This window comes from Cannabis sativa, chromosome 9 (assembly GCF_029168945.1).
Source record: "Cannabis sativa cultivar Pink pepper isolate KNU-18-1 chromosome 9, ASM2916894v1, whole genome shotgun sequence".
In the NCBI taxonomy this organism is placed as follows: domain Eukaryota; kingdom Viridiplantae; phylum Streptophyta; class Magnoliopsida; order Rosales; family Cannabaceae; genus Cannabis; species Cannabis sativa.
Window position 1 is genome coordinate 56154951 of NC_083609.1, and position 71054 is coordinate 56226004.

General features: G+C 30.5%; 9 protein-coding genes and 1 long non-coding RNA gene across 11 annotated transcripts in view; 3 read left to right on the plus strand and 7 right to left on the minus strand.

Moving 5' to 3' along the window:
• Positions 1–7284: 7284 nt before the first annotated feature.
• Positions 7285–8643, minus strand: LOC115713377 (uncharacterized). Its single transcript, XM_061105037.1, has 3 exons — positions 8116–8643; positions 7796–8027; positions 7285–7718 (listed from the first exon to the last, which is right to left on the minus strand). Exons 1-3 carry the CDS (start codon positions 8641–8643, stop codon positions 7285–7287), a joined length of 1194 nt encoding a protein of 397 aa, XP_060961020.1.
• A 162-nt stretch (positions 8644–8805) lies between these two features.
• Positions 8806–9776, minus strand: LOC133031518 (L10-interacting MYB domain-containing protein-like). The gene is made up of 2 exons (XM_061105038.1): positions 9447–9776; positions 8806–9348 (listed from the first exon to the last, which is right to left on the minus strand). The coding sequence occupies exons 1-2, from the start codon at positions 9774–9776 to the stop codon at positions 8806–8808; spliced, it is 873 nt and encodes a 290-aa protein (XP_060961021.1).
• Positions 9777–18966: 9190 nt separating this feature from the next.
• Positions 18967–30225, minus strand: LOC115722917 (large ribosomal subunit protein uL6). 2 transcript variants are annotated; one of them, XM_061104263.1, is made up of 4 exons: positions 29756–30225; positions 29355–29477; positions 29041–29140; positions 18967–19351 (listed from the first exon to the last, which is right to left on the minus strand). In XM_061104263.1, the coding sequence occupies exons 1-3, from the start codon at positions 30128–30130 to the stop codon at positions 29054–29056; spliced, it is 585 nt and encodes a 194-aa protein (XP_060960246.1). In that variant the 5' UTR covers positions 30131–30225; the 3' UTR covers positions 18967–19351; positions 29041–29053. The 2 variants fall into 2 exon arrangements, with proteins under 2 accessions (XP_060960246.1, XP_030508152.1); XM_030652292.2 differs by lacking the exon at positions 18967–19351 and adding an exon at positions 24535–24862 and having other exon boundaries at positions 29756–30224.
• A 7737-nt stretch (positions 30226–37962) lies between these two features.
• Positions 37963–38723, plus strand: LOC133031039 (uncharacterized). The gene is made up of 2 exons (XM_061104264.1): positions 37963–38344; positions 38452–38723. The coding sequence occupies exons 1-2, from the start codon at positions 37963–37965 to the stop codon at positions 38484–38486; spliced, it is 417 nt and encodes a 138-aa protein (XP_060960247.1). The 3' UTR covers positions 38487–38723.
• Positions 38724–43546: 4823 nt separating this feature from the next.
• On the minus strand, positions 43547–46308 carry LOC133031041 (transmembrane 9 superfamily member 3-like). The gene is made up of 2 exons (XM_061104267.1): positions 45062–46308; positions 43547–44592 (listed from the first exon to the last, which is right to left on the minus strand). The coding sequence occupies exons 1-2, from the start codon at positions 45436–45438 to the stop codon at positions 44364–44366; spliced, it is 606 nt and encodes a 201-aa protein (XP_060960250.1). The 5' UTR covers positions 45439–46308; the 3' UTR covers positions 43547–44363.
• A 2146-nt stretch (positions 46309–48454) lies between these two features.
• Positions 48455–50856, plus strand: LOC115720365 (uncharacterized). The gene is made up of 3 exons (XM_061105039.1): positions 48455–49439; positions 49604–50394; positions 50614–50856. Exons 1-3 carry the CDS (start codon positions 48455–48457, stop codon positions 50854–50856), a joined length of 2019 nt encoding a protein of 672 aa, XP_060961022.1.
• A 756-nt stretch (positions 50857–51612) lies between these two features.
• On the minus strand, positions 51613–52559 carry LOC133031040 (uncharacterized). The gene is made up of 2 exons (XM_061104265.1): positions 52129–52559; positions 51613–52024 (listed from the first exon to the last, which is right to left on the minus strand). Exons 1-2 carry the CDS (start codon positions 52536–52538, stop codon positions 51817–51819), a joined length of 618 nt encoding a protein of 205 aa, XP_060960248.1. The 5' UTR covers positions 52539–52559; the 3' UTR covers positions 51613–51816.
• Positions 52560–63940: 11381 nt separating this feature from the next.
• On the minus strand, positions 63941–65633 carry LOC133031044 (uncharacterized). The gene is made up of 4 exons (XM_061104271.1): positions 65180–65633; positions 65050–65097; positions 64888–64953; positions 63941–64760 (listed from the first exon to the last, which is right to left on the minus strand). The coding sequence occupies exons 1-4, from the start codon at positions 65537–65539 to the stop codon at positions 64671–64673; spliced, it is 564 nt and encodes a 187-aa protein (XP_060960254.1). The 5' UTR covers positions 65540–65633; the 3' UTR covers positions 63941–64670.
• An 11-nt stretch (positions 65634–65644) lies between these two features.
• LOC133031043 (uncharacterized) lies at positions 65645–70730 on the minus strand. The gene is made up of 2 exons (XM_061104270.1): positions 68450–70730; positions 65645–66589 (listed from the first exon to the last, which is right to left on the minus strand). The coding sequence occupies exons 1-2, from the start codon at positions 68735–68737 to the stop codon at positions 65669–65671; spliced, it is 1209 nt and encodes a 402-aa protein (XP_060960253.1). The 5' UTR covers positions 68738–70730; the 3' UTR covers positions 65645–65668.
• Positions 70731–70920: 190 nt separating this feature from the next.
• The window catches only part of LOC133031045 (uncharacterized), an 877-nt gene continuing 743 nt past the window's right edge, over positions 70921–71054 (plus strand). The window contains exon 1 of the long non-coding RNA XR_009684563.1: positions 70921–71054. This exon is cut by the window's right edge and continues 1 nt beyond it. This is a non-coding gene — a long non-coding RNA (uncharacterized LOC133031045).

Below are 71054 nucleotides of genomic sequence, written 5' to 3' on the forward strand. Positions count from 1 at the left end.
TAACAAGAAATAATAATTACACTCAAAATTTAAAAAAAAAAAAAAAAAAAAAAAAAAAAACTAATAGATTCACTTATTATTCAGAAAACGTCATCGAAATAATCTCAAGATAATTGAACCTTTTAATTTATTTATCTTTTTTTGTGAAACTCAATCCTAATTAAATTTTGTTTCCATATATGAAAAAAAAATCTTTATATTTTTAAATATCATGAATGAATAAAAATCTGTTGTCTCCTTTTTTTTTTATCTTAACTCTGTCCCAACCAATTAATAATTGACACATTATTTTTTTTGAATGCATAATTGACACATCATTTAATTTAATGAGATCATGTTTAACTAAGTTTACTTCTCTGTTAATACTAAGTATTGTCTTTTCATCTTCTTCTTGTTTTTTTTAATTTTTTTTTTCTTGTTTTTATTTATTTTATAAAGAAAACAGAGTACACATAATATTTAAATCTTTCTACCTTCATACTTTATTTTTTTTAATGAAAATTTAGAAGAAATAATGATCAATGATTGGTACAAAAACAATGGAATAGGAAGAATAAATAAAATTGGAAGAGGGAAGTGGAGATGGAGATTGTGTAATGTTTTCTTTATAAAATAAATAAAAACAAACAAGAGTGATAAATGTGAACGAAAGTGCAACTTCTTATTACTATTTGTGGTCAAATATATAAAACAAAAATTTATTTGGAGATTTTGTGTTAATAATTTTTCTAAAAATGTGAATTCTTTCTTAATTTAGACAATGTTAGGGAATTTGGAATCAATATGGAAAATTGGAAACTACTTTTTGTACCTCAGAAGATTAAAAGGGTCAAACAAGAAAATAATGAGCATGTTATAAAAACTTAAATTAAAGAAAGTAGAAATTACACAATGGTAAAATGTTAATGGTTTATAAATTTATGACATATTTTTTTTAATTTATTTAGATTATGAACTTTTAACTATATTTATTTTTTTGTGGTTTTATTTCTGTCACATTTTTATAATATATTTTAACATTCTTATATTTTGGACTATAAACCCAAAATTATATTGCCTTCAACCATCTGTCTCATCGCCGGTTAGCACCTACCATCATCTGACTGTCGACCAAGCTCTGTCCCAATCTCGTTTCCTTTGACATACACTCAGAGCCAATCTTAAGGGTAGGCGAGCTAGGCGTGTGTCTCGATTCTCCGAACGCTTAGAGTCTCAAAATTGTGAAGAAAAAAAAATAATATATAAATAAAATATTTAATAAAAAGAAAATATAACAAAAATTATTTGGTGTAGTGATAAATTGTCTTACTCTAAATAAGAGACTAAAGGATCAATTACAACCTTTACTTTTCTGTTTTTTTTTTAAATATTTAATGTATAGTTATGAAGAATTACATTAAAACAGTATAATTATCATTACACTAACCCATTAGAACTATCATTTTGATAATAGTTAAATTATAATAAAGGCCGAAAAATTTGATTTTGCCTTAGATCCTTTAACGATATTTTGATCACTTTGCTAGGAAATCCATCAGAGCTCTGTCATTCACTGTGGGAGAAGATGATGAAGATCAACGTCAACTCTAGCTCGAAAAGTAGAGGTCGATAATCGGATTCCTCTTCACTGCTACTATCGAATCACTGAGTTCGCTTTTGGATTTCACTTCTTCCTATTCGTTTTCTTTTCAGTTCTTTTCATGTCTGTATTTGTAATTTGGTTTTCGTTGCTGGATTCTTATAGTACTGTTTTTTATTAGAACAATTATGTCTTTTTATAATCAAGATTGTCTTCAATTTTTTTTTTATGCTTTAGAAAAATAATAGTACTTGTGTGAAAAATTCCTATCATTATAGTGTGAAAATAGTTCAGTCTAGTTTGTTTTTCTTTTATCTTTGCAGATATAATTGATAGTCTGTATAAAAAGATATATCCTGAGAGCCACATTCTGGACAACGAAGAAGAAAAAAAGTGGAGCAGGTATGATGGCTCTGTTGCATCATTTAAACACTGAAAATGCAATATTTGTTGTGGTATAGGTGGGTAGATAACCGGTTATGTTTTAGAGTTTTAAGAACTGATTTTCTCTTTGTTTTTTAATTATAACCCGTTTTTGAATTATTATGTGTTATTTGTTTTTACTTATTTTGTTGTGAAACTAATTTTATTTTAATTTATGTTAGAAATATCTAACTTCGGTGACAAATGAAACGACAATAACTTTTCCAACGATGATGACAACTCCAGTAACTTTTTTGATAGTTTTTTTGGCGAGGATTCGGTGAATTTTCTGGAGCCTGCGTCTGTTCAACGAGTTTTCTAACAATATTTGTTATTAAAAATTTTATCAACTTTATTTATGATATTTTCTTTGGTTTCTCATATTTTAAACTTTATTTACTTTTTAACTCCGTACATTTTTGTATTATTTATTTTATGTCATATAAAAATATACTTAAATTTTTTATCTTATATTTATGAAAAATTCCCTTAATGGAATTAAGATTGCGTTTGGTTGGAGTAATTAATAGAATGGAAAGAAGAAAAATTTCATTCTATTTATTAAGTTGTATTTTAAAAATATGGAAATATCATTTCAATAAAAATGATTATTTATTTTGAAGTAAAAGAAAAAATTATTAAGAAAAAAAAGTACTTTAAGAGAGCAAAGGAATAATCAATAAGTAATAATATTTATTAGGGTTAATAATATGGTTTAACATCAGGTGAGTTGATCGAGTTTTGGGTTCGCAGGTTTTGAGTTCAAAAAATTATACCCAAACTCAACCCATGAAATAATTTCGGGTTCGCTGGTTTCGGGCTCACACGTCCATGGCTTCGGGTTGGCTGGATTAACGAATTGACCCGATCAACTCGTTAATTTTTTTTCTTGTTTTTTTTTTTAAGAAAAAAAACTCAAATTTTATGTAATTTTTTCTGTACATTAAATTAAGCATATAAATTTGCATAATATTTAGTTTTATAATTTTATGCACAATAATATTATTTTCTAAACAAAAAAGATACATAAAAATCAATATTATTCAATGATAAAGCTTGTGATAAATTGACATTAATATGTGGTTGTTTTGTTTGTCATTGTATATGTTTTCTTTATATGTATTGACCAAAAAATCAAGCAACTGTTTTGGTCTTAAATTGAATGATAGAATGTTAGAGATAATGGTTGAATTGAGTTGTTTTTCAATCTTAGTTATAAAAGTTATATAATGATAATTAGAGTTTGTTAAAATTATTATATATCTCTTTCTATTTTCTTTTTTAGAAATTGTGTTCAGTATTTAATACACTTTCATACAAGATTTTAATTCAACTATAAGTCATATATCATGAATAGTCATAAATCGCTTGTCCTCTTCATTTTCTCTATTTTAAACATAATGTGATCCTTATTACATGCGGTTTATTTCAATTTTATCAAGTGATTTCTTTTATAGAATGAATTATATAGATCTTATTTTAATTGTGTACATATAGTATTAATGTCTCACACATATATTAATGTGGGACTTTCTCACATTGATAGCATCTTTACCTAAATTGATTGAATTTTTACTCTATTAAACAAATTAATAAATTCTTATTTAATATAGTTTGTTTTCGAAGAAAATCAAGTAGCAACCTATTATTTTACTGTTGAGCATGAATTTCCAAATTATTGAAATTATTAGATTTTAAGGACTTCTGTTCATTTTTACTAATGGAATCCTAACATAGATGGAAGTTCAGGGGACATAGTTAGGTTCATGTCAAAGTTCAGAAGATGCAATTTAATATATATCAAAGTTTATGAGATATAATTCGATACATATCAAAGTTTAGAAAGTAAAAATCTTAATTAGTCGAAATAAAGTGTTGCGTATTTTGAATTCTAAGTGTGATCACCTAAATATTTTTATAAAAAGAGGTCTTTGGTGCTCATTTGAGTGATATCAAGTTTTCTATCAAGAAATCACTTTGTTAGAAAACCTAAAAGGCTTAATAATTCTCAAAGCTATTTCCATGAGAGTTCCCTTAGTGCGTAGAGATAGGGAAAATAAACTTTTGGACAAAGGTGTAATACATTATTTAAGTCATAGTAATACACTTAAAGTTGTGAGTGAGTGTATACATATATTTATATATATCTTCTTCTACCTTTCTTAACTATCTAAAGTGTATATATAATATATATTATATATTATAACATTTATTTAATTTCTTTATTAATTTTTGTTTATATTGTAATATTTTAATTTTCTTAAGATCTCCAATAAAAACTACATTATATATAGATTTTTAAAGTATTATTAGCGATAAGTGAAAGAAATATATTTAGAAAAAAAAACAAAGTGAAGAAATATTTAGTGTCAAACAACCTATTATAAATCCCAATATATATTTCTTTGAGAGAAAATGAAAATTATTTTCTTTATCTTACTTTACATCTTTTTGTGCTATTTTATTAATTAACATCAAACATTTATACTCGATTAAGGGTACATTTTTTTTCATCTCATTACAAAGAATACAGGATTAGTCTTTTTTTATGGCTATGTCTTAAACGATTTAAGGTTTTGATTGATGATTTATGTTCAATTTTTGTTTGTTTTTGTAAAATAATCTGTTAATAATCTCAGGTGGAATAAATAAATCTGAGAAGGAATCAGTCGTTATATATTAATAGAATCGCATTAAAGGGAGCGGGGAGAAAATCGGACACCTTTGTGTGAGCTTCATTTGTGGAGATTAATCGTGTTCTTAGTAGGAATTCTTTACCCCCTTTTTACTCATCCATTGGTACGGATAATTTGATTTAATGAAGTTGAACTTTATTAAAAAAAAAATGAATTCACATCAAGAACAATCAAAAGATTATATTATATCAATCAATTCTAATTAAAATGTCCATAATAATAATTATGATCATCGAAGCATCTAAATACTAAATTACAAAAGAAACAAAAAAATGTTAACAATATTTTGAATAATACAAATTTGGACAAGGTAGTAGTGTTGGTGTGTTGATAACAGTATTAATTTTCAGCAGCAACAACAACGTTGACAGTAGGCATCGAGTAGCGACATAAAGCGCATAAATGATTAATTTTTAGCCAAGAAACAATGCAATTCTTGTGAAAAAGATGAGAACATGGCATTTCTACGATTTTCCAATCTTCAAACAACAAATTTTCTTGGCAAATGGTGCAATTATTGTCGGTACCTACAGAGACTAATAAATTATCATCATCCTCATTCAATTTTTTAAGTTTTTTTTATGGATTTTTGTGTTGCAGGAACATTTGGAATAGCATCAAGTGCCTCCCTAAAAGTAATATCAATAATATTTGATTCTTGTTATTGTTGAAGACAACGACAACAATAAAAACATCAATACACATTTAGAAGCCGCAAAGGGAGGATTGTTGAGATTATTGATGAGCCTAGTTACTATTTCGGTTGCAAAAGAAGTTATTACTATTGAATTTGTCACACTGATTTTGAGTAGAATAGCTCTTGTAAAGTTGAAATGATCAGAAAAATAAAAAGTACAATTAAATACTGTTGTTTCACATACACTTAGAATAATGTGTCAGGAAGATAACAATGCATGGCAAAATTTTAGTTGAAAATTTAAGAACTCTTTGTTTAGTTGGGTATAAAAGTTTTGTGCTGAAAGATTATTTGGCAAAGCTAGACTAATAGTCATGTTATCCATCATTTCTATGTTTATGATCAAAAATTAATGTATACATGCTATTTATTTCAATTTTATCAAGTAGTTTCTTTTATAGTATGAATCATATCGATCTTATTTAAATTGTGTACATATAGTATTAATGTCTCACACATATATCAATGTGGGACTTTCTCACATTGATAACATTTTTACTAAAATTGATTGGGTTTTTATTTTATTAAACAAATTAATAAATTCTTATTTAATATAGTTTGTTCTCGAAGAAAATCAAGAAGCAGCCTATTATTTCACTGTTAAGCATGATCTCTTTTGAACTATTAAAATTGCTAGATTTAAAGACTTCTGTCTACTTTTATTAATAGAATCTTAACATGAATGAAAGTTCAGGGAACAGAATTAAGTTAATGTCAAAGTTCAAGAGATACGATTTGATACATATTCAAATTTAGGAGACACAACTTAATACATATTAAAGTTCAAAGAGTAAAAATTTTAATTAGCCTAAATTTATACAGGCCAAAGTGAGAAGAGGATAGTATAAATGGAGTGGAATAGAGAAGAGAGCATTAAAGCAAAAAAGAAGTTCATAGCAAATGACATAATGGGTGTAAAGAAATTTGCATTAAAGCTCTATATCGACCCCACTCTTGAAGTTGAAGGTATCTCAAAATTGATATCAACAACTGAGGTTAATTATTTATCTTTTTTTTTGTCAAACTCAATCCTAATTAAATTTTGTTTCCATGTATACATATCATTTAATTTAGGGTATTTTACAATTTTGTATACATTATTTTAATTAATTACAAAATATGTGCAAAAAAAAAACTCATTATTATTTTCTCATACATTTTTATATATAACTAAAAAAAAATTTTCAATTTTTTTATATTATATATATGGTAATAATTATTAATTATTATATATATGTAATATTAACTATATTTATTTTTATGTTTACAATTATAATAAACATACCAATAATATAAAATATTTTATATATGTGTTTATTTTATTTTTTATTAATTAAACATACTAATTTAATAAACAAAATAATAATATTCACATAGGTTTATTATATCACTCTATGTGTGTTATGTTTATTTTCTAGTAATTTTTTAAATAATAAATAATATATATATAAAAAAAAAATTATTTATCTTTATCTTTTTCTTTGTTTATTGTGTCATGTTTATTTTTTCTAATTAAATAATTTTTTGAGTTTATAAAGGGCTTGTTTGGCATAACTTATACTTTTACTTTTATACACTAGAAGAAGAGAAGTAAAAGTTTAAGCTTTTCATTTAGTGTTTGGATTTCAATTTCAAAAGAACTTCTTTTCTATTTGAAGAGCTTTTATAAGTGTTTGGTAGTAGAATATAAAAGCTCTTACAAATAATATATTTATATATATCAAATTTAATAATAATAATAATAATATAATTTCTTTTACTTGTTTTTTAAAAAATAATCTTAAAAAATAAAATAAAAATATATAAACAAAACCAATCTTTAATTTATTACATAATTATCATTTAAAACAATTATTACATAATTTCAAAAATAACACTAATACTCATGTTTATCTCAGCATGAGTTCCGCTGCAATTTTATCACGGACAACTCCCATTTCACTCTCATCTCTTGCTAAGTTGATATTTTGTACATCATCGTCTACAAAATCATTATTTGCTGCATCATAAGACGGAAAGTCCATCTCATTAATAGTCTCCCTCCTAATAAAATTATGTAAAGCCATTGAAGCAGTAACGATAGCTACTTGTTTATCATATCCATAACTTGGCATTCGATGCAAAATTTGCCAACGTGCTTTCCATACACCAAAACAACGCTCAATAACACTACGTAATGATGAATGAGCATGGTTAAATACTTCTTTATAGCCACTAGGTTGACTACCTTGTTGAAATTGAGGAAGATGATATCTTTGCCCTTTATATGGAGCTAAATAACCTTTCATATTTGAATACCCTGCATCAACTAAATAATACTTACCTGCAATAAAATAAATAAAAAATTATTAAATTAAGTTTCAGATCATATTCACATAATTGATAGTGATTACAACATACCATTGGGTGGTTTAGGAAAATTTAGATTTGTATTTCTTAATGCTTCAAGAAATATACGAGTATCATGTGCTGTTCCTTCCCATCCTGCCCACACAAATGTGAACAACATATCAAATCCACATACAGCCATAATATTTTGCGTAGGACAACCCTTTCTTCCAATGTATGGAATTTGTTTATCTACGGGAAGTGAAACTCGAACATGTGTTCCATCTATAGCTCCAATACAATCCTATTATAACAATTTCAAAAAAAATAATAAATTTAAAGATTCATAGGTAGTAACATATATATATAAATAAATTGTGTATTCATATTACCTTAAAGTAGGGCCAATATCTTGAATTATTTCGTATATAATACGAGACTTCATCAAAATTTTCAGGTGGTTTGATTTCATCCAAAGCAAGCATACTCATTTTTTCCAATACATTTGTAAATTGTCTACTAACAGTTTCACCTGAATGTTGAAAATGCTCTTGAATCATTCTATTACCTGCTCCATGTCCTAAAATCATCATAAACATACCAACCGACTCTTCTAGTCTCAACCCTTTACTGGACTTTAACCCATAACTTCTCAATCTATCACATAGTTTACAAAAAACATGTTTTTCCATTCGAAACATCTCATGACAATGTCGATCATTTCCATTAAGTATTTCCATCATAAATTTCCAACCAGTGTGAGGTGAATTTCTACATGGCTCCTTAACCAAAAAGTTATTATGGTAATATACTGATGTTCTTGTAACGATAATGACTAGCTCATCAATTTCCATTTCTTCAGTTATAGCTTGTTGTATACATTCTTCATTTATCTCCTCTGTATCTGAATCACTATCCATTCTGCTATAGAATAAATATGTAAATATATAATTCAAATATTTTTGAAATAAAACAAATAATATTATTCAAGAAATCAAATAAACCAAATTGTTTAAGAAATAAAATAAAATAAACTAAACAAACCACAATATTCAAACAAGTAAAAAGAAATAACATCTAATTTAGAAGTTCAAATCCTGTTCTTTCAGCCATTCAATTTGATATTTAGGCTCCTTCAAAGCAACAAAAATTTCCCTATTTGCTTTCTTCATGAATAAATTAGTACCAACTTTGAATAGAGGGCTCATTGGTTCACAACCTGGAAGTGTAGCTAATTTATCCATCACTTCTTGAACACTACATCCAGGAGGATCGGTACGTATGTATGAGCTCCTATTTTTTATTGCCTCACAAATTTCATCAAGTTGTTTGGACAACTTTGCTGTTGTAGAATTATTTCTTTTTCCCTTCTTAAATTGCTTCTTATTTGGGTCAAGTAAATTCTTCTCTTTTCTTATTTGTTGACACACTCTCTCATGGTTACTTTCCTCTGAATTCTCATCGATCTCTATATCATTATGATCCTCTGTGTATAAAGGAGGAAGTGAACCAGAAGTTGGTGCCCAAGCTCTAGCCCCTGTAGCGGTAACATCTCTAAACAACTCATCCAGCTTGAAAGAATGTTCTAAACCTCTCACTCGAAATTTAGCAGCATCAGGATACTTCTGTTGATTGATTTATTAATCAGAAAACAAAATAATATGATTGTTATATATATATAAAAAAAAAATTATAATTATAAGAGGTATGTATAAAAACCTACTTGTAACTTTTCCTCCCACCATTCATTAGGAGCATCAACTGTTTGCCTTTGCATGTCCCAACCAAGTCCAGTCTCTCCTCTAAGTAATGAATCCCACAACTGCCACTCCTTCTTAACATTATCCCAATGATTTTTCATTTGTTTTCGATCATAATTTCTACCCGTCTTTAAATTAAATTTTTCAATAAAATTTTTCCAACCTAATTTGCTTAAATGTGATCTATTTCTATTGCCAGCTCTCACTTGTTCTACAGCTAAATCAATCCATTTCTCATGTGTTATTGAATCCCAAACTGCTTTTGATTTTCCTTGTGTTACCTCAGTTTCCATTCTATTTAAAATAATATGAGAAGTATAAACAAACACACAAAATAATACTATATATTATTCTATTCAAAATGGCAGCAATGACACAATAATGATTAGGGGTGTTCAATAAAATTTACAAACCGCCCAACCCGAATAAACCGCCCAAACCAAACCGAATAAACCGATAAAAAATACAACCCGAAATAATACAATAAAAATCCAAACCGCCCAATGAATATATTGGGTGGTTTACAAATTATTCTAAACCACCCAATTAACCCGAATAAACCGAATTAAACCGATTTATATATTTTTTTTTATAAAAGTTATATATTATATCACATAAATTACATTTATTAGTTAAACTATTTTGTATTTAAAGTTTAAACATTTTAGTGTTTAACTTAAACTTAGACTTTATAGTTAATAGTTTTTATTGTATTTGGATATTGAAGTTAAAGTTTAAAATCTCTACCATATTTTATTACTTTTTTTATTCAATTATTTTATGTTTACTCAATTATATTTATCTTATATTAAGGTTTTTAAAATTAATTTAAACTATAGTATTTTTTAACTTGAAATATAAATAATATATTTTTATTTTTTAAAAAATCTAATTATTTGAATAGTAGAAACTAACAATAATAATTATAAAAAAAAAGTGAAGAACGGTTTGGACGGGTTAACCCGACCAAACCGACGAAATCATTGGGCGGGTTGAACTTTCTCTAATTTTTGATTGGGCGGGTTATGGTTAAATATTTGCAACCCGATATTTATATTGGGTTGATAAAAATATGCTATAACCCGACTAAACCGACCGACGTACACCCCTAATAATGATTATTAATGATCAATCATTTAGAAGAAAAAAAATTTACAATACAATGAATGTAAAATATTAAACAAACAGGGTAACAATTTAAAAAAATATATATAAATATAAAATACCTCAATAATAGAGAGATTTTCATCATCATTGTTGAATAACATGTATATAAAACTTTTATCTCAATCACATTATTTTATGTACATAGCTCAATTAAATTTTATGTATAATTATCATTATGAAAGAAATGTAAGAAATTTTATCATTATGAAAGAAATATTTGAAAATTGGATTCTATGTATATAAGCTTGTTAAATTATAGTGTATATGTATTAATTTGATTACATAGTTAATTAATATAAAAAATGTATTTTATTATTTTTATTTTTTAATTTTTTTTTTAAATTAACGTTTATAATGTTGGATTTGCAAGAGAGTGTTGGTTTGTTACATTAATTAACAAACCATGAGATTATATTGTTTTTTTTAAAAAAAAAAAAAATCTAACGTAACAAGAAAGAAAAAAAGAATAAAAAAATTAAAAAATCAATTATTTTCTTACTCACTCTTTAGAAAATTTTCCAAAAAATATCTTCTCTTTTTTTTTGAAAAAAAAAATCTAATAATTAATAAAAAATGTAAGAAAAATAACTAAAGAAAAGAAAAAAAAATTGATTGTTTGTTGTAATCAAGCCTAAAAGAATTTTTTGTTTTTTATTAATATAAACAAGTTGTAAAAAGCATATATAATTTTCTGCATATATAATTTTTAAGGTAATTTTTTTGTATATTTACAACTTTAAAATTTTCTGCATATATAATTTTCTTGGGATAATTTTCTACATATATAATACTAGCAACATTCTCTTTGCCAATTAAAAAGTAAGGGAAAGAATGATAGATGGAATTGGAATGCATTAACTCTTATTTTTGTTTTTTTTTAAAAAAAAAAACAGACTCAATATCATTCACGCATCATTCAGAATGCAGAAAAAAAATATCAAATTGCAAAAAGTAAATTAATATATTCATGTCATATGTCTAATCGATTAACGAGAATAGAAAAATGAAGGAATACTTACCTTTAATTGTGTTGACAAAGCAATAACTCTATTTTTTTTTCTTTCTTCAATAAAAATGGCTGCTGTGATTTTTTTGACTGAAGACTATTAGGTTTTCATTATGAGAAGAATATGCAATAATTTGCCGTAATATAACAATCAAGGTGATTTAATTATTTTTTTTTAGAAAAAAAGGGTAAATTAGGTATTATAAAAGATTCATTAAACTAAAAAAAATAGCTTCCCTTATTTTTTTAAAAGTCCTTCCTAAAAAAGCTGGTGAGTCATTGCTTCTCTAAAAAGCTCTTTTAAATCAAAAAAGCTCTTCTCATATTTTATCCAAACATATTTAAAAGTAGCTTTGAGACTTCAAAAACTCTTCTAAAGCCATGCCAAACATGCCCAAAGTTATGTTTGTTTATTTATTTTTTGATGTAAGAATTATATTTCAATAGAAAATTCCTTCACTAACTCATTAAAAAATAATCAATATATAGAAACAATAGAAAAAAAAAATATACCTATTTTAGTATAGTATAAATTGGCTATGTCTATTTTTATGTTTACAATTATAATAAACATACTAATAATATAAAATACTTCGTATATATATGTTTATTTTGTTTTCTATCTGTTAAACATACTAATTTAATAAACAAAATAATAATATTCACATATGTTTATTATATCACTCTATATGTCATGTTTATTTTAAGTAATTTTAAGTATTGATTGATATTTATATACATTAGTGTTTATAATTTTAATATTTTATTTTATTAAAAAAATTCTTATTAAATTATTCATACTAAAATAGATAATAAACATTTATCTTTTAATAAAAAAATATTTAATTTGTTTATTTTTATAAAACTGTTTAATTAATTTTACGAAATTATTTATTTTGAGTTTTAATAAACATATTATATCATTTAATGATTAAAATGTATGGTTTCATGTAATAAGTTTTCAAAATGTATAAGTTTTTAAAATAATTTTTTTTTACACATTTTTTGTAATTATGTTGTTTTTTTGTACATTTATGAAAAAGGCCCTTCAATTTAATGAGATCATGTCAACTAAGAGAAGATTAAGAGTAAGTTTACTTCTCTGTTAATACTAAGTACTGTCCCACAAGTTAGTGAGCTAAACTTGAAACTTATAAATCTTAATATGCTATGTAAATCACTTTAACATGACTAAATTAAACTTATACTATTTGATTGTGTATTATCTTTATGTAGATGAGATTTCCTGCTTGATTTGCATGTTTTGATCAAAAGTTGATTTTTCTCGAGAGATGACTTTGATTTTGGCTTTGACTTAAATTTTCGAGTTATCTTTTGACTTTGAGCTTTTGAAATCCACTTTTGGATAGGATCTTGAATTTTTAATCTCTTGATGAAACTTTTGCTCTTATAAAGTATGAAATAGTTGATATACTTATTGAATCTATTTCTTTGATTATGTTTGACTTTTCCGAGCAAATATTAATACTTTGTGAATTTCTAGCAAAATGATCAAAAATTGATTAGTAACAAATATTAATCAAAACTTATTTATCATCAAAATAAGTGAGTAATTGACTTTTTGTCAACACAATATAGAGAACTTTCTCTAATGCTTCATCCAAATAAGAACAACTAAATATGAGCTGATGATGCTTTCAAGTTTATTTTAGATGCATAAAATTTTCGTTATCAAATAAATTAAGAGTAGAGATGTAATATCCAATTTAAAATAGTATTTAATTTTTTTTTTTGTTTGGATATTAATTGTGCGAGGATAATTATCTCATTTATTTGTGTTGTTAGTGAGTTGATATTATTGCTTAGAGTAGTTGTACCAATTTTATAAAGAAAGTTAAAGTTGTATTAACTACGAAAGTAAAATATTATGATATTTTCATAAGTAAGTAATGTTTAATTCAAGCCCGATATGAAAGTCCATTACGTTTTTATAATATATTTATTAGATTTAATTAATTGTATATATAAGTGGTATTAAATAATATTATTATTTGATTAATGTTAGAAAAATCGTAAGTTTAGAGAAATTCGCAGGTTTAGAAACTGTTTTACTAAAATGACCATATCTGGAGTTTTATAACTCCGATTGAGGTGATTCCAGTGGCGTTGAAAAGATAATTTAAAGATCTATAAATTTTGTAGAAATAGCTATATCAGAATTCGTAATTTTTCTAAGTCAAAACTAAGCCCTAAAGTTACGAGATTGAGAGCTTACAATTTAAATTTAAAAGTTAGATATTTGTTTATTTAATAATTTATCATATTATTATTGTTATTATATTAATATTATTATTATTGATAAAACTAAACGAGTCAGATAGTATAGATTTCAACCCTAAAATTATATCGTTCTATTCTTCCCACCTGAGCAAGACTAACCCTAAAATTTTCAAGTCATCTTTCCATTACATCCTTAGCCAAATCTGTACCACTCTTCACTCTCATCTTTGATCACCATCATCTTATGTCTATCGATCCAGCAGCTTGATGTATTTGAGGTAAGAAACTCTACATTTACTTATTTATTGATCACAATAGGAGAATATTCGTAGGTCTCCTTTTTCTTATTTTTCAGAATGAAACATGTCTCAGTAAAATTGCCATATCTCTTTAAATACTCATCGGATTCTCGCAATCTTGGTGTCTATAGAAAGCTTATTGAATTTCCCATAATTCTTATGAAGAAAAGTTTTACTGAATCGAAATTTATCTATGTCAAAAATAACTATTTCTATGCTGTTTGTTGTAAATCGTTTTTCATATTTTCTATATAAGTTGTCTCAGTAAAATTCAAATATCTCCCTGAATAATGATCCGATTCTAGCGATCTTAGTACCGTTGAAAAGATAATTCAATTTTCTAAATGTTTTATGAAGAAACCATTCGCTAATTATTGATTATTCTAAGTCAAAATTATTGTTTTATTGCTGTAGTTCGAAATCCATTTGTTTCAGGATTTCTAGAAAACTGTTTCGGTATAATACCTATATCTCTTACGTTATAACTCCGATTTTAAAGATTTTAGTGTCATTAAAAAGGGAATTCGATTTTCTAAAACTTTTATGAAGATAGTATTCTCTGATTTGGAATATTTCAGTATCAAAACTTTGGATTTCCGATGTCTACTGTGATTCGTTACTCCATATTCCTTCTCAGAAATAGTTTCAGTAAAACTATCATAACTCCCTCAGTTTTAATTCATTTTTAGTGATCTTTATATCATTGGAAAGATAATTGAATTTCCTATAATTTTTATGAAGGAAACTTTTACTGAATTCGTGTAGTTATTGGTCAAAAATAGTATTCTTTCTGCTGTACTGTAAGAGTGTGAATTTTAATGTTAGGGCCTTGACCCATGTGTTATTATAGGTATTAGTGACGAGATAACAAGTTTAAGCAGCGGGATTTGAGGTAAGGAAATTAGATAGTTTTATATGTGTTTATCTGCATAAATTTGGATTCTTTGTGTACTGAAATATGAGTTATGATTTGTTATTATAAGTCTATATATGGTACTGAGAATGTGTGGTATGGACACAATGTTCGTAAATTGATATATAAATTATGGTTGTTATGACTTGTATAATGTTGTATGTTGTATGATGTGTATTGTATGTTGTATGGTGTATGGTGTATGGTGTATGGTGTATGGTGTATGTTATATGTTGTATGCTAACGTCTCAGGTAAAGTGAGGGACCATGGTGGGGTATGATACGGGATAAGGCCGTTGAATGTAGAGATACCCTACCCTACATTTTACTGAGTCGTGTATGAGATTGTTATGGTGGGTATGATACAGTGATGTTACTGTTGAATATAGAGATACCCTATCCTATAACAATAGTAGGGCTGCATAGGCCCAAGTTATTATATGGGCAGATTAGGCCCAGGATATTGTAGGGCCAAGCTAGGCCCGGATTATGTAAGTAATGGCATTATTATTTATAGTATTGATATGATTATGTTATGAATGTGATACTGAGTTATGATCTCTGTATATATGTATGGTGTGAACAATTTTTATGGATCTATATGATAAAGGTTTCTATGTATACAGTTATTTGGTTATGGTTATAAAATAAAGTGTATGATATTGCTAAAACTTAATAAATACAGTAATGGTATGTGTGATATTATATGGTATTTTATGATAAGCATTTCCTTACTGAGCTTTTAGCTCACCCTCTTACTTTCCCCCTACAGGTATTAGACAGGGAAGTATGTATAGTGAGTGTGGTCGGGCCTGTACGTATACTGTGAGTGGCTACGGACGGGCAAACGATCTAGAACGCCGGTGGTGCCTGTTTTATTTTTAGCAGTTGAAAAATCTAAACACAATGAAAATGTATTATTTTAAAATTATTTACTTATCGTATTTTGTTTTACAAATGAAGGATCCTTCTCTTTTGCATTTTGATTTCTAAAATCCATTGTGGTATTTAAAGGATTTTTTTTTTCTTTTCAAATTATGCATTTAAAATGGTATTTTTGTAAAGTAAGGCAAATATCGGGGTGTCACAGTTGGTATCAGAGCCGATCGTTCGTTAGCCCGAAGGATACTCACGGTATACATACAGAAGACTGAAAAAGATCCCTCTCACTATTATGTAAGTGTTAGTTTTAATTTTCCTGTTATTGCCATTAATAGTCTTATATGTGATACATATAATTAGAGCCTCATTTGAGGTGGTGCTTAGAGACACCAATAGTACCATCTATCTCTTATGATTGATTACACTTTTTAGGAAGAAGATGAATATGTTTATATTTCTTCATTGTCTTGAATTGAACTAGGAAGGACCGTGTTCCTTTCTTGAAAATTTAGAATAAATTATATTAGGAGTTCATAAGACTTTATTTGATAAATAGAATATTACTAGTTAAGCTTGACAACATTAAGTTTAGATATGTACATAGAATCTTCTCTTCCAATAATTGAACTCTTTTGTTTATATTAAATCAACCTTTCTTGTAAGAGCTCACACATGAAACTAGAAGAGCAGTTAGAATCAATGTGAAAGGAACGACCAGTAGAGGTGGGGGCTAAGGATGTGTGTTCCGCTGACCCACAAATGGTTGATGTTCCAGATCGAACCCAATAGTAGTTAAGGCTAACGATCTAATAGAGGCATTAGAAGGAATGTGAGCATGACTAAGACGATTTGTTGAAGAGTTTTCACAGGCTCGGCGCAATAGATCACCAACACTAGTAGTGGAACTTGAAGCACATAATGAAATGTACCAATAGCCAACTAAGTATCGATGCATAGAATTGCACCTGTCTACAAATGGTTAAGGATGAAGTCTCTACACCTAGTTATGAAAGGAAGTCCAACCTATAGGGAGTAGGGAATGATTTAAGATAGTGGATGCTATACTAGACTAGATATGGTATTTATGAAACTCACTTATTAAGAAAGATGAAAGAATAGACCTATAAGGAGCAAGTACTATCTTGATGGATATTCTATGGATACACAGCCCTAAGTTAGATGGTAAGAAGTATGAATATTGTATATGAAGACTTTAGAGAAAAGTCTATTATACAAATTAGTCCAAAGAGGACTATGCCATCACGTAGAAAGGAGTGTAGCACACTGAACAGATTCTAGAATAAGAAGTTAGAAAGAGACCTGATATAATTTTTTTTAAAGTAATGACTTATGAAGGTATCTTGAACACCAAGAGATAAGTAGAGCATCAACAAATATTAGATTACCGAAGAAAAATTGTAAGCTTCAAACTCAAGGTCAGCTACTTTGTGAGGAGACAATAAAGTAAAATGCGCATGGTTTCGATAAAGACAATTTCAAAGGAGGAAGAAAAAGAAGATTTAGACACGACTAACAATTTGGGTACAACATGAATGAGAGTCAACACAGAGGACAACTATACAGAACAATTCAAACTGGACAACTTAGAGATCATTGATACATCTTTGTAAAGGATGAAAAAATAAACAACTATAGAAAGTAGATCATAAATTCAAGACTTGAGGAAGAAGGGAAATTAATATTCAAGGGTGACATCCCTAGATTCTAAATACCCATCGATACAACAACGGTGTAGATCATAACTCAAGGAGAAGAGGTTAGGAAAGCCTCACTCAAAGGCAAGAGACAAGTGAGACACAACTAGGACTAATGTGATACATCTACAAGAATTTCATGGAACGACAAGGACCATACGAGTTTTTGTGAAGTGTTGGGATTATGAAATGATCAAGCAACATAAAAGGCACAGAGTATGCAAATGATACTACAATCCACTCATGATTTGCTTTCTGGACAATAGTATGAGTATGTTTAAGTGAATAGAAGCAAATAAAAAAAAAACTTACAAAAGTGTTAATGTTGGTCAAGAGAGGTGGCATTTCTATGCTATATAGTGTTAAAGGAAAGAATGACATCAGATCTGCCAAAAGTTAAAGTTGCCAAGAGCTAAGAATTCAGACAACTATTTGAAACTTTCTCGACCCAGAGGGCTAGTAATGGAGCAATATCCTAGAGGAACATACTAAGATGGAATAAGACAATACCCATTGTTTGGAAAATAACTAAAGTTTATCTAATTGGAAGTGAGGAACTTATAAGGAAAGAGAAATGGATGTATATGATTGCATTCATATATGGAATGAAGATGCTTAAGTGAAGTATGGACTTATTTTTTTAGGGTAGTTTAGGAAGTACGAGTCAAAGAGCCCTGGCTAAATAATTATAAAAAGTGAGTCTCTAGTAGCAAATCAGATACAAGTGGGGTGTAGGAGGTATAGTAACGATGAACAGAGTAAGGTCTGTTCGGCATGATTTGCCAATTATGTATATAGTATCCTTACCCCGACAACTTGGTTGATTGATATATTATGAGATTACATGATTAACCTATGGTTAAATAGTAAATGATAAATAAATAATTGGGCTACCTAACCTATGTTAGGGTTGAACTCGTTTTAAAGGGTTATTAATGCACTTACGATATTTTAGCATATATGATCTTACTTAACTAAAAGTAGATGGTCTGTACTCGAATGTAAGTTGGTTTTAGATTTTGGAGGTCTTAACAGTGCAATTAAGAAGTTGGGATTTATTTTGTGAGCTATAGAGGTCTACAATATGTAAGACATAAATATGGTTAGAAAAATATATGGTATCATAAATATGAAAGTGATGTTATACCCAGAAGGTTAGTATAATAGAAGAAACGATCATTGAACACAATTACACAAATCTATCAGCATTGCAGATTTAGACTTCATAACTATTGATTAATGGTGAAAAATGCACAATTATTTGTCTTAAAGTTTAAAATAAATTAAGTTTAAATTAATATTTTTATAGAATCAATGAAATATATTTGTTTATTGAAAATATTTAATTTGAATTTAATTTGTTGTTATTTTATAGGAACTAAAAATTATTGTGGCATTTTGCTGAAAAAGAAAGAAAGAAAGAAAAGAATTGGAAAGAAGCCCAAAAAAAAAAAGAGCAGCTCAGGCCCAAGCATTTCTCCCTCCAGCAGCCCAATCAGCGTTTCCTTTTCCTCTTCAACAGGCGACGACGTGGCAGCGACCCATTGGTTATGGCAGATCCTTTTTCTCCTTCTCTCCTTTCTCTTCAGCCCACGTGGGCTTCTGCTGCTGTCCAACTCCACCACGCCAAAGCCATGCTTCAAACCTGCATGAAAAATCAATCCAACCCACATAACCACAAAACATTTCACTGCTATATCAAATCATCAACAATCAACAAGTTAATAATATATAATAATAATGATAACGTGTTAAACAATATCATTATTATTATTATTATTATTATTATTATTATTATTATTATTATTATTATTTCTTTTGTAACCCAAAACTATTAGTATTTTGCATTTTAGTTCATTTTGAGACTCTATAAATAGGAGCTCATTTCTATTGTTGGTGTGTAATTTTTAGTGTAGAAAAACTATAGCAAAATTCTCTCATCTTTTCTTCTCATCTTTTCTCTTTAGAAATTTTATGAGAATGATTAGCATAATGGCCTAATCTTCCTTGGAAGGTTAGGGATGATTCCATATGCAAAGTGAGGTTATTTTGTATCTTTGATTCACATGTAATATTTATTTGAGTAATGCAAGTTTTTATTTCACTTTTATTTTCTTGTTCTTCATCCATCTATACTACTATATATGCTATTATATACTAAATATATATATAGACTTAGTCATGCTCTTTCTATATATTTTTATTTAGTGATTGTAGTAATAGTAGTATTTATCTTGTTCTATCTTTTATGTTCATTTTTATTTACTTTTTATTAAACATATAGGTTTAGTCATGCTCTTCCTATGTGCTTAAAAATTAAGAAAAGTAATATTAATGTTCATTTCCTTCACTATCACCACCATCTCTATTTCTATTTTCTTTGTCATTATTTTTACTAAAGATATATAGGATTAGTCATGCTCTTTCTATGTGTTTCCATTTAGTAAAAATAATATTTATGTTTTGTTTTATGTTTAATCTTTTATTGCATTATTGCTTGATGTATAATGTCATTTCTAGGTTCTACATAAGATTAAATCATTTCTTTTATTTTCAAGAACTTGTATACTCAAAATATAATGAACTTTAATGTTGTATGACTAGTGTCAACTTTGTGAATCAAAGGTACAAAATAGCTAAACAAGCATATGGATGATTCTTAAAGCCTTTCTCTCTTTTACTATTGATTATACATTTATTTGCTTTCTTTTAATATTTATTATCAAATTAAAAATCACAAAATCATTGGTTACTATTATCACTTATTATTAACCTTTTGTTTTTATTTTTCTACTAACGCTTTTGTCCATAATCACCTCCCTGTGGAATCGACCGCCCGATCTATACTACAACCACCGCTAGTGGAAGTCACATTTGGGCGTTAAACAACTATAGCAATGTAACACCACCTGATGAAATGTGGAGGAAAGTAGGACAAATGGCTGATACTATTGGAAGGATTCCTCTTTGGATAATAGGTACTGTAACTGGTGTTCTGGTGATCGGTTTACTCGGTATTTTCTTTTATGGTTCATATTCTGGATTAGGTTCATCCCTTAGTTAATATTTAGTTAATAAATGATAAAATGAAATATAGATGCTTATGGGCGATATCTAATGAAACTGTCGCTGAAATTGAGATCTCATTCAAAGAGAAGGATACCAAATATCTGGAGTTTCCTTTTGTATATTATATGGATGATCCGATCCGCGAGGACCATGATTGGGAATTGTTTGATCGTCTTTCTCCGAGGAAGAGGCGAAACATAATCAACTTGAGTTCGACATAGCTATTTGAAATCTTAATGAAAGACTGAATTTGTTATCTCATGTTTGCCTAGCAGAAAAAAAAAGTTAATGGGAAAAACTAGATAATCTCATAATCAAGTCAACTTGATTGAAAGGAGTAATGGAGGACCAAGCAGCATAGGAGAGATTAGCGAAGAAAATACAATAGAGTGATACAAGAAAGAGACTACAAAAGAAACCAACATCAGTTACCTAGGAAAATGGGAAGGCGTGACAAGTGCAATGAATACATGGATAAATGATATCAAGAAGTGAATGTGAGACAAAAAAAAAAAAAAAAGGTCAAAATGGATCATTAAAATATTTATATATAGAAGACCTTTTTCTTAGAGCTTACATGTTTATTTCCAAGTGTCATGGAACAAGTGTCTATCGATGAGTGAGTAACATCTATGAAATTGAAAGAATGACAGTGTATAATGTATTGTATAATGTGTTCTCAAGTGACATGTAAGGATGTTCATTTAGAGAATAAATAGTTTTACTCTTAATGGCATGTAAGGATGCTCATGGAAGAATAAATAGTTTCACTCTTAATGTCATGTAAGGATGGTCATAAGAGAAGAATTTTTTATTATAATATTACGAGCATGCTATTGCAAAACTTATGTATTTAAAGCATGTATATGTAATTTATTATGATAGAGTATGTTTTGATATTTAAGTAATGTATAGAGAAATAATAATGCTTAATTAATAAGTTATTTGTATTATATGTTTTATGGATTGATCGACAAGATATAGGTTAAATGCATATTTGTTGGCTCCATATAGTAGATAAGGAGGTTATCCGGTAAGTGGTGAAAGATATGAAGACTCAACACCCCAAGTGTTGGTAAGTTAAATTTCGAGGACGAAATTTCTTTTAAGGAGGGTAGAATGTAATATCCAATTTAAAATAGTATTTAATTTTTTTTTTTGTTTGGATATTAATTGTGCGAGGATAATTATCTCATTTATTTGTGTTGTTAGTGAGTTGATATTATTGCTTAGAGTAGTTGTACCAATTTTATAAAGAAAGTTAAAGTTATATTAACTACGAAAGTAAAATATTATGATATTTTCATAAGTAAGTAATGTTTAATTCAAGCCCGATATGAAAGTCCATTACGTTTTTATAATATATTTATTAGATTTAATTAATTGTATATATAAGTGGTATTAAATAATATTATTATTTGATTAATGTTAGAAAAATCGTAAGTTTAGAGAAATTCGCAGGTTTAGAAACTGTTTTACTAAAATGACCATATCTGGAGTTTTATAACTCCGATTGAGGTGATTCCAGTGGCGTTGAAAAGATAATTTAAAGATCTATAAATTTTGTAGAAATAGCTATATCAGAATTCGTAATTTTTCTAAGTCAAAACTAAGCCCTAAAGTTACGAGATTGAGAGCTTACAATTTAAATTTAAAAGTTAGATATTTATTTATTTAATAATTTATCATATTATTATTGTTATTATATTAATATTATTATTATTGATAAAACTAAACGAGTCAGATAGTATAGATTTCAACCCTAAAATTATATCGTTCTATTCTTCCCACCTGAGCAAGACTAACCCTAAAATTTTCAAGTCATCTTTCCATTACATCCTTAGCCAAATCTGTACCACTCTTCACTCTCATCTTTGATCACCATCATCTTATGTCTATCGATCCGGCGACTTGATGTATTTGAGGTAAGAAACTCTACATTTACTTATTTATTGATCACAATAGGAGAATATTCGTAGGTCTCCTTTTTCTTATTTTTCAGAATGAAACATGTCTCAGTAAAATTGCCATATCTCTTTAAATACTCATCGGATTCTCGCAATCTTGGTGTCTATAGAAAGCTTATTGAATTTCCCATAATTCTTATGAAGAAAAGTTTTACTGAATCGAAATTTATCTATGTCAAAAATAACTATTTCTATGCTGTTTGTTGTAAATCGTTTTTCATATTTTCTATATAAGTTGTCTCAGTAAAATTCAAATATCTCCCTGAATAATGATCCGATTCTAGCGATCTTAGTACCGTTGAAAAGATAATTTAATTTTCTAAATGTTTTATGAAGAAACCATTCACTAATTATTGATTATTCTAAGTCAAAATTATTGTTTTATTCTTTGTAGTTCGAAATCCATTTGTTTCAGTGGATTTCTAGAAAACTCGTTTCGGTATAATACCTATATCTCTTACGTTATAACTCCGATTTTAAAGATTTTAGTGTCATTAAAAAGGGAATTCGATTTTCTAAAACTTTTATGAAGATAGTATTCTCTGATTTGGAATATTTCGATATCAAAACTTTGGATTTCCGATGTCTACCGTGATTCGTTACTCCATATTCCTTCTCGTAAATAGTTTCGTAAAACTATCATAACTCCCTCGCCTTTAATCCATTTTTAGTGATCTTTATATCATTGGAAGGATAATTGAATTTCCTATAATTTTTATGAAGGAAACTTTTACTGAATTCGTGTAGTTATTGGTCAAAAATAGTATTCTTTCTGTCGTACCGTAAGAGTGTGAATTTTAATGTTAGGGCCTTGACCCATGTGTTATTATAGGTATTAATGACGAGATAACAAGTTTAAGCAGCGGGATTTGAGGTAAGGAAATTAGATAGTTTTATATGTGTTTATCTGCATAAATTTGGATTCTTTGTGTACTGAAATATGAGTTATGATTTGTTATTATAAGTCTATATATGGTACTGAGAATGTGTGGTATGGACACAATGTTCGTAAATTGATATATAAATTATGGTTGTTATGACTTGTATAATGTTGTATGTTGTATGATGTGTATTGTATGTTGTATGGTGTATGGTGTATGGTGTATGGTGTATGTTGTATGTTATATGTTGTATGCTAACGTCTCAGGTAAAGTGAGGGACCATGGTGGGGTATGATACGGGATAAGGCCGTTGAATGTAGAGATACCCTACCCTACATTTTACTGAGTCGTGTATGAGATTGTTATGGTGGGTATGATACAGTGATGTTACTGTTGAATATAGAGATACCCTATCCTATAACAATAGTAGGGCTGCATAGGCCCAAGTTATTATATGGGCAGATTAGGCCCAGGATATTGTAGGGCCAAGCTAGGCCCGGATTATGTAAGTAATGGCATTATTATTTATAGTATTGATATGATTATGTTATGAATGTGATACTGAGTTATGATCTCTGTATATATGTATGGTGTGAACAATTTTTATGGATCTATATGATAAAGGTTTCTATGTATACAGTTATTTGGTTATGGTTATAAAATAAAGTGTATGATATTGCTAAAACTTAATAAATACAGTAATGGTATGTGTGATATTATATGGTATTTTATGATAAGCATTTCCTTACTGAGCTTTTAGCTCACCCTCTTACTTTCCCCCTACAGGTATTAGACAGGGAAGTATGTATAGTGAGCAGGGTCAGTTCTGGTACGTATACTGTGAGTGGCTACGGACGGGCAAACGATCTAGAACGCCGGTGGTGCCTGTTTTATTTTAAGCAGTTGAAAAATCTAAACACAATGAAAATGTATTATTTTAAAATTATTTACTTATCGTATTTTGTTTTACAAATGAAGGATCCTTCTCTTTTGCATTTTGATTTCTAAAATCCATTGTGGTATTTAAAGGATTTTTTTTTTTCTTTTCAAATTATGCATTTAAAATGGTATTTTTGTAAAGTAAGGCAAATATCGGGGTGTCACAAGAGAGATGCTTATGACAAAGAGAGAAATAATGCAAAAATGAGTAGTCATCATCAAAATGTTCCTAGCTAGTAATAAAATAGTCTTCATCATCATAATCGGCAGCGGCAGGAATAACTACAAAGCCAAAGCCACCTGAAAACACAAATGAAGGTCATGAAGATCATCAACATAGTTGCTTCTCTGATCATCATCATCGTCATCATTAAGTTTTGGATAGTTTCATCGGTGCAAGATGGAAAATGAGTTTTTTAGATTGTCTAGCTAAACAAATTGTTCATCTATCAGTTAATTCATGTAAATTCACATTGGTCATCCAGGGAACATGGATTAAGGACTCTTGAAATTTTGGATAACAAACTTGTTATAAAATCTAACAATGGTCCAAGTTCACTAATAAATAATTAAATAGGACCAAGCACTTATAGAAGACAATAGGTGGAGATTTGTAATATTGTTTAGTCTACCAAATGTAGAGTTATTTAAAATGTCATGATTAGGGGTTAGGGACTGGTGTCCTGTCAGTTAATTTAGTTGCTGAGCTGAGCTAGATCGAAGGCTTTATATAGGTTTCCACCCTAATTCATTTGGCACAATCTTGTAAGACACTTTCATATCAATAAACCTAAAGGTGTAATTATTCTAAGGCTCAATAGTCATTGTTTTGTTTGTTGTGGTTGAGTGAAAGAGAGATCAGCTGAGTTGAGAGAGACTTCACATAACAACATTAGAGATCATTTGAGTTGTGAGAGAATTTGCATAAAAACATAGGTGAATGAAATTAAATGGTGTTTAATTGGTTTTGGTAGGTTAACTTATTTTGATTGATACACTCAATTATTTTAGTTTTGTGATTGTCACCTACAATTTGATTGGAATGAAATGGAATGATTGTGTTATAACTTCTTGTCTTGTGTGAAAGAAAATCATATGTTTTTTTGAGAAACACTAAAAGGTACTCATGGTGCCTAGCATCCTTGTGATGTGTAATATCATTATTAGTGCAATTCAATACAAAATCTCACATATTTTACTTTAATAAAAATTATAAAGAATTGCTAACCAATTTTAAGACCATAGCAATGCTCATGATATTTTGTATAATGTAAAGGGTTCCATAATAATTTTGACATAAAATAGGGGTGAATGTGAAAGTAAATAACTTGATAAGAATGGAAAGAATAACTTATGACTTATTAGGGTTTCATTCATTTGATCAGATTGAGAGAGGAGAGGAGCCGCTGTTTCCTTCTCAGTTTCTCTATTCTGTCATCGGAGAGAGACTGAGGAAAGTAAAATGAAGACTATTCTGTCATCAGAGACAATGGGCATACCCGAGGGAGTCGAGATCAGGGTTCACGCCAAGGTCATCAAGGTTGAAGGCATTTCTTGGTGACTTTCTGATAGGCCTTAGTTATTAAATAAGGGGTATAAGGGTAATTGTAATCGGGTAATAGTACTATATATGAGTGAATACTGAAGGAAAAAAGGGTGTGAAGAATTTGGTTTTAGTTAGTAACTTTGGGAGAGAACCAGGCTCTCGAAATCCTGGGTTTTAATGAAAGGCATTCTGCCATTTTATCCAAAAACTATCGTTCTTTCTCTATTTTCTGCAATTTATTAATCTTGATAGGAAAATTCCTATCAAATGGTATCAGAGCACAAGTCCATGGGACCTGAGAAGGACACTAATATGGAGCTACTGGGTGTAAGAATGGAAGTCTTACGCTCAGAAATTCAGAAGGAGATTTCAGACGTTAGATCTCAGTTGGAAAAAGAGGTTTCGAAAACACGAGCTGAAATTCAGCGCGTGCCAGAGATAATGATGGCTCAGTTAACCCGTTTCTTTGCAGCAGGAAAAGAGATGGTGGAGATAGTCCCCGCCAGCAACAAAATTTGTCCTCGATTCGTGCACGGGGATAGCTCTTTGTCCTCAACTCCGACGGAACCAGAGGTTCGATTTCCTCCATCGATGATGGCTACTGCCATCAAGGAGTTTCAGCCTCAATCAGTAAACAGGGACGGATCATCTTCCTCAATTACAATCGAACCGGAGATTCGATTTCTTCGATCGCCAATACCTCAAAGCCAGTGTCCTCCCCAACCTTCCCCACACCCGAATCCATACCCCCACGCCCAATTCCCACCACTAGGAGGTAAGGAGACGTCACTTCTCAGAGGCGAACAACCCCGAACACGTCCATTCCAACACCAACTAGCAGAACCAAAGATAAGTTGTGAGCACACAGATAACAAATCCCGACAAGCTTGCAGACGTGAGGAGGAGATGGTGCAGCTTGAGGGTGAACCACCACCGAAATTGATGGTGGTAGATTGGCAAGAGATGGAGCGACTTCGAGCTGAGCATAAATCGTTTGGGAATGTGTCGTGCTATACTCGGGTGAGCCATATGGACTATAGCCCCATTTTTGTTTCTGATTCGAGTTCCAATCGATGCGCACCTGAGCCTCATCGACGCACACCGGAGTCGGAGAGGGAAGAGACATGTGAATCGGTACAGGAGAAGAACTTGAACTGCGAAGGAGAAGATGGAGATGAAGATGATGTCGGACAACATGGCAACAAACAACATGTTAATCATCTCGAGTCTCCAACAAAAATGGGGGAAGTTAAAGTGTCGAATCACAATTCTCAATTAATGATCATCTCTAGAAAAACAGTAAAGAATATATCCAGAATTCAGCGATCCATTCTAAAGAACGAAGCTTGCAAAGTCGGAGATGCACGAGCGGCCACGACATCGCCAAAGAAGAAGCATTCTTGGAAACAATGCCGGAGAAGAAAGAGACGCAGGAAGGGCTCCTTTCACGTGCTTTGGCTAGGGCTTTTCTCACTGTGTGGGATCCGGGCCTGGGCCAATCTAATTTTGAGATTTTACTTACTTCAATTTGGGCCCAAAGCATACTTTGTACAACTCCCCTAAGTAAAGAAAATAGCCCATTATTCAAGTGTTATGGGCCAATTATTTGGGGTCCACATCAAATGGAGGAATCCCAAATTTCTGAACGTTTGGAATTTGATGAACGACCTCTCTATCTCACGAGCTTCATACACCATGGACGGTCGGCAACGGAACCGCGGCTACCAAATTTTCCCAAGAAATGGTGCAAAGGATGGCAAGGGATGGTCTGTTGTGCCATGGGGAGGGTAAGAGTGGACCGACAAAATGGACTTTGTCTTCTCCACCCTATGGGATTTTCTCATAGAGAGACACGTGACGTTGAAAGAGTTGTACTATGGGAAATGGTAGAGTCCAAGCAGAACAAAACAAGTATACTGAAGCTTGATGAACAGTCAGAAAGTTTAATGGGAGATAAAAGACGAGCGTGGGAGGAGCAGTTCGAACTCATCAGCTCCATTTCTAACATTGGATTGATCATACTCTGTGTAGTTCCTGCTCGCCTGTTTTATTGTTCAAGTTTGGTAATACAACTGGGAGTATCTGCTTGGTTGCGCGAACCCCGAGATACCAATTTGAAGCCTATCTTCCTTGCTGCCATATTTCAACAGTCACATGTTCATCCTACCAAAGGAAGGAATATGACTTTGCTCAATTGGTTCTTCGAGCGAGGTCGACTTATTGAAAGGACGGTCCTAAGCTTGAACAATTGGCATTTATTGGCTTGGTTCTTTGACAGAGGAAGAGTAAAGTCTGAGACTACACTCAGAGTTGATCTTCTTCACCTTGAGGACAAGGTGAATTTTAGGCGGCCGGTATTGATAGGCCTTAGTTATTAAATAAGGGGTATAAGGGTAATTGTAATCGGGTAATAGTACTATATATGAGTGAATACTGAAGGAAAAAAGGGTGTGAAGAATTTGGTTTTAGTTAGTAACTTTGGGAGAGAACCAGGCTCTCGAAATCCTGGGTTTTAATGAAAGGCATTCTGCCATTTTATCCAAAAACTATCGTTCTTTCTCTATTTTCTGCAATTTATTAATCTTGATAGGAAAATTCCTATCACTTTCTCAAACATAAATTTAAATTCTAAGAAGAATTTAAAATGAAGACACAAAAGCAAGGATTGTAAGAACATTTTAGTAACCGTTCTCATACAATACTAAATTCAATAAATAGAGGCATATGAAGAAGAAGAGAAAAACCAAGTAAAAGTTGTCAAATAAATGCAAAGAGAAAGGAGCATATTTTTTTTCACCAACAAGATCTTTGTATTTAATTTTCTTAATTCAAAACTGCTATGTTGTTCAATTCCATTCTCCAAAACAGGCTTTTTAGACATAATAAACTCAACAATAAGAAGAAAAAACTACAAAAAATGTGTCTATCACACCTTTTCTTACTCTTCATTCCTCCACTTGGATACATCCCTTCTCGCTAACATAGATACCATCGAGAAACTTACGAATATCTTTGTTCTTGACATGGCATTTCTGTACCCAAAAAGAAAAAAGAAAAACCATCTTGAAATCTTAGAAAATGACTGCTAGCAATTTAAGGTTAGCAAAATTTCACTTCTTCATTTCATGTGTGTCCAATACATAGGCAAGCCAATTATTAAAAGGCATAATAAACATAACAAAACTGTTGTTAAGACAGTTATCAATGAAAAAAAGTATAAACATATGTAGAGGAAAAAGCATGGACCTGGTTTATGAGGGCAGCAGACCGAGACACAAGCTCAATATCGTTGCCATCCAAAACAAGTTCATCTTTAACTTTTTCAGACCTGACAATAGAAACTCCATCAAGCATGTCCACCTTTCTTACCTGATTGCATCCAAAACAAAAAAGCACATAATAATCATTATATACATATACATATATATAGTCCATAAATTTAGATAATCTGTAATGTGCAATGTTCCACCATGTCTAAGTTAAAACAATACAAAAGCAGAGCATATCAAATCAACTTCTCTATCCATTATTATTCACCAATGGTAGTAGCATTCAAATTCTATACACAGACAATAAAATGAGAGTACCTTTGAACTTGTACTAATAATAGATTATTGTAATTTGTAGATGAAAATGAAATGGAGTACCTTCTTCTCGCCCAAAAAGTTTCGAATCTCAATAGAGGTGCCGGTATTGGAGATAGAGGCATTGATGGGAAAATGGGCGTAGACGAATCGCATCTTGTAACGGTATCCCTTAGTGACGCCGGTGATGAGGTTATCGACGTGGCTGAGAGCCGTACGGATAGCGGCACTGGTCTTCCTGGTACCGAACCAAGATTCAATCTTGAGCTTACGAGTTCCGGTGGTGTGATCAGTGATGAGCTCGAAATCGAGGTTTAGATGCTTGAAATTGCGGACAAGCTTTCCCCGTGGGCCTTCAACCTCGATGACCTTGGCGTGAACCCTGATCTCCACTCCCTCCGGGATGTCCATCGTCTCCGATGAGAGAATAGTCTTCATTTTAGTTTTCCGATGACAGAATAGAGAAACTGAGAAAGAAACAGCGGCTACTCTGCTCTCCTCTCAGTCTCATCAAATGAAGGAAACCCTAATAAGTCATATCTTATTCTTTCCATTCTCATCAAATTATTTAATTTCACATTCACCCCTATTTTATGTCAAAATTACTGTGGAACCCTTTATACAAAATAACATCTATGGTTCTTTTTATAATTTGTTTGCCATTTATAATCTTTATTAAAGTAAAATATGTGAGATTTAATATTAAATTACATTATTAATGATATTATATGTACTAAGCACATAAGTATTCTTTAACATTTCTCAAATAGCATATTATTTTCTTTCACACAAGATAAGACTAGATCATACCATCAATTTAGAAGGTCAATAACACAATCATTTCATACCATTTCAATCAAATGTAGGTGACAATTACCAAACTAAAATAAGTTAGTGTATCAATCAAAATGGAGTTAGAGTAACTATTTTCTCTACAAACAATAATGTAATAGCATTTTTATCAAAACCTTTAAAAGGTTTGAATCATCTATTAATTAAAATAGTTTTCCTAATTGACGTAAAAGATTAATTAAAATAGTTTTCTTAATTAACATAAAAGACTAACGCAAACAATAAAAGAAACACTCAGTTGGATAAAAGCAAATAATTGGCAGAATGTTCAAGTCGAATCAGATTGTCTTAATGTCGTTCATGCAATTACCAGCAAAGTCCACATGTTCTCTCCATATGGAAGCCTTATTAATGACTCCAAAAATCTGCTTTCTTTTCTTTTAAATGTTTCTGTGACTTTTGTAAAACGATTTGCGAATAACGTGGCTCATTTCCTTGCAAAGGACACTTATTCTAAAGTTGATTGTACTCTTAGCGTGTCTTCTATTCCTGCTAACTTATCATCCTTATTGTTGAAGGACCTTGATTAATAAAGACTTTATTTTTCAAAAAAAAAAAAGGCTTTTCCTTTGGTTAGATTAGTCTTAGGAGTATTTATTTTTTCTCTCTTTAGTGATCCTATTTTAAATGCTTATAAGAGACTTTTATTTGCAGGCTCTTTATTAGCTTTTCAAGTAAAAGCGATTACATTGTTGGTAGACTTAAGATGGGCTCTGGATGTTGTACTCCATATCAATGTTTTTTTCTCTGATTCTTTGTCACTAGTTTCTGTTCTTAATTTTGAATCTGTATACTATAATGAATTAGGTGTTTCATTTTCAGACATTAAAGCTTTATTATTTAGTTTTCTTGGGGTATCTTTTTCTCATGTTAGCCGCAATTTGAACGTTGCAGCTCATAGATTGGCTAAGCATGCCCTTAGGATTAATGATGAACTTTTTCGGATGAAAGAGACCCCTTCAACCTTCTTTGTTGATGTAATTCTTTTCTGATCACTATTTGATCATGACAAAAAAAAAAAAAAGTTAGTATATCAATCAAAATAAGCTAACCTACCAAAACCAATTAAACACCATTAAATTTCAGTTACTTATCTTGTTATGCAAACTCTCTCTCTCTCTCTCTCTCTCTCTCTCTCTCTCTCTCTCTCTCTCTCTCTCTCTCTCTCTCTCTCTCTCTCTCTTATGTTGTTATGCAAAATCTCTCTCAACTCAACTGATCTCTCTTCCACTCAACTACAGGACACACAACAATGGCTACTGAGCCTTAGAATAATTACACCTATAGTCTAACACTTCTTGAACAAGATCATGCTAAAATAATTGAATCTTGTATTGATATGAAAGTGTCTTACAATATTGTGTCAAATGAATTAGGGTATAGAGTATAGACTTGTACAAAGCCTTCGATTCATCTCACTAACAGACATAACGGTCTCTAGTCATAACACTTAATTAGTACATTGGTAGACTAAATAATATTACAAATCTCCACCTATACTTCCAAATGTACCTAAGCACACAACAACGAAAAAAAAATTACAGATAGCAAATCACAAACCATAACTATTTTGTGTCTAAATTTAGCAGCAAGGAAGTGAGCATGTCTAAGGGATTGTCTTTAGTCTTGTTTAATTATTTTTTAATGAACTTATAGACCATTATTAGATGTTATAACAAGTTTGTTATCTAAATTTTTAGGAGTTTTCTTAATCCATGTTTGTCGGATGACCAATATGTCTGCACATAGATTAATTGATGGATGAATATCTTGTTTGGTTGGACAATTTTCTATTACGTCTTTGGAATGTTTAGTTTCATTGTTTAATAGGTTGTTGGATATTGTTTTTTTTAAGTTCAATCTAAAACACTAATTTTCCATCTTGCACCAATGACACATTGCCCAAAACATAATGGAATTTGATGATGATGACTATGATGATGATGATGATGATGATGATGATGATGATGATGATGATGATGATGATGATGATGATGATGATGATGATGATTAGAGAAACAACTATAATGATCTTCGTGACTTGCTCCACTGTTGTTTTCAGGTGTCTTTGGCTTTGTAGTTGTTCCGGGCGATGCGGCCGTTACCGGTTTTAATGATGAAGACTCATGATTTTTGTTGTCAAATAAAAAATAGAGAGATCAGACGCTTATGACAATGAGAGAATTTTTTTAAGAAAAAAAAAATCAAAGATTTAATTTTGTTTATTATTTGAGGAAAATAATTTTTGAACCAGTTGTTAATCAACAAAGATCCATGGTTGGTGATGTGTCTTTGTGTTAGATTTGAGCTTCATTAAAGTTTAAGAAGTGCTACTTCTAATGTTATATGTATAAGAAGTGATACTAGCAAAAGATTGTCTTATTTCCAATATATTTGTATTTCTAATTCTTGTCCCTTCTGCAATTCCATAGAGAAATTCACTTCTGTATTTACTTTACAGTTCTATAGTTTTTCATTCAATAAATATCTTTTATTTAGAAAAAAAAATAATTTAAAATGTACCAAAAAAAAAAATTAGCTAGACCAATAAAATTTCACTATGTGTGTATACAATAAGCCAAAAGACTATATAATAAAAACGATTGTAGAGGCGAAAACACTATATAATAAAACGATTGTAGAGGCCAAAAAATTACATAATAAAATTAAAAGGATTGTAGAGATTGAAGAATTTAGACATAACTTTTCCAATTTAGAAATTTGACCGTGCCAAACTTTAAAGTTTAGCGAGTTTAGCCGCAAGCAAATTACCCTAATAAAATATGAGAGTTTGAGTATTTTTATCACAAATTTTAAATTTTGAGCATTTAATAGAAACAAAAAAAAAATTTGCTGCAAATTTTTCTTTTTTGAATAATAACTTTTTTTTAAATAAAAATCTAATAATAACTTTTTTTTAAAAATAAAAATCTAATAATAACTTAATACGTATGAATCTATTTGTTTTTTTTTTTATTTTTAGAGTAATTATTACTTCTTGTTAAAAAACGAAAAGAAAAAAAAAAGATTAATAATTTTTCAAATATTAATAAATAAATTATATTAAATGTTTTTATATTCATTTAATAAATTATTCTTTTAACGAAAGTAAATTTTAAATCTATCACGTGCAACTAAACAAACAATATTTAAAAATTTAAATTCTAAAATTATACAAAATTTTCTGTTCGAGAAATAAAATTAGCTATACGATTTTTTTTTTTTTTTTAACAATATATATCTTTTTTAGGGGAAATATATATATCATATCCTTATAGGATTAGGTATTCTGTTTTTATATAAATAATACATTAGTTCTTTTAATCAATACACGCAAAACCTAAGAGTACTTCCAAGATAGCAAATAGGTTCTCTTCTTCCAAAATTTAGTCACTTAATTATTAAACTTACAACACCATGAACACCCCTACCATTTACAACATGACTGTAGATCTAGATTTAGATTCACCAAATGATTTTTTACTATCAAACTCTTTGGCCCAACTAAACAATAACTTCTTAGTTTTTACACTAAATTTTTGTCATCAATTGTTACCTTTTGGAGACATTACTCAAAGAGTACGTAAAAGAATATCAACTTCTCGTACTTCATATTTTTATGATCCTTTCAACTTCATTAGACGTATTCTACTTGAACTTGGCGTGACAGATTCAACAATTTTATTTTCTTTTACCAACGAAATAGAAACTAGTCTCATCAATATTCTCAACGATCCTCCATTTGCAGCTTCTAAAATCGTTTTTATTAATATTTTTATTATTGCCACAAGTATTCCAGAACAAGAAGAAGAATCGAATATCATTGATATTACTTTTAGGGAAGCACTTAATGCTATTCCAAATGTTCCTGCAACACATGAATCCATTAAAAAACTCAAAGAATTGAATGAGGACGATGATGATTTATTAGTCTCTTTGAGTAACGACAATAATTGTACCATTTGCCAAGAAAATTTATTGTTTGAAGATTGGAAAATCGTAGAGATGCCATGTTCTCATCTTTTTCACAAGAATTGTATTGTTTCTTGGCTAAAAATTAATCATCTGTGCCCTTTATGTCGCTACTCGATGCCTACTTCCAACAACGTTGCTGCCGCTGAAAATTAATATTGTTGTCAACACACCAACAGGACCACTACCTTGTCTTGATTTTATGAACACTCATATCCTATCTATATATATATATAAAGGAGAGATATGAGGTAGTGACATGTCACTCTAAGATCTCTTCAATTAGCATTATTTGTTCTCTCTTTAATTTTTAGTTTTTAAATTTTTTATTAGTTTTGTAACTCCAAAATTTATATTTAAAAATGAGTATTTGATTCGTATTATTGAGTATTTATTTTTTTATTTTAATTTTTTATTAGTATTATTTAAAGTTACGTTTTTTGCTTTTGTTTTTTTTTCTTAGAATTAAGATTAAAATGATATTTGCTTTTTTTTTTTTAGAATTAATATATTTAAAAATAATATTCTTTTAAAAAAATGATAACTATGATCACGTTTTTGTTTATTGAATAATGTGATTGATTTCTAATTTTTGTTTTTTTTTTTTCAATTTCTAATTACTTTTGCATATAAATGTAGCCATTTGATTAGAGATTTTACTTTTACATATAAATATACATATTTAATTATTGAGACTAATCACATAAAATGTCACAATCTATATTATTATCAATCTAAAGCGTTCACAATTTACATTTAAAATAATCAATCTATATATATTATTTTTGTGCCAGAGAATTTCAATATTAATTAGTATATATTTTATAATTTTTTGCAAATAATAATCAATATCATTAAAAAAATCAATGTTAATTAGTATATTATCATTCTCTTCATATATAGCATAGAATAATTTTTTCTTATATACTCACAATAAATATAAGAATTGCAATAAATGATGAATCTCATAATTAAAGGTCATATTTGCAACATGTCTCTTCGTATATGAGTCTCTCTTCTATCATTTCTTAGCATATTCTATCACAAGGAAAATTATCGATAAATAATTAAACTAATTGTATATTTCGGGTTAATATAACTTTAGGATTTTTAATTTTTGTATATCAATGATGTTGGGTTTCATATTATTATCAATGATCTTTATAAGTTTCATAAAATTTTATGATTTTAAATCTTACAAATTTAAATTTTGACTAACAAAATTACTAAAATTAATTAATTATCATTAAACAAAATATCATCACACGCGAAGTGCAGTTTATTTCTTAGTTAAGTATATATTACTTATTTGATGCTGCTATGTGTAGCTTTGTGGCTGTGGTGGATTCTGCACTTTTCAGATTAAATTGGAATATTTAAAATTTACACTTATGCGGATTAGATGTTAATTGACATAAAAATAAGGGTTTTGTTTAATATTATACTTAAAATTCGACCCGGTTTGGCTGGAGAAGACGACGCAAACGACATGTCGTTTTCACAAACGACGTTCGTTTGTCAAAAACGACGTGTCGTTTGAAAAAAACGACGTGTCGTTTGAAAGCCTTCATTTCAGCTGTCGTTGTTGAAAAAACGACATGTCGTTTTTCACATTGTGGAAAACGACATGTCGTTTTCCGTCTTCTGAGGCAGCCTCTACATTAATTAAACGACGTGTCATTTTTACCTTAGGGAAAACGACATGTCGTTTTGTATGTTATCTCAGCACACTTCAAAATGTAAAAAACGACGTGTCGTTTTTGCCTTTTGCAAAAACGACATGTCGTTTGGCGGTATGGATTTTTCAAAAAAAAAAAAAAAAAAAAAAAAGGAAAAATTCCAAATTTTTGATAAATTTTTTATTTATTTGGAATATTAATTATTTTCCTATTTTGTGTGTTAATTTAGTCAATAAATTGCATTTAGTTAATTTTCCATTTTTGTTTAATACATATATATAGTATAAATTGAAAATGGAAATTTGTTTAAATTTGGTAATTTATTACATGATTTATTTAGGCATGTAAAAATTGTGCTAATTTGTGCATTTAATTATATATTACCAAATTTATGCAATTTATTGTCTAAATTAATTTTGAAAAATCTGCCATTAATTTCATATTAAGGAATTAGCATTTAATTAATAATCATACATTAATTGTATTATTTTGTATTTATTTGACAAATTTATGTTTAATGCAATTAATTTGGATTTGTATGATTTAAATGCTATACATAAATTCCTTTTATAGTGCTAGATATATTTAGAAATATTCAAACATTAAGATAGGTTGAATATTTTATTTAGCAATTAAGTTTCATAAAACTTCATAAAATTATTCATAAAATATTCATAAAACTTTATAAAATGAATAAAATATGAATAAAACGTAAGTAGTTTTGTGGTTTGACATAAGAAAACATGAACCTGGGACAAATGCTCATATCTAGAACGGTTTTTAATGATCTTCGGACGACCACACTAGGAGCACTAATCTCAGTGATTGTCTATTATGTTAATAACGAAATTACTTTTAGGTAGAGCCCAATACCTAATGTCTAAAGTGAAAATATAATTTTTTATAATTAGGGAGTAGCCACAGCATCTTTAATTATATAAAATTATATATTAATTAAAATTCACCTTAATGGACAAAACTTGTAATTAATTATTTGGATATAATAATTTTACCCCACAGGGATTTTATTATATTTTTATAATTAATTAGGATAATATATTAAGTTAAATTCTCTTAATTTACCCCACAGGGAGTTATGAGGATTTGATTTAATAGTGTTATTATAAATTTTAATTAAAGATAGATTTCATTCCTCCATTATTTCTAAATTAAATACTTCATTAGATCTATCATAAAGTTCATCTAATTTTATTAGATTTAAAATTTAGCCCACAGGCAATTTTAGATTTAATACAATTTTCATCTTCATCATGTTTCTACATTGGTAAAACATGAATTCATTAAAGCCTCAATTTTTTTAACATCTAAATTTTTTGTAATCCTACTCTTGCAGCTATTTCATCCACCTCTAAATATGCTGAAATCACTAGTGAAATCCCTGAGCTTAGGAGTGACAACTTCAAAATCTGGAAGGAACGAGTTCTTCTCCACCTAGCTTGCACTGACATGGATTATGCAATAAGGAAAGATGAACCAGCTGCTATCACTGATACTAGCACTACTGCAGAGATTGCACTGCGTGAAAAGTGGGAGCAATCTAATCGTCTCTGCATCATGTTCATTATGTCCAGAATTCCTATGGGAATGCGTGGATCGGTGGAGCCACCTGAGAAGGTGAAAGACTTTATCAAAGTTATGGATGAGCAGTTTGACACTTCAGATAAATCCTTGTTCATCAACCTCATCCAAGAGTTCTCGTCCACAAAACTCACCGGTGTTAAAGGAGTTTGAGAACACATTTCTAAAATGAGGGACATCACTGCTCATTTGAAGAAACTCGACGTTATCATTCCTGATACCTTCCTGGTTCATTACATCCTTCACAATCTTCCTCCACAATATGGGCCTTTCAAAATTTCCTACAACACACATAAAGAAAAATGGACTATCAATGAATTGATGACCATGTGTGTTCAAGAGGAAGCCAGGCTCCTACAGGAGCAAGGAGAAAGTGTTCACCTGACCACTCAACCTAAGAAACGTAAGCCATTCAAGAAGAACAAAGGGAAAAAGCCCATGGCTCCCAAGGCTGCCATAAAGAAAGATTCCATCAAATGTTTCTTTTGTAAACAAAAGGGACATGCTAAAAGGGAGTGCAGCCAGTTCAAGAAATGGATGGATGACAAAGGTAATCCAATTTCCTTAGTATGTTATGAATCTAATATGGCTAATGTTAATCTTAACACATGGTGGATTGATTCCGGTTCAACAATTCACATAACAAATTCCTTGCAGGATATTCAAAATCTAAGGAAGCCAGTGGCAAGTGAGCAAAGCATCTTATCTGGAAACAAGATGGGCTCACATGTGGAAGCTATTGGAACATGCAATTTAGTTTTAAGTAATGGTTTTGTTTTAAAGTTAGAAAAGACCTTTTATGTACCAAGTTTCTCTAGAAACTTGATTTCAGTTTCAAGACTTATACCCTTTGGTTTTTCCTTTACATTTTCAGACAAATATTTCAATTTATATTATAAATCTGAATGTGTTGGAAATGGTATTTTGTCTGATGGTCTTTACTGCCTTAATTTACAAGATAATACCACTAATAATGTTATGCATGTTCACGCTGGCACTAAAAGATGTGTTATGAAAGAGGATTCCTGTACATTGTGGCACCGGAGATTGGGACATATCTCCATTGATAGAATTAAAAGGTTGGTAAAAGATGGGGTACTCAATACCTTAGATTTTACTGACTTTGATACTTGTGTGGATTGCATTAAGGGAAAGCAAACCTCCAAGTCTGTCAAAACTGGTGTCCATAGGAGTTCTGAAATATTAGAAATCATACATACTGATATATGTAGTCCAGATATGGAGTCACATGGTCAGAAATACTTCATCTCATTCATAGATGATTACTCACGCTACATGTATATCTACTTACTTCATAATAAAAGTGAAGCATTAGATGTCTTTAAGATATTTAAAGCTGAAGTAGAGAAACAATGCAACAAGCAAATTAAGATAGTGAGATCAGATAGAGGAGGTGAGTATTATGGTAGATACATAGAAGATGGACAAGCACCTGGTGCATTTGCGAAGTTTCTTAAAGAAAATGGGATTTTTGCCCATTACACCTTGCCCGGTACACCCGAGCAAAATGGTGTTGCAGAAAGAAGAAACCGAACATTAATGGATATGGTGCGGAGTATGCTTAGTAGCAACTCTAATCTTCCTAAATCCTTGTGGACTGAAGCATTAAAGACATCCGTGTACATATTAAACCGAGTTCCAACAAAGGCAGTCTCAAAAACTCCTTTTGAATTATGGAAAGGTTGGAAACCAAGTTTGAATCATGTACGCATTTGGGGATGTCCATCTGAAGTCAGAATATATAATCCACAAGAGAAGAAATTGGACCCAAGGACCATAAGCGGATTCTTTATCGGGTACACTGAAAAGTCTAAAGGTTACAAGTTTTATTGTCCATCTCATAGCACAAGAATTGTGGAATCAAGGAATGCAAAATTTCTTGAGAATGCCTTGATCAGTGGGAGTGATCAATCAAAGGACTTAGGTCCTGAGAAAGATCCTTCAGAACCTTCCACTTCAAAAGCAAGATTGATAATGGTTAACACTCCTGTAGTTCAAACGAATGTTGAACAACCATTACCAATCGCTGAAGATCCACAAGTTGGTAATGATAATCCAGTAGATCAAAATGTTCAAGAGTTGCCTGCAACTGTTGAACAACCCGCCGAACTCGCCTTCGCTCCCCAAGAGCCTGTTGGTGAAGTCTTAAGAAGATCTACTAGACCTATCAAACCAAAGATTTATAAAGACTATGTTGTGTATTTATTAGAATCTGATATTGGAATTGGAAATGATCCAGAAACGTTTTTACAAGCTATGAACAGTAGAGAATCAAAATTGTGGTACAATGCTATGGATGATGAAATGAATTCTATGAGGTGCAACGAGTGCGGGAACTTGTAAAGTTGCCTAATGGGGCGAGAGCCATTGGCTGTAAATGGGTCTATAAAACTAAGAAAGACTAATTAGGCAACACTGAGAGGTACAAAGCGAGACTTGTTGCTAAAGGATTCACTCAAGAGGAAGGAATTGACTATACAAAGACTTTTTCTCCTGTATCAAAGAAAGATTCCCTCAGAGTCATCTTGGCATTAGTTGCTCATTGTGATTTAGAGCTGGAGCAGATGGATGTAAAAACTGCTTTTTTGAATGGTGATCTAGAGGAGGAGGTATACATGAAACAACCAGAAGGATTCTCCTCTAGTGAAGGTCAGGATTTGGTATGCAAGCTCAAGAAGTCCATCTATGGATTAAAACAAGCATCCCGCCAATGGTATTTAAAATTTCATGATGTCATCTCTTCCTTTGGATTTGAAGAGAATGTCATGGATCAATGCATATACCTGAAGGAAAGTGGGAGTAAAATTTGTTTTCTTGTTTTATATGTGGACGATATTCTTCTTGCATCCAATGATAAAGGGTTGCTACGTGAAGTGAAACAATTTCTATCAAAGAACTTTGAGATGAAAGACATGGGTGAAGCATCCTATGTCATAGGCATTAAGATTCATAGAGATAGATACCGAGGTATCTTAGGTTTATCTCAAGAAGCCTACATCAACAGAGTTTTAGAAAGATTTCATATGAAAGATTGTTCACCGAGCGTTGCTCCAATTATGATGGGTGATAAATTAAATTTGAGCCAGTGCCCAAAGAATGATTTTGAAAGAGAACAAATGAAGAACATTCCTTATGCTTCTGCTGTCGGAAGCCTAATGTTTGCTCAGGTGTGCACAAGACCCGACATTTCTTATTCTGTCGGAATGTTAGGAAGATTTCAGAGTAACCCGGGGATAGACCACTGGAAAGCTGCAAAGAAAGTTATGAGGTATCTTCAGGGTACTAAGGATTACAAACTGATGTTCAAACGAACTGACAATCTAGAAGTAGTTGGCTACTCAGACTCAGATTTCGCTGGTTGCAGTGATTCACGTAGATCTACATCTGGTTACGTGTTTATGTTTGCTGGTGGAGCTGTGTCCTGGAGGAGTAACAAACAAACTTTGACTGCTACTTCTACTATGGAGGCTGAGTTCGTTTCTTGTTTTGAGGCTACATCACATGGTGTATAGCTAAAGAGTTTCATTTCAGGCCTTAGAGTGGTTGATTCCATTGCAAGGCCGCTAAAGATGTTCTGTGACAATTCAGCTGTTGTTTTCATGGCTAAGAACAACAAAAGTGGAAGTCGAAGCAAGCACATCGACATTAAGTACTTAGCTATTAGAGAACGTGTTAAGGAAAATAAAGTGGTCATTCAACACATTAGCACTGAATTGATGATTGCCGATCCTATGACAAAAGGCTTGCCACCTCATAAATTCAAGGATCATGTAGAGAACATGGGACTTGGTTCCCTTATGTAATTTGTACAAATAAAGTTATTATTAATGAAACTCTTATTTTGATTTTTCTCATATTTATGCGCATCTTAATTTTACATTTGAGAAAAAAAAAATTCAGAGGACCTGAATAAACATAAGGTTTAGGGTTTATTCACTTAAGTACATTGCCACATAAAGTACATTGTTATATAATAAATGTATTGTAATACATGGAAGATAATACTCGATTCATAATGAGGACATGTCGCTATGATTCGTATGTTTATTATATAATGAGGAACGTTGGGTTTGAATATTTTAGTTTAAATGCTGACCAAGTGGGAGAATATTAGAATATTTTATATATGGAAGTTATTTTCTAATTAAGGAAATGATTTTCTAATTAAGGAAATAAATAAATAATTGATTTTCTGATAAATGAATATTTTATATTCATTGAATCTGGACAAAATCAATTATGTAATATTCTATATATGGTCAGATTTCTATATTCATTACCTGATTTGATTTCCTGAATTAATTGTCAAAATATTCTGACAATTAATGTGGCGCGAATGCGATGGAGTATCTCACCTATAAATATAGGGTCTCGGTCCCCGAGCTCCTCACTCATTCTGAATTCATTCAGCAAATTCCATCTAAAGAGAGTTGAGAGAGCGAGGAAGCCCGAACTCCAATACCAAAGCTATCGCAGGGATTGAAGCTCAAAGATCAATGGCTGGAGGTACATCGATCCTTTCATTGCATATATTATTGATATGATTACAGTTTATTTTCCGCATTTCATATCATTTGTATATGCTATATTACATACACTATATATATAGTCTAACATATATTACTTATTTGATGCTGCTATGTGTAGCTTTGTGGCTGTGGTGGATTCTGCACTTTTCAGATTAAATTGGAATATTTAAAATTTACACTTATGCAGATTAGATGTTAATTGACATAAAAATAAGGGTTTTGTTTAATATTATACTTAAAATAGATTTTATTTATAAAAATACCTTTAAGAAAATTATTTATACAAATACCGTTGTGCCACGTCAACATACATACCGAAATTCAAAACAATTACCGAAAATGGAAAAAATTGGAAAAATCTCGTTTCCAGAAATTTTTCGTTTTTTGGGAGTTTTGAAAAAGCAACTATTTAGTTGCTTTTGATATGAATAAGATATTAATTGGTTACTTTTTTATTAAAAAATTTATTTCAAAATTTTACACATATATAAATAATAAAATAATCATTTTAATATGTGAGAAACGTATATTTTTTTGTCCCTAAAAAAAGACAACTAATATTAAAAGAAACGTTTCTGTTTTTTTTTATATTTTTAGGATATATTATGTTATTTTATTGTCTAAGATACCTTGAGGTTACTTTTTTTTAATATAACTTATATGATGTTTCAGATACTATTCAATTTATTTACAAATTATTTTATAAACCTATTAAAATAATTTTATAAAAATATTTTTTTTATTTAATCTTGTAATGTCTAATATAAAAATAAAAAATATATTTTTTTTAATAATTTATTAAGTTGTTTGATACATTAAATTTTATTTAAATTTAAATATTATTTATTTATTTATAAATAAAATATATAAAAAAATACTTTTTAGTAATATGAAGTTATTTAATATATATTTACTTTTTAAATTAAAAAAATAAAATTAGAAGAATTTTTTTAATAAATATTAAATATTTTATTATATGTGTGGAAAAAAAAATTATTAAATGATATGACAAAATAAAAAGTATAATTATATATATATATGCTATTATAATGATATGTCATATCATATATTTAGAGAGAATGGTCAAACTCATTATTACTAATGCATGGAGAGAATGGAGAGAGAAAAATAAAATGTCAAAAGAAAAAAGAAAAAAAACTCTAGAGAAGTGTGTGCGTCAGTGTCAGGTGTAAGAAAAAATAAATATTTTTTTACGGTACGCGTGTAACGGTATATATGCCAATTAATTGACCAACAATATTATGACAATTAATTTTAAATTTTAGTCTGTTGATGCAATTAACTTATCTAATCCAATACACATATTTATATATAATTAATATTTTAATGTAAAAAATAATAATTAAAAAATTTAATACATATCATATAAATTTATATCATAATAATAATATGTAAATTCCTTACTTTATTTTCTCTATTATTGTAAGTGACTGTTAATAAATAATAATATGGAAAATTTTCAAAGAAAAAAATACATATGATATAAATGTATTTAAAAAAAATAATAAATCAAATATTATATTGCATTCTTATTTACAGCAAAATATAATCTAGAATAAAATTAAAATTTTGTTTTTCTTCATCTTTTTTGAATTTGTTATTTTATTTATTTATTTGAATTGGTTGTTCAAGATACAAAATAATAATAATTTGTTTTATTTTATTATTAGTTATGTGAAAAAAAAAATATTTTTTAATAAATGTTAAATAATTTAATATTAAAAGTAACAATAAAAAATATACGATCCAATCTGCAAATTTTTCGAATTTGATTGTATCTAAAATATGAAATTTGAATAAAATAGTACGAATTAAATTGGATGAATACCCCGAATACCTAATACACTATCGATTTATCTCACCAAAATACATAATAATAATAATAATAATAATAATAATAATAATAATAATAATAATAATAATAGTAATAATAATAATAATAATAATAATTGAAACAAAGATGTAATACAATTATCTCATCTCGTGTCATCAGCTATATCAAGTTTTTGAGTAATGAAGAGAATGGTAAATTTGGCGAAGAAAGAGATAAGAGGCTAAGAAACCAACACTACCAAACATCAAGAAAAGGGCATAGCAAATGCAAGCCATGTATCCTAAGAAGAATGAGAGTTGTAAGGAACCTGACATATCTGATCTCTTATACAATAAGTAATGTATGCAAAACCCATAAACATACAATCCAATTGATCCACCATACACAAATGACCTGAATCAAAAATACACAAACTTTATTATTATTATTATTATTAACTTACTAAACAAAATTGATTCTTTTCAATTCCATTCCATTTCAATACCTCTAACCAAACACAGCCTTAGCCACTACCTCTCTAAACTCAAATGCTTTCATTGTTCAGAATATATTCCCACAAATTGTAAATAAATCATACTTATAGTCTAGTAATTTCCCCCATCCAACCAAATAAGAATTCCTCTAAACAAGAAATTATTTCACTGAAACATATAATCATTTTTATCAATGAATATAAAATAATCCTCTCAGTTCCTGCAAGAGATGCATTTAGTGTAAATTAAAAAAAAAAAAAAACAAGGATCAATCAGTTTCAATTATTTTGTCACTTATAGGGTCCATATTATATTTGAACATGCCAAACAACTCTACTATAGCTAAAATTAATAACCTCAATAGATATTTCAAAAAAAAAAGTACATACCTCCACCACCATTTGTGATCTTTAGAAACAATCTTGCAACAAATCAAGCCCACATTGATTAAAGCAGTGATGATTAGAAGAAGAATGAAGGTTACAAACAGAAACTTGTACTGAGTGTAATTCTCATAACCCCACAAGCTATAAACCACAGACGAAAGCTCAACGCAAATCGCACTAAAAGGAAATATCCCAGCCCATGCCATCTGAGGAAGATAACACATGAACCGCGCAACTTTTAGATTTTTTCGGTTGGTTTTTACCCTAGTTAATGAAGGTTTTAGCTCATCCTTGTTATTTTGGGATTGAGCTTGAACCTCAGTTTGGGAACTTTTTCCAATAAATTCACCCAAAAGATACAATGGGGTAGCAAATAACATCCAAACAAGAACAAACTTTATGATTGTGTTTATAGGAAGAGCTATAGATGCCTTTAAGTAGATGCTATTGAGTTAAGAAGGCAAAATGTAAAGAGAAGAGGTCCAGTAAAAAGGCATCTCCTGTTAGGAGTAACCCTTTACTTTATACAAAATAACATCTATGGTTCTATAATTTGTTTATGATTCTTTATAATTTTTATTAAAGTAAAATATGTAGAATTTAATAGTAAATTACATCAGCAGTAATAATATTACAAGTAACATTTCTCAAATAACATATTATTTTCTTGAAGATAAGATCATACCATCAATTTAGAAGGTCATAACACAATCATTTCATTCCATTCCAATCAAATGTATGTGACAATCACCAAACTATATAAGTTAGTGTATCAATCAAAATGGAGTTGGAGTAACCATTTTTTTTTCTGCAAACAACCATGTAATAGCATTTTTATCAAAACCTTAAAAAGGTTTGAATCATCTATTAATTAAAATAGTTTTCCTAATTAACATAAAAGACTAATTAAAATAGTTTTCCTAATTAACGTAAAAGACTAATACAAACAATAAAAGAAGCACTCAGTTGGATAAAAGCAAACAACTGGCAGAATGTTCAAGTTGAATTGGATTGTCTTAATTTCGTTCATGCAATTAACAGCAAAGTCCACATGTTCTCTCCATATGGAAGCCTTATTAACGACTCCAAAAATCTGCTTTATTTTCTTTTTAATGTTTCTGTAACTTTTGTAAAACGATTTGCGAATAACATGGCTCATTTCCTTGCAAGGGACTCTTATTCTAAAGTTGATTGTACTCTTAGCGTGTCTTCTATTCCTGCTAACTTATCGTCTTTATTGTTGAAGGACCTTGAATAATAAAGACTTTATTTTTCAAAAAAAAAAAAGGGGGGGGGGGGGGGGGGGCTCTTCCTTTGGTTAGATTAGTCTTAGGAGTATTTTTTTTTTCTCTCTTTAGTAATCTTACTTTAAATGCTTATAAGAGGCTTTAATTTGAAGGCTCTTTATTAGCTTTTCAAGCAAAAGCGATTACATTGTTGGTAGACTTAAGATGGGCTCTGAATGTTGTACTCCATATCAATGTTTTTTTCTCTGATTCTTTGTCACTAGTTTTTGTTCTTAATTTTGAATCTGTATACTATAATGAATTAGGTGTTTTATTTTCAGACATTAAAGCTTTATTATTTAGTTTTCTGGGGTATCTTTTTCTCATGTTAGCCGCAATTTGAACGTTGCAGCTCATGGATTGGCTAAGCATGTCCTTAGGATAAATGATGAACTTTTTCGGATGAAACAGACCCCTTCAACCTTCTTTGTTGATGTAATTCTTTTCTGATCAATATTTGATCATGACAAAAAGAAAAATAAGTTAGTGTATCGATCAAAATAAGCTAACCTACCAAAACCAATTAAACACCATTAAATTTCAGTTACTTATCTTGTTATGCAAACTCTCTCTCTCTCTCTCTCTCTCTCTCTCTCTCTCTCTCTCTCTCTCTCATGTTGTTATGCAAAATCTCTCTCAACTCAACTGATCTCTCTTCCACTCAACTACAGGACACACAGCAATGGCTATTGAGCCTTAGAATAATTACACCTATAGTCTAACACTTCTTGAACAAGATCATGCTAAAATAATTGAATCTGTTTATTGATATGAAAGTGTCTTACAATATATTGTGTCAAATGAATTAGGGTATAGACTTGTGCAAAGCCTTCGACTCAGCTCACTAACAGACATAACGGTCTCTAACCTCTAGTCATAACACTTAATTAGTACATTGGTATACTAAATAATATTACAAATCTCCACCTATACTTCCAAATGTACCTAAGCACACAACAACAACAAAAAAAAATTACAGATAGCAAATCACAAACCATAACTATTTTGTGTCTAAATTTAGCAGCAAGGAAGTGAGCATGTCTAAAGGATTGTCTTATGTTTAATTATTTTTTAATGAACTTATAGACCATTATTAGATGTTATAACAAGTTTGTTATCTAAATTTTTAGGAGTTTCCTTAATCCATGTTTGTCGGATGACCAATATGCATGCACATAGATTAATGGGAAAATTTTAGTATTATACCTATAATATAATCAATTAACAGAAATAACCTTAATTAAAAAAATGTACCCTAATAACGTGACACGTAGGCTTCTCCTACCTGAATTGAAAAAAAAAATAACGGAAACAAAAAAAACACGATCGACCATACGCGCCAAAAAATTAACAAAAAATGGAATATGAATCTTACAACCAGTGCGTGAAATACAAACGCACATACAAGAACATATAAATTCACGATTTGTTAGTTTTCAAATCAATTTGAATCATTTTTACAAAAAAAAAAAAAACCATTAACGACCAAAAAAACCTTGGAATACAACCTGAAATTCAATAATCAACAAATCGAAATCAAAAAACGATTTCGAATCTGTCTACGACTTCGATTCTGTGTTACTGTAAGTAAAAAACATAGACAATTCTTATTAGATCCTGAAAACAGAAAACACCATTGACGAAGAAAAAAGCTTCGGCAACAATCTTCAGTATTTCAATCGAAAAGCAACAATCGAAGCTGTTTCTCAACAACATAAAACGATCCTCAACACAACACAGATTGCAGAGATGTTGCTGGCCAAAAAATAAAACAATGGAGAAAAATCGTTACCTGCAGAAAAACTTGTTGACTGTGCTCTGTTCTTCGCGCAACCAAAAATAATCATCGAACAGAAAAAGGTAATCTATATCTTTGTTGTAATATTACATTGTTAAGAAATATCATTACAAATAACATGATCATAAATTTTCCTATTCACAGTGCAATTTCTTCATGTTTATGCTAAATGCAATTCATCGATTTTTTTTTTCCAAACAAAAACATAATTACTGTGCAAAAAAATATCTACATTAATTTTCACAAATACTTAAAATTTCATTAAAAAAATAATAAATAAACTAATATGTATATGATAACACACAGGAACCAATGGACCCCATGACAATCATCCTTTTCTACAATGGAACATGGGTAGACAAAACAACATACAATGATTATGAAGTGGCAGGTATACTAATCCCAATAAAATGTTCCTATAATGTTCTTGCACAGGAGATCTATGAAACCTTATCAATAGACAGAAACAAGTATGGAATTACAGTGAAATTTCAAATTAAAGAAGGGATACCACCTATAACCATCAAAGATGACAATGGCTGCAAGTTCTACCATCAAATAAGGAAGAAAAATGATGATGAAACAAGATACCCTTTGATGGTAAACACATTTGAATCATCAGCATCACCTGAATGTCTTGCCAGCAACAATTATTTAGAAATTGGAGAAACAAGTATGCAGTGTACTGAACAGTTACCAACAAGAACAGAATATGCACAATTGGTAGCAGATTATGCTTATGATCATGCACAACAAGCACTGCAAACAAGTTCAGAGATAAACCAAGTAATTACAAATCCTCAAATTGACAGAATACATGTTGGCCAAGTCTTTTCAAACAAGAAAACACTGAAGAATGCAATCAGCCTATACTCAATTAGACAAAACCAGCCATTCAAGGTGAAGAGATCATCAACTCTTGACTATAAAATCGTTTGTGTTGATGAAAATTGCAAGTGGAGTTTCCTAGCTTCAAAACATGGAAAAACAGAAATGTTCAAAGTTAGGAAGATAAAATATGACCATACATGTTCGTTAGATATCACCTCCGGAAACCATCCTCAAGCCACAAGCAACCTAGTTGGGCATGTGATAAAAAACAAATTTGTCAACCCAAAAAGAAACTACACTCCAAATGAAATTGTAGACGACATTGCAGATGACTATAGTGTCTCAATATCCTACCAAAAAGCATGGAGAGCAAGAGAAAAAGCTATGGTGGATGCTAGACGCTGCCCACAAGAATCGTATGGCGAAATACCATCCATATTATACATGATGCAAATATCCAATCCAGGTATTCTTTTTATACTCTTGCATATCGTAAATCAAAAAACTTAATAGTATACTAATATAGAAAAAAAAATTAATAATTTAACATAAAACATCAAAATATATTCAAAATAAAAGATACAAAAATATTCAATAATAAAATAAACTAAAAAGTTACTTATGTAACAGGAACAATCACAGATCTTGTTACTGATGAAGATGGTAAATTCAAGTATCTATACTTCGCTATAGGAGCTTCAATCAAAGGTTGGCAACATTGCACCCCAATAATAGTCACAGATGGTACATTCTTGACAAACCAATATGGAGGTACTCTATTGACTGCAAATGCACAAAATGCAAATCGGCATATATTTCCACTTGCATTCGCAATAGTGGATTACGAAAATGACAACTCCTGGAATTGGTTCATGCAAAAAATAAAAGAAACATATGGAGAAAGAGAAGGACAATGCATAATCTCGGATAGGCATGAGAGTATATACAAAGCAACAAAGTCAAACTTCCCACTCCTAATGCATGGGGTATGTTGCTATCACTTGCTCAAAAATCTAAAAATGAAATTCAAAAAAGGAGGAGATGAGCTCAAACATGCATTTGATGGAGCTTCGAAAGCTTACACTATAGAAGAATTTGAGAAATGCATGCAAGATTTGGACAACATTGACTTAAGAATAAGAGATTTCTTGGCCAATGAAGTTGGATATGATAAATGGACAAGGCTATACAGCATGAATAAAAGATACAAAACAATAACATCAAACATAGCAGAGTCAGTGAATGCAGCTCTCAAATCAGTAAGAGAATTACCAGTTGCAACCTTACTAGAATGTCTACACTCTTTGGTACAAAGATGGTATTGGGAAAACAAAAATAGAGCCTTGAAAACGGACACTACTTTGGCAAATATTCCAGAAAAGGCTCTCAAGAAACAAAGAGAAATGGGCTTAAAATACAAGGTACACTTAACATTAATTTAAATTAAATTTTATAATTTGTTTGAAAAATATAAAAAAAAACATTAACGATAAACCAAATAATTTCGAAAAAAATATAATAACAAAAACCCGTATAAATTCTTCATGCGAGTTGAGACAGTAAACCTTCTTGTATACAAAGTGCACGATTATACAAGCTCCTACATAGTAAATCTGGAAAACAAAACATGCACGTGTCAGAAGTTTGACTATGACGAAATGCCTTGCTCGCATGCAATGGCTGTACTAGCCAAAAGAAACTTCTCTTGCTACAAATACTGCTCCTACTACTACACTAAAGAAGCTTTCATGTCAACATATGAGGATAGCATACTTCCATTAGGTGAAGCAACATCATGGAATATACCAGAGGATGTGAAGAATATCACAGTACATCCACCAAAATATAAAAGACCAGCTGGGAGGCCAAAGAAAGATAGATAAAAAGGAGCAATGGACACAAAAACAAAAGTCAAGTGTGGAAAATGCAACCAAAAAGGACATAATCGACGGTCTTGCAAAAATGAAGCAATTCTAAATCCACTGAAGAGAAGAAAGTTACTTTAGAAACAAACTATACAACAAAAAAATGTCTTTCAGATTTCTTATTTTTACAAATATAAGACAAAATAAAGGAACACTAAGAACTTCTGATTTTTCATTTTAAATACCTTCATATAAATAAATAAAGATGAACACAAATGTGCTTACTGTTTTACGAAAATTAACAAAATAAACATAACAAAAATATTTTGTAAATAAAATGATTTCAAAAATATAAAAGAAAAAACCAATAATTTGAATCTTGATTTATAATTTACAAAACTATTTTAAAAATATCTTCTTAATTAACATTTTCATAAACAATTTAGTTGTTAATTTGATAGTAAACAAAATTGTAATTAATATTCTTTAACTTAATTTCTTAAACATAATAAATTGAAAAAATAAACAAAAATACCTCTATGATTTGAAAGTGTGTACCTCTTTTCCAAAAAATATAAATAAAAAACAGAAGATATATGCAACGGTTTACAAAACCTGAAAAAAGAAAAATACCAACTTAATCAGACCAAACTCAAAAAAAAGAATACAACAAACAAAAAAAATACATACTACCATTAACAAAAAACCAAACTGATAAAATTCCATAATAATCTTACATTATATTACACATCTAGTAAAAAAAAACCTTCAAACTTAACTCCAAAAGCAACCTGCATTAATATCATATTAAAGGTACTGAAAATAGTTCCAATATCCATACATACGTTTGACAAAATGACCAAGCAAAAAGAAGGTTAATATGTTTAACGTTCATAACTACCCAAACTAGTCAATAATAACCCGTACAAAAGTATCAAAACAACAAGAAACAAAAGTGTTTCCAACTACATTAAACAACTACTTCTTTTTCTTTCCATCCTTTTCCATCCTCCCAGGATACTCTGAAGGTGATTCATAACCACTCACTTCCTTCTTCTTAGCATGAACAAAGAGCTCAACACACAGCTTCTTTCGAACAAAAGGAATGTCCAACTCCTTCGGAATCTTGTCAATCAATCCATGAATAAAATACTCAGCGTACTTTATAACAAAAACACCACAGTCACTGTGACAAATCAAAAACAAACAGTTAGATACAAAAAAGAAACATAAACGAATATAATCAAATAAGAACATAAAAACAAAAAAATAACAAAAAAAAAAGATTACCACTGCTCTTGTTGAGGCAAATCTTGAACCATAACAATTTCCAAAGGGTCTGTCTCACTCCTTCCTTGAAAATAATATGTGCTCTTATCAATATCTTTCCTTTGATCATAAAAGTTTACATGTGACAACAAAATAGGCAACATGACAGCAAAAGCACGAACCAATTTTTCTGAGTTCTTGTACCTCCCAAATCTCATAGAATTGCACACTTTAAGACATCTCAAACGTATGTCAAAAATGCACATAATCCAGTGAGCCAAATCAATCAGATTAATAGGCATTAAGACATTATCTAATTCAATCCATTTTCTACTGCAATACATACCAAAACCAGCTACGTATGCAGAAGCTTTGCTGTCCTTCTTAACAGATTCAATGTCACAATCATTCTTAACAAACTCATTATACATCTCAAAAATTTGGACAGCAAAAAAAAAACAATCAGTGGTATTAACAAAAGAGTTTACACTCTCATTGTACTTTATCTCCTTTCTCAAGTAGTAAAAACAAACATCCAAATGCTGCATCAGAAAAAAAAAAAAGTCAAAATAAATTCATAAAAAATCAAATATAATGTAAAAACCCATTTAAAATCAAACATAAAAATAAAAAAAATAAATGGACTAACCGAGCATGACAAATTTCTTCCAGGAGTCAGCAAATCATAAAACCACATCTTATCATCAATCTTCATAATTGCAAAATCCAACGGGACTTTCAATTTCCTATCACGTTCTTTAAACTTTTTAATCTTGTTCCTATCATTGAAACCGACCTTAAACCACTGCTCAAAAAGTTTAGACTGAAGATCATCAATACGGTCAAGTGCAACTGAAGAAAAAGCAAGCAACTTAGATTGTTCTCCCTTTGGTTTACTACTACTCCCAATAGAACCAAAATCAGATGTAAATGGACTCCTCAATGCAGATCCAATATTGGGAACCCTCTTTGCAAACTCATAAGAATTAGCTTCTAAATTCTTTTCCTAGAAACAAAATCAAACAGATTAATACATAAACAATAATAAACAAACCAATATACAAACAAAAAAAAGAAACACTTTGACCAACTGTTAATTCCATTAACATTATACGTACCTTTTTCAGGCTTCCTTCAATGGTTTCAATTTTTTCATTAATGATCTCCATGGCTGACAAAGTAATACTATCTTCTGTACCTTGACTATCAAACAAGTTAGGAGACCCAATGACACCAGCCACAACAACATCAATTGCAGATGAATCAACCATATTTTTTCTTGCTTCACCACCAACATCATCCTTGGTAACTGATCCACCTTTTTTAGATTTGTCATCACCCTCATTAATTCCCTTTATAACTTCCTTGACAATAGAAGAAACAGCATCACCACCCATACCCTAAAAAATGAAATTAACATATAATGAGAAAAAAAAAATAAAAAATAAAAAGATGAAAAAAAATAAATTAAGGAAATAAAAAATAAAATATACAAAGTGGTTACTGTTAGCCCAAGATATGTTTCCAAGAGGGGGGGTGAATTGGAAATTTAAACTAATTTCGGAAAATTAAAACTTTTAACACAAAATTATGCAATTAGTCAATTAATCAAGTAAAAGCAAGTAGTATGACAAGCAATATATTAAGACAAATAATTAAACTTGTAAAGTAAAGAGTTTAAGGATTAGAAAATGCAAACTCTCGATTTTTACAAGGTTCGGTAGAACTATGCCACCTACGTCCTTGGTCTTCAAAGCTATGGACCTAGCTTTGAGTTCCAATATCGAGCCAAGTTAACGGGCTTGACTAACCCTTACAACCGGGAAATTTTCACCAAGGTATTTCCAAACCTCTTACAATAGTTTCGCACCCCCGAGGACTATTAACCTCTTTCTCGGATTGTTAAAGTGCCAATCTCACTATTTCCGGGTTGTTTACAAAACCGGTGCCAACCTCACCTCAATCACAATATGGAAATGTGTTTGATATACAAGCTAAAATCACTCTAGAAATATGATGATACAATAGAAACCTAGAGTGAAAAGCAAGCACACTTAAGATGAATAAAATCAAATTTTGGCTCAAAGTGTGTGAAAAGTGTTGGTTTGGATTTCAAACTTAGAAGCTCCTTAATCTCACTTAGATAGGTTAGATATATGTAATAAATGCTCAACCAACTTATTTTTTGAAAGAAAAATCGAGTTTATATAGTGTTTGATAAAAAACTAGCCGTTTATAGCCGTTAGCACGTTTCCCGAGGTGAGGTCAGCCATGAACTGGAAGTCCGGATGGGAACCGGAATTCCGGATTGATTACAACCGGAATTCCGGTTGCCAACCGGAATTCCGGATGGCTGACCAGTGGCAAAAATGCCACTTTTCGGGACTTAAACGCGCATAACTTCTTACTCGATTATCCGATTTCAGAAATTCCAACTTTGTTCTCTTAGTTAAACAAAATGTGATTTAGAAATTCAATCAAAAAATTTTTGAACTATCGTGTGAGAAAACTTGTTGCACAAGTTAGTGAATGGGCCAAAATTCAAATTTATAAAAACTTAGTGTGCTATGCAAATCACTTTAACAAGACTAAAGTAGATTTATACCATTTAATTTTGAGTAGTCTTGATGTAGAAGAGCCTCCTAGCTTGATTTGCATGTTTTTGATCCCAAGTTGATTTTTCCCGAGAGTTGACCTTGACTTTGACTTTGACTTTGACTTTCGGGTTGACTTTTTGACTTTGGGATTTTGAAGACCTCTTTTCAATAGGGTCTTGAGTTGTTGATCCCTTGATGAATCTTTTGCTCTTGATATGCTTGTTGAGTCCATTTAGTGTTGCTTTTAAAAGTTTGGTAAAAATACCAAAAATATTTATTTTCTCTTTTAAATTTGCTACAAAATCAATAAATCATTAGTAACAAATAATAATCAAATATTTGCTAATCATCAAAACAAGGAGATCGAAAAGTTTGAGTTAACAATCTCCCCCTTTTTGATGATATCAAATATTTGATTATTTTGAAAGGGAAAGAAAAAATTTAAGCAAAGTAAGTTGGATTAGCTCCCCCTTAATGTGTGCAAGAAAAAAAATTTACCTTTTAATTTTACCTTGCATGAATTTGTAAACTCCCCCTCAATTTTTACTTATGATAAAAGGATTAGATACCAAAAAAAATTTGAGGTGATGCCCAAAAATTAATCAATAATTGTTCTCCCCCTTTTGATTCATCAAAAAGGGTGGCAAGGAATTCACAAAATATAAAAGAAAAGAGAAAAAAAATAATAAAAATAAAAACAAAGCAACATGCCAATGCATTAAAAAAAACATAACATCCAAAATAACATTCAACACACCAAACAAACAACAAATAAAAAAAAAAAAAACAACAACTAACACAAAGTCAAAAGGCATGAAGCCTTTGCACACAACCAAAAAAATAAAATAAAAGGAAACTAAATAAGCCAAAAAAAAAAAAAAATAATGCAAGAACTAGTTTGGTGGGGGGCCAAAGCGATCCATGTATGCCCTCCATTGTGCCATCTCCTCTTGCACATTAGCAAACCCATGCACCATGTCACTCCTCATGGTGTTGATGTCATTGTTGAGGTTGGAGAATTGTGAGTTGAGATCATTTCGCAAGGTTTGAAATTGGTTGTCAACCGAAGTGTGAAGACGAGTGAAAGCTTCCTCAAGGTTGAATTGGGGAAAAGTAGGCATGGGAGGAGCTTGAGGAGGCATGTCTTCTTCTTCTTCTTCTTCTTCTTCTTCACTTTCACTTGCGGGCAAATTGATTTCTTCATCATCACTCTCCAAATCAATTTGCATTCTTTGCCCTCTTTTGGGTGTGAACACCCATTCATTGTTAAGGAATTTGTAACCCATAGCCTTGAAAGTTTTGGATCCTAGAATGTCACTAGAGGTAGGATCATTTTTCTTTTCATGTAGGGTAGGAATTCCTAAGAGAGGAAAAAGGTAGCTAAGAAGAAAACCAAAGGGAAGTGCCTTAATCATATTAGGCTTGTCCACATCAAGTATGAATTTTAAAATAAGATAGCCTAGGTTGATGGGTGTGGTTTTGGCTATAATGAGATGCATGAGTAATTGATCAATGGAATTGATCTCATCTTGGTGGCTACTTCTAGGAGCAAGATTTGCAACAATAAATTTGTGGAGGATTTTAGCCTCTAAAGTGAGTTGGTGTCTTTTTGGTCTCATAATAAAAGGGCCATCACCACAAATATTCCTAGAACACTCATCAAAGTTAAAAATGGCATCATTTTTGAGAGAAAGTTTGGGTTCAAGTAATATGCCACCATTAGGTGCTCCTAACATGTCATTAAGAGATGCTACATTGAGTTCAAAAGCTACTCCTCTAAGGGTTCCTCTAACACCTAAAGGTTGTAATGTAGGTTTAATACAAGCATAAAAACCTTGAACTAGCCTAGGATACAATGGAGTGTTAATTTGAATAAAAGATGTCCATCCTAGGGTATCAAAATGATGACTAAAATCAACACAATCAAGGCTAGGGAGATCACAAATTTTACCTTTGAGAATTTTCCTAGAGGAGAAATCATTGACAAACTTGTTGTGATCTTCATCATTGAAGAAGAGAGTGGGCTCTTGCCTTGCTTTTGCCCTTATTTCCCTTTGTTGAATTGCACTAGCCATTTTCTTGGGAGCTCTTGAGGAGGAAGCCATTGAAGAACACACTTCTCTTTTTTTTTTAAATTATTTGGAAGATGAGAATGAGGCTTTGAAAGAGAGAATTTTAGAGAGAAAAAAGATGATGGCTGCTGTATTAGGGTTGAAAAAAAAACTGAATGGGGGAAGAAAAATTCGGTGGTAGGGTTTAAAAAGGGAAAAAATCGCATGAAAATGACAAAAATGCCCCCTTTGCTGATCCTGTGCCATCCGGAATTCCGGATGGTACAACCGGAATTCCGGTTGGTACAGGATCAGCAAAAAAAAGTTTCTAAAAATGGGCTAAAAAATCCAATTTTGACCCAAATGACCCCAAACCAATTCTAATACCTTTAATATGATAAAACAAAACTGCTCAAACAAGAAAATCTGAAAAATAATGAAAAATGACGATTTACGGTAAGTTTTTCGAAAATTGCCAAGAAAACTAGAACCGTACCAAAAATGAGTTTTATGCAACGAAATTGAAAAATTCTTTTTCCAGCAGTTTTATAAAATAAAATGTGAGGTGTACAAACTTACGAAATCGAAAAATGTTGAAAAATGAGAGAGTTTGGCGAAAAACACTCTTTTAGGCCTAAAAATCTAAAAATTCAACAAGTGAGGTACCAAAAATTTGTTTCATGCAAATTTCAATCAAGGCAAACCTATAGGCACACTAAATACACTCTATTTCACATATTCAAGCATATAGACACATAAGAAAATCAAATATGCAAAAATTCACATGTTCACTTGTTTAAAAACAAGTCCAAAGTTCACCAAAAATCCACATTTTGACCTATAATTTTAAGTTTTTCAACAAGGATAGTTCATATAGGTCAAGTATCAATAAATTTTCACATCTATGCATATAAATCTCATTAATATCATATTTGGAACAATTATGCATAAATAAGTAAGTAAAGAGATATGAAATTTTTCATAGCTAGCAAACCTTATATTTCATTTAAGTTGGTCATGCCTAGCTCTCTTCTAATGAAACTAAATCTCTCATCACTAAGAGGCTTGGTGAATATATCCGCTAGTTGGAATTCGGTGCTTACAAAGTCTAGCATAATATCACCTCTTTGGATATGATCTCTAAGGAAGTGGTGCCTTATGTCAATATGCTTGGCTCTAGAATGCAATATTGGATTCTTAGAGAGGTTAATGGCACTAGTGTTATCACACTTTATGGGTGTACATTCAAAATCAATATCAAAATCCTTAAGAGTTTGTTTCATCCAAAGTATTTGTGCACAACAACTACCCGCGGCTATATATTCGGCTTCGGTTGTGGATAGAGCTACCGAGTTTTGTTTCTTGCTAAACCATGACACTAAGGAATTTCCTAAAAAGTGACAAGTTCCACTAGTACTTTTTCTATCCGTCTTACAACCGGCAAAGTCGGCATCCGAGTAGCTAACTATTTCAAAGTTTGAGTTCTTGGGGTACCAAAGTCCTAGATTCATTGTGCCTATCAAGTATCTAAATATTCTTTTAACGGCACTTAAGTGGGATTCTTTAGGACAAGATTGGTACCTAGCACAAAGACCAACACTAAACAAAATATCCGGTCTACTAGCGGTTAAATATAATAAAGAGCCAATCATACCTCGATACTTGGTGATGTCCACATTCTTACCGCTTTCATCTTTGTCCATCTTTATGGATGTGCTCATGGGTGTATTCATGGGCTTTGCATTTGCCAAGTCAAACTTTTGAAGAAGATCCTTGATGTACTTAGTTTGACCTATGAATATGCCATCCTTTTGTTGCTTGATTTGAAGTCCAAGAAAAAAGTTGAGTTCTCCCATCATGCTCATCTCAAACTCACTATGCATACACTTAGAAAATTCTTCACAAAGAGCATCATTAGTAGCACCAAAGATAATATCATCAACATAAATTTGTACTATAATAATGTCTTTGGATTTTCTTTTTATAAAAAGTGTATTATCCGCTTTTCCCATTGAAAAACCATTTGAAATAAGAAAAGTGCTTAATCTTTCATACCAAGCTCTAGGAGCTTGCTTTAAACCATATAAAGCCTTTTTCAATTTGTAAACATGGTTAGGGTATTTATGATTTTGAAAACCGGGTGGTTGAGAGACATAAACCTCTTCCATAATGTACCCATTTAAGAATGCGCTTTTTACATCCATTTGATACAAGATAAAATTCTTGTGGCATGCAAAAGCTAACAACATTCTAATGGACTCAAGTCTTGCTACGGGGCAAAGGTTTCCTCATAATCAATTCCTTCTTCTTGATTGTAACCTTGGGCCACTAATCTAGCCTTGTTACGCACAATGACCCCATGCTCATCTACCTTATTTCTATAGACCCATTTTGTTCCAATCACCGATTGATGTGACGGTCTTGGAACTAACTCCCAAACATTATTTCTTATAAATTGATTTATTTCTTCTTGCATAGCTAGAAGCCAAAATTCATCAACTTCGGCCTCTTTAAAATTCTTTGGTTCAATTTGAGAAATAAAAGCAATGAAATTACACAAGTTTCTAAGGGAGTTTCTAGTAGTGACACCTTGAGAAGGATCACCTAGAATTTTGTCTATAGGATGAGCACTTTTGAATTTCCACTCATGTGGAAGGTTAGAGTTCATACCTTGGCTTTCATTTTCCTTTTCCACGGGTGGTTCCTCTTTGGGAGTTTGTGAAGGAGCATTGGAAGTCTCTCCTATTTCGAGATTTTGAACTTCATCTCCCAAACCTACAACATCATCATCTAAACTTTTGCTCGTAGGCGGGTTAGTCTCATCAAAAGCAACATGAATAGATTCTTCAACAACATTAGTTCTTTTGTTATAAATTCTATAAGCTTTACTATGTGTTGAATACCCTATAAAAATTCCAACATCGGATTTAGCATCAAATTTTCCAAGGTTGTCCTTGGTGTTTAAAATGTAACATTTGCATCCAAAAACTTTAAAATAGCCAATGTTGGGTTTTCTTCCTTTCCAAAGCTCATAAGGGGTTTTATTCATGTTGGGCCTAATGAAAACACGATTCAAAATATAACAAGAAGTATTGACGGCCTCGGCCCAAAAGTATTTTGGTAATGAAATTTCATTTAGCATTGACCTAGCCATTTCTTGAATTGTTCTATTCTTCCTTTCGACAACTCCATTTTGTTGTGGAGTTCTTGGTGCCGAAAAGTTATGGTTAAAACCATGATCATCACAAAACAATTCTAAGGCATCATTGTCAAACTCACCACCATGGTCACTCCTAACGGAGGTAATAGAATATCCTTTTTCATTTTGCACATTTTTGCAAAATTTGACAAAGTTTTCCAAAACATCACTTTTAAGAGTCAAGAAAATAACCCAAGTAAATCTTGAAAAATCATCAACAATTACAAATGCATAGTATTTACCACCAAGACTAGCAATTCTAGAAGGACCAAATAAATCAATATGAAGCAATTGCAAAGGTCTAGTAGTTGAAATTTCTTTCTTGGAATGAAAAGATGTTTTAATTTGTTTTCCAAATTGGCATGCATCACAAAGTTTATCTTTAACAAACGGAATAGATGGCAAACCAATAACAAGATCTTTTCTAACCAATTTTGAAATAGAATCCATACTAGCATGTCCTAATCTTCTATGCCACAACCAAGAATTATCATTCATAACGGTTAAACATTTATTTTTACTATCAAAAGAGTCAACATCAATAACATACACATTATCCTTCCTTACTCCAAGGAAAATAACTTCATTGGTTGAAACATTTTCAATGGAGCATTTTGAGGATTCAAACACAACACGAAAACCTATATCACATAATTGACTAATACTAAGCAAGTTATGTTTAAGATTATCAACAAGAAGCACATTTTTAATACATGGAGAGTATATGTTACCGATATCACCAATGCCCAAGATTTTTCCTTTTGAATTGTCTCCAAAAGTGACAAAGCCACTTTCCTTGCTTTTAAAGCTTGAAAATCTTGATGGATCACCTGTCATATGCTTTGAACATCCACTATCCAAGAACCATAAGCTTTGGCTCTTTCTTGTTGATTCCTACAAAAACAAGTTCATTTGTTGGCTTTTGGTACCCATATAACTTTGGGTCCATTCATGTTAGTTCTAGAACCCTTTGGTACCCATTTAGTCTTGCCTAGATATGCAAATTTCTTTACATGACAATAGGAAATAGTATGACCATCTCGGTTACAATATGTGCATGTAAAGTGAGGTAGACTAGATGATTTCACAAAAAAGTTTCTCAAAAATTTTTGTTTCTTACTAGGATCATAACCAATACCATTTTTTGAAAAACCACATGATTGGTTTCCCACCATGAGATCATAGCCTTCCTTACCTCTAGTGAAGGTATATATGTCATTTTTTAGACTTCTCACATGGGCTTTCAAATCAATAATTTCTTTCTTATGTGAAGCACATGTAGCACATTGAGATTTAGCTATAAGTTCTTTTTCATTTATTTTCAAAATCTCAATTTCTTTTAAAAGCATGTTGGTCTTCTCTCTAAGGGTTTGGTTTTTAACAAGCAATTTACCAAAATCATCAAATAGTTCCTTAAATGAATTAGACAACTCATCATATGACATATCTAAGTTATCATCATCATTTTCGCTATCACAATCATTTTGGTTAGAAATGCTTACCCCATCATCAAGTGCCATCATGCACATGTTTGCCACTTCATTCTTTCCTTCTTCTTCGGAGTCCTCTTCGTCACTATTGAGCCAATCCGCCAACATTGCCCTTCCTTTGTATTTGTTCTTCTTTCTCATTGGACAATCCATCTTCATATGTCCGGGCTTCTTGCACTCAAAGCAAATTGGTGGATCATCTTTGCTTTTTCTTTCTTTTGAGTCACTCCCTCTTTGTGGCTTCTTCCCAAAGTTCTTTTTGAATTTCATGAACTTTTTGTATTTCTTGGAGAAGAGTGCCAAGTCCTCCATGTCACTACATAAGCTTTCCTCATCTTCTTCACTAATGGCATGGGAGGATGAAGACTTGAATGCAATAGTCTTCTTTTTCTTCTCAACTTCCTCTTCTTCTTGAGCACTCATGAAAATTTCATGGTTCATGAGTGAGCCAATTAGTTCTTCCAAGGGAAGTGTTGAGAGATCCTTGGCTTCTTGAATAGCAACCACCTTTCCTTGATAAGCCTTGGTGAGACTTCTCAAAATCTTGGTCACCATATCCTTTTGAGTAAGTACCTTGCCAAGAGAGTTCAAACCATTAGTAATTGTAGTGAAGCGAGTATACATATTAGCAATGGTTTCATCCGATTTCATCTTAAAGTTCTCATATTGAGTGGAATAAATTTGAATTTTAGTTTCCTTCATAGCACTAGTTCCTTGATGAGTAACTTCAAGCATTTTCCACATGTCATAAGCGGTAGAGGCTTGTTCAATATTTTTAAAAATATCTCTATCCAAACCACATATAAGAGCATATTTAGCTTTAGCATTTTTAGAAAGCATTTTCTTATCATTTTCATCATATGCTTCATAAGTCTTAATTACTTCAACACCATTTATGACATGTTTAGCAACATAAGGACCACTAGACACAATATGCCACAAATCATAGTCAATAGATTGAAGGTAAGTTTCCATTCTAATTTTCCAATAAGGAAAATCTACTCCATTGAAGTATGGTGCTCTATTTGTGCTAAAACCTTCTAACATGTTATTTTGTGAATTACTTGGAAACGCCATGCTCTAGATTGTGAAATCTAATCAAATAATTTGAGCCCTTGCTCTGATACCAATTGTTAGCCCAAGATATGTTTCCAAGAGGGGGGGTGAATTGGAAATTTAAACTAATTTCAGAAAATTAAAACTTTTAACACAAAATTATGCAATTAGTCAATTAATCAAGTAAAAGCAAGTAGTATGACAAGCAATATATTAAGACAAATAATTAAACTTGTAAAGTAAAGAGTTTAAGGATTAGAAAATGCAAACTCTCGATTTTTACAAGGTTCGGTAGAACTATGCCACCTACGTCCTTGGTCTTCAAAGCTATGGACCTAGCTTTGAGTTCCAATATCGAGCCAAGTTAACGGGCTTGACTAACCCTTACAACCGGAAATTTTCACCAAGGTATTTCCAAACCTCTTACAATAGTTTCGCACCCCCGAGGACTATTAACCTCTTTCTCGGATTGTTAAAGTGCCAATCTCACTATTTCCGGGTTGTTTACAAAACCAGTGCCAACCTCACCTCAATCACAATATGGAAATGTGTTTGATATACAAGCTAAAATCACTCTAGAAATATGATGATACAATAGAAACCTAGAGTGAAAAGCAAGCACACTTAAGATGAATAAAATCAAATTTTGGCTCAAAGTGTGTGAAAAGTGTTGGTTTGGATTTCAAACTTAGAAGCTCCTTAATCTCACTTAGATAGGTTAGATATATGTAATAAATGCTCAACCAACTTATTTTTTGAAAGAAAAATCGAGTTTATATAGTGTTTGATAAAAAACTAGCCGTTTATAGCCGTTAGCACGTTTCCCGAGGTGAGGTCAGCCATGAACCGGAAGTCCGGATGGGAACCGGAATTCCGGATTGATTACAACCGGAATTCCGGTTGCCAACCGGAATTCCGGATGGCTGACCAGTGGCAAAAATGCCACTTTTCGGGACTTAAACGCGCATAACTTCTTACTCGATTATCCGATTTCAGAAATTCCAACTTTGTTCTCTTAGTTAAACAAAATGTGATTTAGAAATTCAATCAAAAAATTTTTGAACTATCGTGTGAGAAAACTTGTTGCACAAGTTAGTGAATGGGCCAAAATTCAAATTTATAAAAACTTAGTGTGCTATGCAAATCACTTTAACAAGACTAAAGTAGATTTATACCATTTAATTTTGAGTAGTCTTGATGTAGAAGAGCCTCCTAGCTTGATTTGCATGTTTTTGATCCCAAGTTGATTTTTCCCGAGAGTTGACCTTGACTTTGACTTTGACTTTGACTTTCGGGTTGACTTTTTGACTTTGGGATTTTGAAGACCTCTTTTCAATAGGGTCTTGAGTTGTTGATCCCTTGATGAATCTTTTGCTCTTGATATGCTTGTTGAGTCCATTTAGTGTTGCTTTTAAAAGTTTGGTAAAAATACCAAAAATATTTATTTTCTCTTTTAAATTTGCTACAAAATCAATAAATCATTAGTAACAAATAATAATCAAATATTTGCTAATCATCAAAACAAGGAGATCGAAAAGTTTGAGTTAACAGTTACCTGGTCATCACCATCATCTTCATCATCCTTTGATTTCTTATTTAAATCTTTAAACTTAGCATGATCATCTTCATCTTGTTTTTTCCTCTTCTCTTTATCAGCATTAGCATCGGGCTGAGATGAAAGAAAACCCATTATATCAAAACTTGGAACATCATCATTATCACCCTACAAAACATATATAAAACTTATTGTGAAGCATAAACTTAAATAAAAATATAAAAATATTTACATAAAATAACAACAAAATTGTAAACAAAGTCAAAACTTATAGAAAACACACAAAAAATATGTAAACAGTAAAACACATTACCTGTAAACAGTAATACTGTAAACAGTTACATGTAAACAAATTTTTATATAAAAACACAAAATCAAATAGAAAATAAAAACATTACCAGTAAAGCAGTGTGTCCTTCTTTAACCAAACCACCATCTCCAACATTTTGTAAACATTCACCCTAATTAAACATATTGAAAATAATAATGATATAAATAAAAATAATTAAACATAACAAATAATAAATCATATTAATTAGTCTTTTAATAAATCATATCCATATACAAAATAATTTCTTTTAACAATAAAATACAAAACTGTAAACAACAAAATATTTATAAAGGAAACATGAACAAAACCTCTACAACAGTGTCTCCCTCATTAACCAACACACCACCACTTTCAGCAAGATTTAAAACAGGATCCTGTTACAAACAAATAATTAAAAAGAATATGAGAAAAACTAAGTAATCATAAAAAAGATAAAACTACTTAATATTGCAAAAAAAAAAAATAAAGCTCATTAAAATAAAAAACTATTTACAAACATACAATAGAATAATCTTTAACATTTTCAGTAACCAAATCTACATCATCAACCTCTTTCATAACTAGATCCTGAAAAAACAAACAAACACATCAATTATAAAATAAGAACTTTAAAACTATAAAATAAAAATAAACAAGTAAAAAAAAATAAATAATCATATTTACATCCTTCACTGCCAAATCAACATTAACACCATCTTTCAAACCAGATTCCTGCATTAAAACAAATATTAATAAACATACAAACGAATAATAGTAAGACAACTAAACAATTAACAAATGGATAAACACTCACATCATCACTATCACCACCACTATCATCACGGATATCCACGACACTCTGAGAAGCTTTTAAATCATCAAACTTTTCTTTCAAGTCATTAAATTTCAAATCCAAGTAAAATTGCAAACTTTCATCAATCTTAGAATCTATGTGGGAAATCATATTGAGTTCCAACTCCTTGAATCTACACTTAATATCTGATGTAAAACCCTCAAAAGACCCATCAAAATGTAATTGCTTTTGAATTACTTTTTTAACGTCCCTCCTTAACTCATTTAAAATAGAAGATTGTAAACCAATCGCACCAACTCGATCAACATCAACATCTGAATCTTCCTTCTCAATAAACTCAAGACCAGATAGATTAAGCATTGATCTCTTTTCATCTGTAGGAAATATATATTCACCTTTCAGCTATCACGAAACAAAACAAAAAAAAAATAAACACAATTAGTAACCAATAAACTTCAAAAAATAAAAAAAAATGTAAACTACATAATATCAAAAAAATAAATAAAAATGTACCTTAGGAGATGAAAAAACTTTCCTCTCAACAGCACTATTATTAGGAAGACCCACATTCAACCATCTACAAATCCTATATTCTGGATCACTATCATATTCACAAAAACCAGCCTTCTGACAAAGAGGAATAGTTTCGTAAATCCAAACAAGAAATGCATAAGGAAAACAAGGCAACTTGTAAGTCCTCGAAGATTCTTTATCAGCAGCCTTTGCTTTCCCTTTACGCTTATCAATATGCTTGGAACCAATATCTTTCCCTGTTTTTTTCTTTGGTACACCCCTCAAACCAATCCTCAAGTTGTGTAAAGTTTTCTTAAAAACTAATTTTCCCCAAGGAAAACTCTCATAATCACCAATCCCAACAATATTGAGTATTTCATTAGGAACCTTCTTGGAATTAGGGCTTGTGAACAAGTAATTAGAAACGAAATACAACACCGCCATCTTAACAGCGTATTCGTCCAACTTAAAATCACTATACCTAAACCTCTCCTCCACAGCACTGACTGTTACTTGTTGATCACTAAAATACTTATCCACAAATGCAATCTCCTTCTTTGCATAACCACTCATATCAGAATCACCAACACATAATAAACCAGTCACAACAGCAAACTCAGCCAAACTAAACCTGAAATTTTGAGAACCAAATTTGAACCACATTTCATAAGGATTTTTCTGGTGTACCTCCCTGTGCAAAACACTGTGAATCAACTGAGTTTGCATTGCAATTGGATTCATGTCCAAAAAATGTCCAAAACATGTCTCACGAAACAGCTTTGCTTGAGAAGGAGTCAATTTACTATTGATAATGGCAATAACATTGTTTTCATGGTTAGGAAAAAAAATTATTCTTCCACCAACCCTATCCTCATGCTTGAAATATAACTCCCACTCCTAAAAAATTAAAATAGTAATCACATAAAAAAATTAAAATAAAAAATTACAAATAAACAAAACTATGTAAACAAAACAGTCAACATGCCAACAATAATGAAAAAACATAACATTATTGTATACTCCTGAAAATAGCAAAGTATACAAAAATACATAAATATTAAAAAATTAAACTAAATCATATACAAAAATATTAACCACCTAAGAATAACGGCAATCATTTGTAATTGAAAAATAAACAAAAACAAACACAATGGACCCAATGTCCCCAACAACTACAGCAAGCATTTGTATGTATTTTGCTTGATTTCTAAGTGTGTGAATTAAAAAACTGTATGAATACAAAAGTAAACAATAACATAATAACAAACCAAATAAACTAAATCATATATAACAAAAAATATAAAACATAATAAACACCTAAAAAAGACTTCAAAATAATAAAAAAAAAACAACCTAATGTCATACCTAATGTCAAAATAGATCACGGTAAACTTATTAATATATAAGTTATGGCAGTAAGATAGTGAAAATGTGTTAAAGTACTGAATGTGTAACATTTTTAGTCAACCATCTTTTATTATTAATATTTATTGGCTTTGATATACAAAAGTCGTATTGTAATAAATAACAAAGAAAACTATGTAAACAAAACAGTTGACATACCAACAATAATAAAAAAAAAACAGAACATTACTGTTTACTCGTGAAAATAGTAAAGTATATAAAAAAGGTTAGTTAGTTTAACAATAACAATAACAAAAAAAAAGAGGTGTTCTAAAATCTAAATGGTTAGTTAGTTTAACAATAACAACAAATCTCTCTCTCTTATTTATATCATCAAATAAAAGGTTTGATACTAAATTTACTTATATATATGAATAGTACTCCGTGATTGTGTGTGACTTATAAATAAAAATGGTTCATATATATATATATATATTACAAGATTTTAATTTGGTCAACTGCCGGTGGACCGTTGTTGATCCAACTACAAAATCATGTGTCCAACCATGTTGTTTTCTTTTGTTTCTTTATATATAATCTACTCTACTATATTTTTAGAATTCACGAGAGGCCATATATGTCAATAAACTAAATCATATACAAAAATATTAACCACCTAACAATAACGGCAATTATTTCTGTAAATTGTGCTTGATTTGTTAATATAAATGTAATTGAAAAAAATAAACAAAAATACAAACGACGGAACCAATTTCCCCAACAACTATGCCAATCATTTCTGTATTGTGCTTGATTTGTAAGTGTGTGAATTAAGAAACTGTAGGAATAGTAAAGTATACAATAACATAATAACAAACAAAATAAACTAAATCATATACAAAAAAAAAATATAAACATAATAAACACCTAAATAAACTTGAATATCAAAAAAAAAAAAAACTAAAAATACAAAAAAATTAAAAAAAAAAAAACAAACTAAAACTTAAATATACAAACCAAAACAACACTATTAACACTAACAGATAAAACTTAAAAACGAAAAAGAAAAGAAAATCCACTCATACATATGCAACATCAAATTAACAAATGAATATGCCCAAAAATTGAAGATGAAATAGCATCAACAAAGAATATGAAAAGGAAATAAAAGAATCTCAAACAACAAACCTAAAATGAAAACAAAATATAAATATATATATATATATGTGTGTCACCCTACTCAGAAAACAAGAAACAACTACCAAAATGAAAAATAAAAATCAATAAAAAAATTAAAAAATAACAACAAAACCTAAATCGATAATAGAAAAAGTTATAAAGAATACCTAATCCAAAAAATCTCATAAAAAATAAATAAAAAACTGAAAAATAAACAAAAATAAGAACACATACCTTCATCGATTCATTGTTCTCAACTTCTAGATCATCACTGTCGTAGAAGTCCTCATCATATTCAACAACTTGTTTCAATTTTTTCAAAGGCCGATCGTCAGTAACCTTCTTGTTTCCACGATTATATTGCTTCCTCTTCACTTCCTTAACAGAAACATCACCAGAGCCCTCAGAACCACCAGAAAGATCTTCATTGTCATCTTCAGAAATCGTTTTCTTCATTTTTAACTTGTCAAGAAGAAGCTTCGATGAACCAGATGGAGAAAGGGAAGAACGAGTATTAACCATTTACAATCAGATTTTTTTGAGAAAGTTTCAAATGAATAACCCTCTATGAAACTGCCACACTAAATAGAGAGAAATTTTGAATTTCAAAACTCTCTCTAAAAAATACCCACACTAGAAATTTCTCAACTTGAAAAAAAGAAACCCACTAAAAAACCCTATAAACCGCTCCCTCCCTCTAACTAGACAATATACTTACAAGTCTACAAAATAGGGAGCAATTATCATGAATATCAAAAAACGTGATACCCCTGACGCGCGTGAGATGCAAGACGTGGGATGATGGATAAGAAGTGACAACACTTGGTCTGACGTCACTTGGGAAACGCGTGGCTCAATAAATGATAATTAAATATAAAACGGTAATAAAAAACGGTAAACTTACCCAATATAATAGATCACGGCAAAAAAGGAAATTAGATCAAAATAAAGGCTCCAAATGTAAATTTTCCTAGATTAATTGATGGATGAATATCTTGTTTGGTTGGACAATTTCCTATTACGTCTTTGGAATGTTTAGTTTCATTGTTTAATAGGTTGTTGGATATTATTTTTTTAAGTTCAATCTAAAACACTCATTTTCCATCTTGCACCACTGACACATTGCCCAAAACATAATGGAATTTGATCAGGGACGGACCCACAAGTAACAATGTGAGGGCTATAGTCCCCACTAACAAAAATATTGCTTTTAAAAAAATTAAATGTAATTTTTTTAATTTGATAATTATAGACCAAAATAATAGAAAAACTCCCCATAAAATTAAATAAAACTAGTAAAAATGATTATAATATATGTATAAATATTTTTTAATGATAAATAAGCCCCCACAAAGTAAAAATTTTGGGTCCGTCACTGAATTTGATGATAATGATGATTAGAGAAGGGACTATGCTAATAATCTTCGTGACTTGCTCCACCGTTGTTTTCAGGTGGCTTTGGCTTTGTAGTTGTTCCGGGCGATGCGGCCGCTACCGGTTTTAATGATGAAGACTCATGATTTTTGTTGTCAGAGATCAGACGCTCATGACAATGAAAGAAAAAAAATCAAAGATTTAATTTTGTTTATTATTTCAGGAAAATAATTTTTGAATCATTTGTTAATCAACAAAGATCCATGGTTGGTGTTGTGTCTTTGTGTTAGATTTGAGCTTCATTAAAGTTTAAGAGGTGATACTTCTAATGTCATATACATATAAGAAGTGATACTACGCAAAAGATTGTCTTATTTCCAATATATTTGTATTTCTAATTCTTGCTTTGGTTTGTCCCTTCTGCAATTTCATAGAGAAATTCATTTCTGTATTCACTTTACAGATCTAGTTTTTTCATTCAATAAATATCTTTTATTTAGAAAAAAAAAATAATTTAAAATATACAAAAAAATGGACCGATGAAATTTCACCATGTGCGTATACAGTAAGCCAAAAGACTACATAATAAAATGATTGTAGAGATTAAAAAATTTAGACATAACTTTTTCAGATTAGGAATTTGACCGTGCCAAACTTTAAAGTTCAGCGAGTTTAGCTGCAATCAAATTACCATAATAAAATATGAGAGTTTGAGTATTTTTGTCACAAATTTTAAATTTTGAGCATTTAATAGCAATAAATGGAACAAAATAAATATTTTGCTGCAAATTTTTCTTTTTTGAATAATAACTTTTTTTAAACAAAAATCTAATAATAACTATTTTTTTGAAATAAAAATCTAATAACTTAATACGTATGAATCTATTTGTTTTTTTTTATTTTGAGAGTAATTATTACTTTTTGTTAAAAAACGAAAAGAAAAAAAAAAGATTAATGATTTTTCAAATATTAATAAATAAATTATATTAAATGTTTTTATATTCATTTAATAAATTATTCTTTTAACGAAAGTAAACTTAATTTTAAAAATTTAAATTCTAAAATTATACAAATTTTCTGTTTGAGCAATAAAATTAGCTATACGATTTTTTTTTTTTTTTTAACAATATATATCTTTTTGGGCTGTTTTGTATTTTTAATCAAATTTATTTTCAAAAATAAGTTAATATTAAAAACTAAGCACATTTACATTTTATTTTGCAAAAATACGTGCGAACCGAACAGAGCTCTGGAGACAACCGAACCTCCATCCGTGTGCTAGCGTTGGCACGAAACAGAGGTCTGGAGACAACCGAACCTCCATCCGTGTGCTAGCGTTGGCACGAAACAGAGGTCTGGAGACAACCGAACCTCCATTATCGCCGTTTTCCGAGCTGCGCCAGTCGAGTAAGCATCCCGAAGTTGTGGGAGGTTAGCTTCTCCGACCCTTCCCCAAACCCTCGCA

What these genes read in the sequence shown, in the direction of transcription:
- LOC115713377 (XM_061105037.1), bottom strand. Translation starts at nt 8,643, where the DNA reads ATGGATAGTGATTCAGATACAGAGGAGATAAATGAAGAATGTATACAA. An exon ending in GATATTGGCCCTACTTTAAG is followed by an intron (nt 8,028 to 8,115) that starts GTAATATGAATA and finishes TTGTTATAATAG; the next exon opens with GATTGTATTGGAGCTATAGA. An exon ending in TTTTCCTAAACCACCCAATG is followed by an intron (nt 7,719 to 7,795) that starts GTATGTTGTAAT and finishes ATTTTATTGCAG; the next exon opens with GTAAGTATTATTTAGTTGAT.
- LOC133031518 (XM_061105038.1), bottom strand. Translation starts at nt 9,776, where the DNA reads ATGGAAACTGAGGTAACACAAGGAAAATCAAAAGCAGTTTGGGATTCA. An exon ending in GGTGGGAGGAAAAGTTACAA is followed by an intron (nt 9,349 to 9,446) that starts GTAGGTTTTTAT and finishes ATCAATCAACAG; the next exon opens with AAGTATCCTGATGCTGCTAA.
- LOC115722917 (XM_061104263.1), bottom strand. Translation starts at nt 30,130, where the DNA reads ATGAAGACTATTCTCTCATCGGAGACGATGGACATCCCGGAGGGAGTG. An exon ending in ACTTTTTGGGCGAGAAGAAG is followed by an intron (nt 29,478 to 29,755) that starts GTACTCCATTTC and finishes GGATGCAATCAG; the next exon opens with GTAAGAAAGGTGGACATGCT. An exon ending in CTGCTGCCCTCATAAACCAG is followed by an intron (nt 29,141 to 29,354) that starts GTCCATGCTTTT and finishes TTTTGGGTACAG; the next exon opens with AAATGCCATGTCAAGAACAA.
- LOC133031039 (XM_061104264.1), top strand. Translation starts at nt 37,963, where the DNA reads ATGAGGGACATCACTGCTCATTTGAAGAAACTCGACGTTATCATTCCT. An exon ending in GAAATGGATGGATGACAAAG is followed by an intron (nt 38,345 to 38,451) that starts GTAATCCAATTT and finishes AATTCCTTGCAG; the next exon opens with GATATTCAAAATCTAAGGAA.
- LOC133031041 (XM_061104267.1), bottom strand. Translation starts at nt 45,438, where the DNA reads ATGTTATTTGCTACCCCATTGTATCTTTTGGGTGAATTTATTGGAAAA. An exon ending in GATCACAAATGGTGGTGGAG is followed by an intron (nt 44,593 to 45,061) that starts GTATGTACTTTT and finishes TTTTTGATTCAG; the next exon opens with GTCATTTGTGTATGGTGGAT.
- LOC115720365 (XM_061105039.1), top strand. Translation starts at nt 48,455, where the DNA reads ATGGACCCCATGACAATCATCCTTTTCTACAATGGAACATGGGTAGAC. An exon ending in GATGCAAATATCCAATCCAG is followed by an intron (nt 49,440 to 49,603) that starts GTATTCTTTTTA and finishes CTTATGTAACAG; the next exon opens with GAACAATCACAGATCTTGTT. An exon ending in AAATGGGCTTAAAATACAAG is followed by an intron (nt 50,395 to 50,613) that starts GTACACTTAACA and finishes TGCACGTGTCAG; the next exon opens with AAGTTTGACTATGACGAAAT.
- LOC133031040 (XM_061104265.1), bottom strand. Translation starts at nt 52,538, where the DNA reads ATGTATAATGAGTTTGTTAAGAATGATTGTGACATTGAATCTGTTAAG. An exon ending in TTGCCTCAACAAGAGCAGTG is followed by an intron (nt 52,025 to 52,128) that starts GTAATCTTTTTT and finishes GATTTGTCACAG; the next exon opens with TGACTGTGGTGTTTTTGTTA.
- LOC133031044 (XM_061104271.1), bottom strand. Translation starts at nt 65,539, where the DNA reads ATGCTTAATCTATCTGGTCTTGAGTTTATTGAGAAGGAAGATTCAGAT. An exon ending in GTGGTGGTGATAGTGATGAT is followed by an intron (nt 65,098 to 65,179) that starts GTGAGTGTTTAT and finishes GTTTTAATGCAG; the next exon opens with GAATCTGGTTTGAAAGATGG. An exon ending in TTGATTTGGCAGTGAAGGAT is followed by an intron (nt 64,954 to 65,049) that starts GTAAATATGATT and finishes TTGTTTTTTCAG; the next exon opens with GATCTAGTTATGAAAGAGGT.
- LOC133031043 (XM_061104270.1), bottom strand. Translation starts at nt 68,737, where the DNA reads ATGGTTAATACTCGTTCTTCCCTTTCTCCATCTGGTTCATCGAAGCTT. An exon ending in AGAACAATGAATCGATGAAG is followed by an intron (nt 66,590 to 68,449) that starts GTATGTGTTCTT and finishes TTAATTTTTTAG; the next exon opens with GAGTGGGAGTTATATTTCAA.